Source organism: Bufo gargarizans, unplaced genomic scaffold (assembly GCF_014858855.1).
Source record: "Bufo gargarizans isolate SCDJY-AF-19 unplaced genomic scaffold, ASM1485885v1 fragScaff_scaffold_528_pilon:::fragment_2:::debris, whole genome shotgun sequence".
In the NCBI taxonomy this organism is placed as follows: Eukaryota; Metazoa; Chordata; class Amphibia; order Anura; family Bufonidae; genus Bufo; species Bufo gargarizans.
This window is the reverse complement of record NW_025334131.1, coordinates 260-72,348: the sequence shown is the minus strand read 5'-3', so window position 1 is coordinate 72,348 and position 72,089 is coordinate 260. Positions and strand designations below refer to the sequence as shown.

The 72,089-nt window shown below is 45.7% G+C and overlaps 1 protein-coding gene across 1 annotated transcript; it reads left to right on the top strand.

Annotated features, from left to right (window-relative positions):
- The first annotated feature begins 26,171 nt into the window (after positions 1 to 26,171).
- Positions 26,172 to 64,252, top strand: LOC122922589 (calnexin-like). The gene is made up of 14 exons (XM_044273259.1): positions 26,172 to 26,295; positions 37,014 to 37,232; positions 39,452 to 39,525; positions 39,645 to 39,703; positions 40,357 to 40,498; positions 51,919 to 52,000; positions 52,125 to 52,317; positions 52,857 to 53,046; positions 53,909 to 54,022; positions 54,106 to 54,262; positions 55,654 to 55,869; positions 58,406 to 58,525; positions 59,429 to 59,564; positions 64,137 to 64,252. Exons 2-14 carry the CDS (start codon positions 37,017 to 37,019, stop codon positions 64,250 to 64,252), a joined length of 1,815 nt encoding a protein of 604 aa, XP_044129194.1. The 5' UTR covers positions 26,172 to 26,295; positions 37,014 to 37,016.
- The last annotated feature ends 7,837 nt before the right edge of the window (positions 64,253 to 72,089 follow it).

Below are 72,089 nucleotides of genomic sequence, written 5' to 3'. Positions count from 1 at the left end.
CAGTACAATATATATTGTACTGTACTGTATTTTACTTACACTGAACAGATCTATGCTTTTAGCATAGATCTGTTGAGCACCATGGACAGCAGGACGCCCTCCCTCTGTCCCCCCATCCATCTGGGGGCTGCAAAGGCACAGCAGCCCCCCGATGGCAGAGGGGGGGAGCTCCCTGACTTAACCCTTTCCATACCGCGGTCCGTACGGACCGCAGTATGGAAAGGGTGAAACGGCTAAACAGCTGACATCACAGCGATGTCAGCCGTTTATACCAGAGTGTCAGCAATGTGCTGACACTCTGGTATACCACTGGACACCAATGTAAATTCAGCGGGAGGCGGGCGGGGGATCGCGATCCCGCCTGCCGCACTGCCCGCCTCCCGCAACTGCCGCACTGCCCACAAACCGCCCCCCTGCACCCCACCACATAAATGAATTCAGGGGTGCAGGGAGGGTTAAAAAATTTAGATTTTGGCCTTTTTAGGTTTCTGATCCCTGCGGTCGGGGACCGCAGGGATCAGAAACTTCATAAAGCGCTGCAAACCGCAGGTCTGAATTGACCTGCGGTTTGCAGCGATCGCCGATATGGGGGGGTCACAGGACCCCCCTCGGCATTGAGCCTGGGTGCCTGGCTGTGTGCAACAGCCGGCACTCAGCGCTGTCACCATGTCTGCAGACATGGTGACAGTTTAATGCCAGGACGAGTATACTCGTCCTGGAGCGCTAAATACCGTTGCTCCAGGACAAGTATACTCGTCCAAGGTCCTGAAGGGGTTAATTTAAAAGGTGTTATTTTTGTCGCTGCAAAAAAGGCTTTATAAGGTTTTATAAGGTTAAAAAAAAAACGGCTCCTAACTTTTTTAGCTGGCTCCTAAATTCCAAGGGAATTTGTCAAGCCCTAATATAGTGTGCCATATCTCCGCCATGAACTGTCCTGCTGACATATACAGTGTGTCACCCAAGGTCTGACTTACTGCATGCTATGAGTAGGTGTCACTGTAGAAGAGGGCAGCAGTCAAGGCCCAGGGCAGATCTTCCCAGTGCTGGACTGAAGCGGTGAGGACTGGTCAGGTCACAATGCAAATGAAGTCCTGCAGCACAACTCAGTTCCGTTTCTCTGCTGCGTGCTAGGCAAGCCAATCATCAGCAGGCTCTACTAACAATGCTAATGCTGATTGGCCAGCCCAGTGTCCAGCAGAGAGACAACACAGAGAGCTCATTGGGACTTCAGTGGAATGGCTATGAAGCAACTGATGTGCTGGCCTGCTGTGTAAGGGGGGTAGCAGGCAGAGGGGAGGTAGAACGCAGGGCCTGAGCGGTTGCATTAAGTGTAATTAGTGGGCAGGGCCTTTCATCCATAGCCGTGCCCTCTCCCTCAAGCTACGGCATGTGACCACCGCCAAACTGGAAGTTTACAAGCAGAGACCAGAGCACGGCAGCAAGTGGCTAAAGAAACTGGAACCCATTTGCGGGAAGCAGGTAAATATGCTTCTCTTCGCAGGTCAAAACACCCTAGAAGGGGGGGGCGTGGCCTGCTGTTGACCGAGATGGCTGCTTGGTGAGAGAGCTCCAGCTCACAATCCCTGTAAGGCTCCAAGCACCTCAGCAAATGAGTAACAGGGCTTGCAAACCTTCTCCTACCTTGTAGGTGACATGATGACCCGAAAGCCTCCCGTCCAGGTCTCCGCTGCCTCACAGACTTCTTCACAACACAGGAGTCGGATGGCGGCTTCTCGCTACTACATGCGGCCGAGAACAGCTCTTTATCATCTTCAAGAGGAAGACCGGGCATACCTCCTCTATCTCCCCCTATCAGCGGAGACACAGAGGGACGAAACGAACCCTTACAAGCGCTGCAGTTATCCCGTACTAGGGCCAAAGAGCTCTACAGCCACAACGCTCCTGGGCCTGAACAAGAGGACGCCATGATGATTACGCCGCCGGTGATTGACACTATAGCCGGCCCTGATGCAAGCATTAAAAGTCCTGCAGATAGGTCTCAGACTCCTGCCTTAGACCAGGCAACACTTAATGTAGCAGCGGTGACAGACCCACTGCAGAACTTCACATGTACCGACCAAACAGTATCTGAGAATACATTTAAAGCCATGATGACGGCTGTCCATCATTCACTTATTTCGCAGCTGCAACAAGTTGCTGCTTCCATTACATTTTCCATGGATGACATGGGCTCAAGGGTGAACCATATTGAAAATAAGATGGGTGAATTAACCAACTTCCACAATGAACTTATCGATGCTCATTACTCTTAGGAGCATGAGGTGCAGGGTTGAAAGCCAAACTGGCTGACCTGGAGGACAGAAACAGACACAATAACCTAAAATTTAGGGGATCCCAGATACAGTATCCCCTGCCAATCTGCAGCAATTCCTGGGAGACATGTTCAAGATGATATTTCCAGACAAAGATCCCCAGTTGCTCCTGATCGACAGAGCTCATCATTTGCCCAAACCTAAGCATATACCAACATCAGCGCCTAAAGATGTTATTGCGCAATTCCACTTTTATTGTGTGAAAGAAGATCTGGTATCCTATATCAGGAAAAAACTAAGTTTGCCAGCTCATACAGACATTCTAGTATTTGCGGACCTTTCGCAAGCTACACTACAAGCTAGAAAACAACTCTCCCCAATAACCAAAGTATTGAGGGACCTCCGGATCCCATACAAATGGGGATTCCCACTGAAACTTTTGATCCATAGGGATGGGAAAAAATTTGTTATTAAGAATCTTGAAGAGGGAGAATCCCTCCTAAAGGCCTGGAACGCTGGAAACCCCGTATCGCCTGTTCCTGCAAGAAAATTCCCTCTCATGTACCCCCGGATTGGTCCTCAGTGGGAGAATGATCTCAGTTGTATTATCAATGTTGTTTGCTGTGCCCTTCTTGCCGAGTAGACACAACTAATAGGGATGGCGGGGCAAGGCTGAACTGTTGATCCCCGCTTTCTCTGGTCTGGGTTTATCCTAACCCCTCTAAGACCAGCTCTATTCGGTACTGTTTAACTAACCTATGCTTATTTCACAGGTTGTGATTTCTCTAATATTTGATTTATATGTTCTTTTTGTTTTTCTTGATGGTCACATATTTGCAAAGCCCTCAGCACTTCAGAAACGACTGGAAAGGGTACTAGTCTGTATTCAGCTTACATGTATTCTCCGTATTTATGGCGGTTAAGGTAATGTCTATTAATGCCAAGGGGCTGAATTCCCCCTATAAGAGAACCTCACTTTGGAGAGATGTATGCTCCTCACAGATAGATATATTATGTGTCCAGGAAACACATTTTGTTCACAACAAACACCCAGAATTATCCCGACGAGATTTTTCTACTATATTACTGGGGTTAAAAGCAGAGTGTGCTTGTCACGGACGGTGTACAGGAAACAAGACAAAGCAACATGCATATATGACTCACTGGATCCAAAGCTAAGGAACCAAAAGGGAGACCCCTGCACAAGACCTAGCACTTTCCCTGGCTGCTCAGCCTATGCAAAGATCCCAAAGGTGGATGGTTGCATATCCACGTACCTCGACTATATAACCCCTGAACACCCTACAATAGTGAGGGGACACGACCACCGGCTCCCTACACCAGACACGGAGGGAGTCAGGGTCACCTGGGATCCAGCAAACAGAAAATAACAGATAAATGTACAGCACTTAACTTTGTAGCAGACTGGGAAACAGGATCAGTATGCACACACACTCCAGGAAGAAGTATAAGCCGCCCAGTAAAGCATTATGGGGAGGAATTTAAAGGGAAGCAATCAGTCCAACTACATGACAGCTGAGAGAGGCTAACGAGATGAGGAACTGAATACCACAAAGAAAACTCAAGGAGGAGGTTCTGAAAGGCCTCTGTCAGAGCTTCTCAGCTGTCTGGTTGTGACAGTGCTTGGCGTGCATGCTGTATCTGCGCTCCCTGGACTTTGTGTGGCTGTCGTGGCCCATAACAGGTAGGAACTAGTGTTAGGGACCACTCATGAAGGCGACCTTGACGTGGTGAGTGGCTTATTACGCTTTGGCCAAAATGTACAACAATGCCTTATTCAACATCCAGCATAAAGGCAGGGCAGAGTGCTGGTTTGCAGAGTGCGATTGCATTTGTGTTTTTGCGTTTGTATCTGTATTTCGCCATAGCAATGTGCCCCTGCAAACAGGGTTGTGCGGGTGAACCCCCCACATTTATTACTACAACGTATTGGCCCAACATCTCTAAAGAGGGTGATACAGATCCCCATAGAGATCTTGCAATACTATATAACAGATTTCTCGGTGGGAGGATGGCGGAAAGCTGGGGTACGGTTGTTAAACGATTTCTTTGAAAATATTTTGAAATTGTTCTCTTGCTTGCAAATATCATATGGGATACCAGATTCTTACCCTTACCACTATAATAGGATAGCCCACTTTTTAACTATATGATCTACAAGAGATATAATGCTTCCAGCTGCCCCTCTTAACCATATCTTACACATGCAAGGTGACTTGCAGACTCCCACCAGCACAATTTATAAAACTGTCACAGGTGATTTGCTCTTGACAAAAAGGGCGCATTTTCTAAATTGGGAAAAAGATCAGCGGCTCTCGTATTCTATAGCAGAGTGGCAAGCGGCGATAAGAATTACCTTTCAAGCTACAAAGTGCACTAACTTATTAGAATGCTATCATAAATTACTTACATGGTGGTACTTAACTCCCGCTAAACTCAGTAGATTCTATTCTAATGTGGAGAATTTGTGCTGGCGCTGTCAGAAGTCACCTGGCAACCCCATACATATATTTTGGGATTGTGTATTGATGTAAACCTTCTGGGCTAAAGTCGAGGATCTGGTGAGAGAGGTGACAGGCTCCAAAATTTCTCTGACCCCGGCTTTGACGCTCCTCTCACTAGATTTTGATAAGATTCCTCGTCACCTTAGATTACTGACTTGTCATATCTTACTCAAGGCCAAACTCCTAGTCGCAAAACATTGGAAATCTCCCACCATCCCCTCTATGAATGAACTCAAAGATAAAGACTCCACCCATGCTATTTACACCTATGGGCTCAGCGGACTAATAGGCTGTTCCATTTCCAGTCCTCTTGGTCACCTTGGCTCTCAAAATTCCCCATTCCTCCATGACTTAGGCCTCATGCACACGACCGTTGTGTGCATCCGTGGCCATTGTGCCGTTTTCCTTTTTTTTTCGCAGACCCATTGACTTTCAATGGGTCCGTGGAAAAATCGGAAAATGCACCGTTTTGCTGCCGAGACCGTGATCCGTGTATCCTGTCCGTCAAAAAAATAAGACCTGTCCTAGTTCACGGACACATTCAAGTCAATGGGTCCGTGAAAGAACACGGATGCACACAAGATTGGCATCTGTGTCCGTGATCCGTAGGTTACTTTCATACAGACGGATCCGAAGATCCGTCTGCATAAAAGCTTTTTCAGATCCGACAGAATATTCTAACACAGAGGCGTTCCCATAGTGATGGGGACGCTTCAGGTTAGAATATACTAAAATAACTGTGTACATGACTGCCCCCTGCTGCCTGGCAGGTGCTGCCAGGCAGCAGGGGGCAGACCCCCCCCCCCCCCCCCGTTTTTAACTCATTGGTGGCCAGTGCGGCCGCCCCCCCTCCCCCTCTGTAGTTAACTCGTTGGTGGCCAGCCCCCCCTCCCTCCCCTGTAGTTAACTCGTTGGTGGCCAGCCCCCCCTCCCTCCCCTGTAGTTAACTCATTGGTGGCCAGTGCCCCCCCCCCTCCCTCCCCTGTAGTTAACTTGTTGGTGGCCAGTGGGCCCTCTCCCCTCCCTCCCCCTCCTAATTAAAATCTCCCCCCCTATCATTGGTGGCAGTGGAGAGTACCGATCGGAGTCCCAGTTTAATCGCTGGGGCTCCGATCGGTAACCATGGCAACCGGGGCGCTACTTAGCAATTTGTAGAAGCATCATACTTACCTGCGAGCTGCGATGTCTGTGTCCGGCCGGGAGCTCCTCCTACTGGTAAGTGACAGATCATTAGGCAATGCGCCGCACAGACCTGTCACTTACCAGTAGGAGGAGCTCCCGGCCGGACACAGACATCGCAGCTTGCAGGTAAGTATGATGCTTCTACAAATTGCTAAGTAACCATGGCAACCGGGACTGCAGTAGCGATTAAACTGGGACTCCGATCGGTACTCTCCACTGCCACCAATGATAGGGGGGGAGATTTGAATTAGGAGGGGGAGGGAGGGGAGAGGGCCCACTGGCCACCAACGAGTTAACTACAGGGGAGGGAGGGGGGCCCACTGGCCACCGATGAGTTAACTACAGGGGAGGGGGGGGGCTGGCCACCAATGAGTTAACTACAGGGGGGAGGGGGGGGCGCCGCACTGGCCACCAATGAGTTAAAAACAGGGGGCAGTCATGTACACAGTTTTTTTGTATATTCTAACCTGAAGCGTCCCCATCACCATAGGAACGCCTCTGTGTTAGAATATATTGTCGGATCTGAGTTTTACAATGTAACTCATATCCGACAGTATATTCTAACATAAAGGCGTTCCCATGGTGATGGGGACGCTTCAAGTTAAAATATACCATCGGATTGGAGAAAACTCCGATCCGATGGTATAAAGGGAGTCCTGACTTTACATTAAAAGTCAATGGGGGACGGATCCGTTTGCAATTGCACCATATTGTGTCAACGTCAAACGGATCCGTCTGTAATGACCGATGTCACGCACAGGGAGGAAAACAGGGAAAGCCCTGCCCAAGGGAAAGGGAAAGGTGGTGACCCCTAACTCACCTTGCGGCTGGCACCTGACTGCCCTGACGTCCCTAGACGGGTTCCTCACCCGTGCGACGATCACGTGCCTAAACCCTGGCTTTCCCTGAAATGAGCCCTAGATAGTGAACGGGCCGGTGGGATCGCTAGTCCGCACCACTGCACTAAGAGGGAAACACCAGGGAGAGGACAGACAAATACATACACCCAGGTGGGCGACCACAGCAGTCCACAAAGGTCCAACAGGGATCATCCGGAGGGTAGCGTTCTGAATCAACAATCAGAGAACGCAGCAACACAGCTCCAGTGGGTCAGAATAGATGTCCAGGCAGGAAGATCTATCTTTGGCAACCAGAGAAGTGTGAGAGAGGAATATAAGGAGGTTTGGGAGTGCTGGACAAGGAACAGCTGAGGAGAAGGAGCTACGGATCCCTTAGTGAGCCAAAAGGGTTTGCAAAGCAAACCCAGAAAGCTACCATAAGGAAAACAGCCCTATCTTAAATAGAGCGTGCAGCCAACCGCTGCGACTTCCTGACCCTGGGTATAACGGAGTCAGGCGTGGTTCTCGATACCCTCGTGACAGTACCCCCCTCTCTACGAGGGGCCTCCGGACACTCAGGACCAGGTCTCTCAGGATGAGAGGCATGAAAAGCCCAAACTAACCTGTCGGCGTTTACCTCAGACGCAGGAACCCACATTCTTTCCTCGGGACCGTAACCTCTCCAATGCACCAGATATTGAAGAGAGCGGCGGACCCGACGAGAATTAACAATTTTGGATATCTGAAATTCTAGATTACCATCCACGACAACAGGAGGGGGTGGCAGCGGTGATTGTTCTAGAGGTGGAACATATTTTTTGAGTAACGACTTATGAAAAACATTATGAATTTTAAAAGTCTGAGGTAACTCCAGGCGAAAAGCCACGGGGTTGATGATGGCTACAATTTTGTAAGGGCCAATAAACCTAGGACCCAGTTTCCAAGAGGGAACCTTCAATTTAATATTCCTAGTAGACAACCACACATAGTCATTCACTCCTAGGTCCGGACCTGGCGACCGTCTCTTATCAGCCATGCATTTGTATTTACCTCCCATATTTTTCAAGTTAGCTTGCACCTTCTGCCATACCGATGAAAGAGATGACGAAAAACGTTCCTCTTCGGGAACCCCAGAAGACCCCCCCTTCTTTGAAAGTACAGAATTGGGGATGAAAACCATATGCACCAAGAAATGGTGACTTGCCAGTGGATTCCTGACGACGATTATTTATGGCAAACTCAGCTAACGGTAAATATGATGACCACAACTCTTGGTTTTCAGACACAAAACATCTTAGATATGTCTCAAGGTTTTGGTTGGTACGCTCAGTCTGTCCATTCGACTGAGGATGGAAAGCTGAGGAAAACAACAAGTGTACCCCCAAACGGGAACAAAAAGCTTTCCAAAATTTAGAAATAAACTGGGTACCCCGATCCGAAACAACATCGGAAGGGACCCCGTGAAGCTTCACGATTTCACTGATGAATACCTGAGCAAGAGTCTTAGCATTAGGTAGTGCGGGTAACGCAATGAAGTGTACCATTTTGCTAAACCTGTCCACTACTACCAAAATAACTGTTTTACCCGCAGACAAAGGTAAGTCAGTGATAAAATCCATTGACAGATGTGTCCACGGTCTATTGGGAATGACGAGTGGTAATAGAGACCCTGCAGGACGTGTATGTGAAACTTTTGCGCGTGCACAGGTAGAACAAGAAGACACAGAATCCAATACATCCTGACGCAACCTTGGCCACCAAAAATGACGAGACAATAGCTCCAAGGTTGCTTTACTACCCGGGTGCCCAGCAAGTGCCGAATTATGATGTTCCTTTAATAATTCGAAACGTAGGTTCAACGGTACAATTTCTCTGAGGGGCAAGAGACCGGGGCGTCCCCCTGGGCCTCTAACACCTTCCCCTCCAAAACAGAGTGTACCGCAGAGACAACCACTCCTCTTTGTAGAATGGGCACCGGATCACTCACATTACCCCCTCCAGGGAAACAACGAGCTGATTCGAGGTACAGGAGATTTTTGTGGTCCGTAATCACAGTGACGGGGTGGACTGCCCCCTCTAAGAAGTGACACCACTCCTCAAACGCAAGTTTAATAGCTAATAGTTCCCTATTGCCAATATCGTAGTTCTTTTCTGCTGCTGAAAGTTTTTTAGAAAAGAAAAGCACAAGGACGCCATTTGCCAGGAGACGGACCCTGAGACAGCACCGCCCCCACACCCACCTCTGACGCATCGACTTCAACAATAAAAGGCTGAGAGACATCAGGTTGGACTAGTACAGGTGCTGAGGTAAACCTCTCTTTTAGAGAGGAAAAAGCAACTTTAGCAGCGTCAGACCATTTAGAAAAATCAGTCCCCTTCCTAGTCATGTCAGTAAGCGGTTTTACAATAAGTGAATAATTTTTAATGAATTTCCTATAGAAATTCGCGAAGCCCAAGAACCGTTGTAGTGCTTTGAGGTTCTCAGGAAGATCCCAATCTAAAATTGCCTGGACCTTCCTAGGATCCATACGGAAACCTGAAGCAGATAAAAAATAACCCAGGAATTGTATCTCCTGAACGGCGAAAACACATTTTTCAATCTTAGCATATAATTCATTCGTCCGTAGGACCTGCAGTACTTGTCTGACATGCACCTCATGTGTTTTCAGATCAAACGAATAAATTAAAATATCATCTAGGTATATTACCACAAACCTGCCGATTAGATGACTAAAAATTTAATTTAATAAATTAATTTAATTTAACGAAATGTTGAAAAACGGCAGGAGCATTGGTCAGACCGAAAGGCATAACTAGATTTTCATAATGCCCCTCAGGGGTGTTAAACGCTGTCTTCCACTCATCCCCCTCCTTAATACGAATCAGATTGTAGGCCCCCCTAAGATCAAGTTTGGAGAACCACCTAGCACCCGCAATCTGATTAAACAGGTCAGGAATGAGAGGAAGAGGGTATGGGTCTCGGATGGTTATCCGATTTAATTCGCGAAAATCTAAGCAAGGACGCAGGCCCCCATCTTTCTTTTTAACGAAGAAAAACCCTGCAGCCACAGGTGAAGAAGAGGGTCTGATGTGTCCCTTAGCCAAGCTCTCGGAGATATAATCTTTCATGGCTTGTCTCTCTGGACACGAAAGATTATATAACCTAGTCTTGGGTAATTTTGCGCCGGGAATAAGGTTAACCGGGCAATCATAAGGACGATGAGGTGGTAACTTCTGACAACCCTTTTCAGAAAAAACATCCTCAAAATCCGAAATAAATGTAGGTAGGGTAGTTATGGAGGCGACTAAGCAATTGCTATTTAAGCAATTTTCTCTGCACTGCTCACTCCACTCCAATATCTCCCTGGCCTGCCAATCCACCACTGGATTGTGCGCTACCAACCAGGGAAGACCCAGCACTACCGGAGTGGGAAGCCCCTCCAGAACATAACCTGAAAGCATCTCGTTATGGTGGTCCCCTACCCGAAGGTGTAAATTATGAACAATGTGGGTGAGGTTTCTCTGAGACAGGGGAGCAGAATCAATAGCGAATATGGGAATGGGTCTCTGTAATGTACAGAGAGACAAACCCAAAGTGCGGGCAAAATGGGCATCTATCAAATTTACCCCTGCTCCACTGTCTAGAAAGAAAGAAAGAAATAGTCTCTGTCTTATCACCAAAAGTAATAACCGCTGGCAACACAAATTGCGATGTACATATGGAGGAGACGTATACCCCCCGGCTGACATCCTCCACACAGCCTGGGGTTAGTAGTTTTTCCGACGGTCTTTTGTTTCTGAGGAAAGAAGGACAGACATTAATGAAATGACCCCTCTCCCCACAAAAAAAACAAACCCCACGCCTACGGCGAGCCTCAGGAGGACGGACCTGACGAGTAGTTCCTCCTAGCTGCATAGGCTCGTCTAAGTCCGTACAGACTAACTGCTGCTTGGGAGGGGTTACCAATTTCTCCGGTTCTTTCAACCTGTCCCTAAGGCGTCTCTCTATACGGATAGAAAGGGACATAGCCGCATCAAGAGAAAAGGGGGTCTCATATAATGCAAGCGCATCCTTAACCCTTTCGGATAACCCAGAGCAGAACTGACTCCTGAGAGCCGGGTCGTTCCATTGGGTATCCGTAGCCCACCTACGGAATTCAGAGCAATACTCCTCTACCGGCCGCTCTCCTTGTAAGAGTCTCCGTAATCTTGATTCAGCCAGTGCTACTCGGTCAGGGTCGTCATATATGAGACCCAAGGCCCCGAAAAACTCATCCACTGACCGAAGAGCCTGGGAATCAGTAGGTAAAGAGAACGCCCAGGACTGCGGGTCCCCCTGCAGCAGGGAAATAACAACCCCCACCCGCTGTTCTTCATTACCAGAGGAGTAAGGGCGCAGCTTAAAATATAATTTACAGGCCTCACGGAATGTCAAAAACTTGTCCCTTCCCCCAGAAAATCTGTCAGGGAGAGGGACCTTGGGTTCCGCAACAACCTGGTTACCAGTAGCAACCGCTGGGCTTGCGGTCAGTTGTAATTGCTGCTGTTGCTGGAGGACCGACGCCTTCAATCCTACCACCTCCAAAGACAGGCCATGAAATTGTTTGGACAGAGCAGCAATTTGATCTATACTGGATTCTAAGTAGGTAAAAAAAAAAAAAAATAATTTTTTTTAACCTACACAAAATAAGGGCCAGAGATAATGTAATGACCGACGTCACGCACAGGGAGGAAAACAGGGAAAGCCCTGCCCAAGGGAGAGGGAAAGGTGGTGATCCCTAACTCACCTTGCGGCTGGCACCTGACTGCCCTGACGTCCCTAGACGGGTTCCTCACCCGTGCGGCGATCACGTGCCTAAACCCTGGCTTTCCCTGAAATGAGCCCTAGATAGTGAACGGGCCGGTGGGATCACTAGTCCACACCACTGCACTAAGAGGGAAACACCAGGGAGAGGACAGACAAATACACACAAACACATACACCCAGGTGGGCGACCACAGCAGTCCACAAAGGTCCAACAGGGATCCGGAGGGTAGCGTTCTGAATCAACAATCAGAGAACGCAGCAACACAGCTCCAGTGGGTCAGAATAGATGTCCAGGCAGGAAGCTCTATCTCTGGCAACCAGAGAAGTGTGAGAGAGGAATATAAGGAGGTTTGGGAGTGCTGGACAAGGAACAGCTGAGGAGAAGGAGCTACGGATCCCTGAGTGAGCCAAAAGGGTTTGCAAAGCAAACCCAGAAAGCTACCATAAGGAAAACAGCCCTATCTTAAATAGAGCGTGGAGCCAACCGCTGCGACTTCCTGACCCCGGGTATAACGGAGTCAGGCGTGGTTCTCGATACCCACGTGACACCGTCCCCATTGACTTGCATTGTAATTCAGGACGGATCTGTTTGGCTCCGCACGGCCAGGCGGACACCAAAACAATTTTTTTTTCATGTCCGTGGATCCTCCAAAAATCAAGGAAGACCCACGGACGAAAAAACGGTCACGGATCACGGACCTACGGACGCCGTTTTTGCGGACCGTGAAAAAATACTGTCGTGTGCATGAGGCCTTAATCTACCTTTCCTAAACTAGTAAAGATTCCTAGACTAGTAAGAATACCTATTAAAGGCAAGTCCTTGATCATCGAGTCCTTTATAATTCTATGTCGTTTTGCTATATATTGTTAATGTTCTTTTTGGCATCTAAATGTTCTTTTTGGCATCTAAATCTGCTCTTAGAACGATTCTATTATAATGTCTTATTTGATACTGTTCTACGTTGGCAGCATCCGGGCGGGTGCCGTAGGAAGGACATGATGTTTGTTAACACTTTTCCTGATTACTTTTACAAGTGGCTGCGCCCACTTTTACGCTTGAAATATATTTGTGTCTCACATTCTTAGTGGCTGTGTCCACACTTAAATTGTTTCCATTACAAAATATGAATAACAATAATAAAAATATTGTGAAAGAAAACACCCTAGAAGAGGGACAACAAGGGGTTGTCTAGCCTTTACTATGTAATTGCTTAACCTCAGGCCACCACTAGCTGAGTGGCAGGGGTCCGACACCGAGCACCCTGCAAGATCAGCTGTTCGATTTCAAAAAATAATTCAATAATTCAAAATCACCTTTTCACTCGCAAGCATGATAATTAAAATTAGAAAAGAATAAAAAATTACCAATACAATAAAATGATCATATTTCTTTATCCTTTACATTGAAGAGCATAAAGAATGCAATAAAAAGTGATCAAAAAGTTGTATGTACCCCAAAATGGCCCCGATCAAAACTAGACCCTCTTCCGCAACAAAACAAACCACATAGCTCCATCAACAGAAAAATAGAAATGTTCTGGGTCTTTGAATGCAGTTACACAAAAAGATCAGTCTTGAAATGCTTTCAGTTCACTTGCGGTGTTACGGATCCGGCGGGCACTGCCGGCAAATAGAGTACACGACGGATCCGGACAACGCAAGTGTGAAAGAGCCCTTAAATAACAGTGATCAAAAAGTCTTAGGATACTTTCACACTAGCGTTATTCTTTTCCGGTATTGAGTTCCGTCCCAGGGGCTCAATACCAGAAGAAAACGCTTTAGTTTTATCCTAATGCATTCTGAATGGAGAGTAATCCGTTCAGTATGCATCAGGGTGTCTTCAGTTCAGTCCCTTTACGGTATTTGGCCAGAGAAAATACCGCAGCATGCTGCTGTATTTTCTTCGGCCAAAATTCCGGAACACTTGCCGGATCCGGCATTATTTCCTATTAAAATGTATTAATGTCGGATCCGGTACCAAGTGTTCTGGAAAACCGGATACGGTTTCCCGGTCTGCGCATGCGCAGGCCTTTAAAAATGCAAAAAAAATATATAAAATACCAGATACGTTTTTCCGGATGACACCGCAGAGACGGATCCGGAATTTCAATCCATTTGTCAGATGGATCCGCATCCGGATCCGTCTACAAATTATATCCGTTTGCATGGATTTCTGGATCCGGCAGGCAGTTTCGGCGACGGAACTGCCTGCCGGATCCTCACAATGCAAGTGTAAAAGTACACTTACGTACCCCAAAAATGGTACCAATAAAAACTAGAGTTTCTCCTGCAAAAAACAAGCCCTTATACAGCTATGTAGACAGAAATATTAAAAATTGTTATGGCTGTCAGAAAATGGCAACACAATGAAAATTTTGATCTTTTTCAAAGGTTTTACATTTTTTCAAACTAAAAAAAAAAAGATACAAATTTGTTTTTGCCGTAATCGTCTTGACCCACAGAATAAGGATGGCGTGTCATTTTTAGCGCACAGTGAACATAATATCAAACCCCAAAAAACTTGGTCGGAATTGTGTTTTTTTTTTTTTCAATATTACCCCACAAAGAATTTTTTTCCCGTTTTCCAATATAACACATGGTAAATTAAATGCTGCCATTGAAAAAAATACAACTTATTCCAAAAAAATAAGCCCTCTTATGACTATATGAATGGGAATTTTAAAAAGTTATGGCTCTTGGAATGTTAATTATTCTATTCTTTGCTCCACACACGAGTACAGTACTTCCTATATTTATACTGTATATAGCAGTGGACCACGCTAACATACTTCTTCCTTGTATTAGCTGTGAAAAAATCTATTTCAGTTGTCACCTCAAATAGTGACGGCAACGGATTCCACCCACCCATAACCCTGTTTCTAGGGATACAGTAGGTGGAGCATTTCATGTTCTCTTTGTTTTCAAAGTTTTAAGCCGTGGGGAAAACTGGTTCTGTTGTGTACGGAGAGATTCAGTTTGTACAGCTGGACTCCACTGGAATTACCGGTCAGCAAGGACCCGCTAAGATGATGGAAAGACTTCTGGAACACATGACAATACACAGGGGTCAATTTGTCATGAGGGCAATATCTACTTAAGTTTGTCTTGGATTACCAAATTTATCAAATGTCGCACGCTGTTGATAAATTTGGTGCATCTTAACACTTCTGTCTAGATACACTAATACACTTTGTTGATCCCTCCCCCCTACTGGTGCAACTTTACAACTCTACAATTCTAAATCTGGACTTTTTTTTACGCATCCCCCCCTTTTTGTCAAGTTTAAAGCAGCTCTGTCACTACTCAACCCAATTAAACCAGGCACATACCTTCCTCCTCATTGTCCACCCCACGGTTGTTAATAAAATTGTACTTTTAGGGTGCTTTCACACTAGCGTTATTCTTTTCCGGCATTGAGTTCCATCCTAGGGGCTCAATACCGGAAAAGAACTGATCAGTTTTATCCCCATGCATTCTGAATGGACAGCAATCAGTTTAGTCTTTTTGCCTTTTCAGGACAGAGATAATACCGCAGCATGCTGCAGTTTTATCTCTGTCCACAATTCCGGAACACTTGCCGGATCCGTCATTTTTTCCCATTGAAATGCATTATTTCCGGATCCAGCCCCGAGTGTTCCGGCAAAAAAAAACGGATCCGGCATTGCGGTCTGCACATGCTCAGACCGCAAAAAAATCGAAAAAAATAAATGCTGGATCCTTTTTTTCCGGATGACACCGGAGACACGGATCTGGCATTTCAATGCATTTGTCAGACAGATCAGGATCCTTATCCATCTGACAAATGCAATCAGTTTGCATGCGTTTTGATGGATCCGGCAGGCAGTTCCATCTACGGAACTGCCTGTCAGAATCCTCTGCCGCAAGTGTGAAAGTACCTATATTCCTTTGCTGGCAGGCAATGTCAAGCACCAGGAGGCGGGCTTTTTTAGTACAAGTACAACTATGCAATGCCTACCGACGTCTAAACATACCCCTCCCATTTATTGACACCACTAGACCAAGTTGAAGTTGTACTCCAGCGCTATCAATCAAGGGGAGGGGGGTGTTTTGATGTCGGTAGGCGTCGCATAACGGTGCTTGTACTAAAAAAGCCTGCCAGCAAAGGAATAAAAATACAATTTTATCAACAACCGTGGTGCCGATGGAGGAAGGTATCATTTTAAACTGCAGGATCACCCCTACCAGGCTATGTGCCTGGTTTAATTGGCGTGATCTGGTGACAGGGCCTCTTTAAAAATAAAACAAATTAACCCGTAGAGGACCCGCGCTGTACATTTTTTTTCTACTCTTTTCTCTATATTTCAAATTTATAACAAGCCCCTTCACGTGTGAAAACACTACATACACACCCCATACTAAATAAAGTTTTACACATTTCACACAAAACACCCCAATAAAATAAAAATGGCCCATCCGTCCCGAGTTTACTCAGCTAAAGAGGCATACGCCTATCTTGCCTTTGATGCTGAGTCGGCTAGTGAGGGAGAAGAGGATGCCACTTTCCTCTACTCCTCTACCCCCTCATCATCATCATCATCCTCTGATAAGGGACCCTCTAGAAGGCGCCCCAGGGTAGCAGCGGAGGCAGCCCCCCAGAGTGACCCCATATGGACCCCACCCCCTGACGATAATCAGCCCCAAATTCCGGATTTTGTGGGTAACTCCGGAATACAGATAGACAGTGCGGGCTTCACAGAACAAGATTTTTTCAAACTCTTCTCTGAAGATTTTGTAAATTTAATGGTGGCCCAAACCAATTTGTACGTCCAACAATTAATAGCTCAGAACCCTACCTTGCCATACGCTAGAGCGCTAGGTTGGACCCCAGTAAGTGCAGCAGAGATGATGATGTTTTGGGGACTTGTGCTGCATATGGGCGTAGTAAAGAAGCCAAACGTCAGACAATATTGGAGTTCGGACACTTTCTACTAGACTCTAATTTACAGACTAAAACGACAATACACAGTGCCCACCCCAAAATAACCCGACATTTGACTGTCTGTTCAAGGTTAGGGCCGTCCTTGACCACTTTAACACCAAGTTTGATGAGGTGTACACCCCTGATAAAAATGTATGTGTAGATGAGTCCCTGTTACTTTTCAAAAGGAGGTTTAGATTCCGCCAGTGCCTGCCTAGCAAATGGACAAGGTATGGCATAAAAATTTACAAACTTTGTGAGAGTAGCTCCGGGTACACCCACAATTTCCGCGTTTATGAAGGGAAAGATACCCGCATAGAACCACCAGAATATCCCCCCCCCCCCCCCCCCCCCCCATCCTAGGAGTAAGTGGAAAAATTGTGTGGGACTTGCTGCACCCACTGCTGGATAAGGGTTACCACCTCTATGTGGATAACTATTATACCAACATACCCCTATTCAGGTCCCTAACTGACAGAGGTACTGTGGCTTGTGGCACAGTGCGCAAAAATCCACTGGGCAACCACAGGGCAACCACTGAGAATAGGTGACAGCAGGGCTCTCCTCCATGAGAACATGCTGGCGGTTAAGTACAAGGACAAGAGGGATGTCCTTTTACTGACCACCGTTCACACAAATACCAGCTCTCCTGCTCATGTGCGAGGTACCAGTACCACTGTCCCCAAACCAGTTTGCATCCTTTGCATCCTGGACTACAATAAGCACATAGGAGGGGTTGATCTTTCAGATCAAGTTCTGAAGCCCTAAAGTGCCACTCGAAAAACAAAAGTGTGGAACAAAAAGCTGGCCGTACACATTGTACAGGTGGCAATGTACAATGTGTACATGCTATTTCAATTTGCAGGCCACACAGGAACTTTCCTCCAGTTCCAAGAGGTGGTTATCAAGGCCCTAATTTTTCAAAGCCAGGCTGGGGAGGGTCCCAGTACTATTTGAAGTCATGGTGTCTGTGTCGTACCAGGGCAGCATTTTCCAGGTCAAGTCCCCCAGACAGCAAGGAAGGGAAGGACCCAAAAAAGATGCAGGATGTGTTCCAAAAGGGGGATAAGGAAAGACACCATTCACCACTGCGAAACCTGCGCTGAAAAACCTGGACTGTGCATGCAGGAGTGTTTTAGAATCTACCACACATCCATGGAGTATTAATTTCATCCTTGATGTACCCTGTAATTTTACCACCTTATACCTCTGATTTAGTTCGCATAGCTTACATATCCACTTTTCACCAACCACTACATATTCATTTCTGTGAAACACCTGTTAGGTAAAAAGTGCCCTTTCCACCACTTAAAATGTTCGTACGGGGGCGCTCTTTCCGAAATAGGGTCACTTCTTTGGGTTTTTCATTTCTAGAGACCTTTAGGAAATGTTTTAAATGAGGTATGGCAGCTAAAATCCATGTCTACCAATTCAGGCCTGCAAAAAAATACTTGCACTTTGACTCTAGAGGCCTGCTATGCGCCAAAACAGTAGGCTATGTGGTGTTCGCATAGCCTGTTTGCTAAAAAGTACCCTTTCCACCACTTAAAATGTTCGTACGGGGGTGCTCTTTCCAAAATGGGGTCACTTTTTGGGGTTTTTCTTTTCTGGGGACCTCAGAACATTTTTTAAATATGACATGGCAGCTAAAATCCATGTCTGCCAATTCAGGCCTGCAAAAAACATATCTTGCACTTTGCCTCTAGAGGCCTGCTGTGCACAAAAACAGCGGGCTACGAGCACATATGGGGTGTTTGCAAAATGGGGAGAAAATGGGGAACATATACTGGGGTGCATTTTCTCCTTTAACCCCTTGTGAAAGTGAAAAATTGGGGTCTGCTAGTAATTTTTCATTTTTACAAATGTGTGCTTTGAAATGCTTCTCTCAAGTAATTCTGCCTTCTGTGAGACACCTGTTTGCTAAAAAGTACCCTTTCCATCACTTAAAATATTCGTATGGGGGTGCTCTTTCCGAAATGGGGTCACTTCTTGGGGTTTTTCATTTCTGGGGACCTCAGGAAAAAAATTTAATGTGATATGGACGCAAAAATCCACGTCTGTTTAATCAAGCCTGCAAAAAACATATCTTGCACTTTGCCTCTAGAGGCCTGCTGTGCACCAATACAGCAGGCTACGAGCACATATGGGCTGTTCGCAAAATGGGGAGAAAATGGGGAACATATACTGGGGTGCATTTTCTCCTTTAACCCCTTGTCAAAGTGAAAAATTGGGGTCTGCTAGCAATTTTTACAAATGTGTGCTTTGAAATGCTTCTCTCAAGTAATTCTGCCTTCTGTGAGAGACCTGCTTGCTAAAAAGTACCCTGTGAATGGGGCCTTATAGTGATAAATTTGAAAAACAGTGGCTCAAAGGGGTTGTACAGGATTAAAAAAAAAGTTGGCTGCTTTCTTTCAAAAACGATGGCACCCCTGTCCCTGGGTTGTGTCTGGTATGGCAGCTTGGCTCCAATGGAATCAATGGGGCTGAGCTGCAGTATTGCACACAACCTGTGGACAGGGGTGGTGCTGTTTAAGGAAGAAAGCAGCCATCTTTTTTCTAATACTTGAAAACCCCTTTAATGCCTCGTTCATACACTGCAGACACCTTTGCCCTCTCGAAGCTATTTTCAGAACTCTCATAGAAGTGAATGGAGAGCATGCTGTGCGCCTGCTATGTGCTCTCTCTCCCAGAGGAGGGACCCGTACCTTTATGACACTGGTCGCATATCCTAGTGATACGTCACCAATGTCAGAGGTGACACAACTCCTTTAAGCCATGCCCCTTCCCTGCTAAGCCGCACCCCTCAGCAGATCAGGCGCAATGGATTATTTTTTTTGCTTATTTCATGAATATGTCTAAAATAAGATGCACCAAATTGTGGGCCACGGTACACCAGAATTCAGGTACAGACACAACACTAAATGAGGGCTAATGTCTGCCCTGGTCCTCCCCTCTGCAATGACAGGTCAAAGGTCATTAAAGGAGATAGGGTGGGCCACTATACCAGTGCTCCAGACTAAAAAAAATACCTAGTAGCCATTGGCTCCTGAACTGAAAAATGTAGTCACCAAATCAAATTTTTAGTCTCCAAATCGAAACCGAATCAAAATTTTGGTATCGTGACAACGCTACGCTGATCAGATCGGCATAGGGTTGTTTTGATACCAAAATTTTGATTCGCTTTCGTCACCATAAAAAAGCCGCGTGCATTTCGAATTTTATGAAACATTCGGCCCATAATAGAACAGTCCTATCCTATTTTTTGGGGTGACAAGGTGACTAAAAAATGGCGAATGCTCACCGCATAGGAGATATTTTTTTATAATTTAATAATTTGGACAGCGCTGTGTAATATGTTTTATTTATTGTTTATATATTTTATATGTAAAATTGGGAAAGGGGGGATTTAAACTTAATATTTTAGGGTACTTTCACACTAGCGTTTTTCTTTTCTGGCATAGAGTTCCGTCCTAGAGGCTCTATACCAGAAAAGAACTGATCAGTTTTATCCCCATGCATTCTGAATGGAGAGCAATCCATTCAGGATGCATCAGGATGTCTTCAGTTCAGTCATTTTGACTGATCAGGCAAAAGATAAAACCAAGGTCAATATAATAAACATTGGTGGCGCAGTGCGCCCCCCCAACGCCCCAGTATAATAAACATTGGTGGGGCAGTGTGCCCCCCTCAATATAATAAACATTGGTGGTGCAGTGCACCCCCCCCCCCCCAACACCCCAGTATAATAAACATTGGTGGCGCAGTGCCAATGAGGGTTAAAAAATTTAAAAAGTTATTAACTCACCTCCTCCAATTGATCGTCTCCTGTTCTTTCTTCAGGACCTGTCAAAGGACCTGTGGTGACATCACTGTGCTCATCACATTATACATCACATGATTCATCACCATGGTAATGGACCATGTGATGAGCTCAGTGACTTCACCACAGGCCCTGAAGAAAGAACAGGAGACCGGCAGCTACGCGATCAACTGGAGGAGGTGAGTTAATTTTTTTAAATTATTTTTTAACCCTCATTGGCACTTCCCACTGTGCTACCAATGTTTCTTATACTGGGGTGTTGGGGGGGGGGCACACTGTGCCACCAATGTTTCTTATACTGGGGTGTTGGGGGGGGCACACTGTGCCACCAATGTTTCTTATACTGGGGTGTTGGGGGGCACACTGTGCCACCAATGTTTCTTATACTGGGGTGTTGGGGGGCACACTGTGCCACCAATGTTTCTTATACTGGGGTGTTGGGGGGGGGGGCACACTGTGCTTTTCTTTCTTAGACTCCCTGTACAGTGTGTGACTCAGACTCAGAGCTGCTAGTGCTTGCCTTGCCTCAGCTCTGATTGGTTGGTGGGTGGGGAGGGGCTGGCAGAAGCAGCTCTAGGATCAGATTACACTCCTCCCTCCCCTCCCTGCTGCCAGCGTCTCTGCTATTGTGTGCTGTGACTCACTGACTCAGACTGAGAAGAACATCGGCGGCGGGGCAGAGAACTATCAGCTCCTGTGCCCGCCGCTGTTCAACGGCAGAGCTGCCGCGGAGGGTCTAGTCGCAAATGGCGACAAGACTAAAAAGTCTTGTCGCCATTTGTAAATTCTAAGTCGCATTGGCGACCATTTTGGTCGCAATCTGGAGCCCTGTATACTGGTCCTTATATGCTGATGGGCAGAAGCTTCGCTCATCTCCTACATCCATACGTTCCCCTTCTTCCCGTATCCTATTCAACTCCACCTCACATCTTCCTACTGCCACCAGAACATTAGTTTGCCCCTTTATTCCCAGAGTCGCCCACCTACAAACGTATCAAACTCATGGGCAGCTCAGTGATGTGACAAACACTAGTAACTGTGTAGTTAGCATTACACCTCCTCATAAAGGCTACTATTGTGTAATATCTGTCTGTATTCATTAATTTGAATGTATTGCATTAACACCTTCAGGACCCTGCCATTTTTCACCTTAAGGACCAGGTGATTTTTAGCAAATCTGACATGTGTCACTTTAAGTGGTGATCATTTTAAAACGCTTTTACTTATCCAGGCCAATTTACAAAAAAAAAATGAAAAATTAGCAAATTTCCAAATGTCAATTTCTCTACTTTTATAATAGTAATACCTCCAAAAATAGTTATTACTTTACATTCCCCATATGTCTACTTCATGTTTGGATCATTTTGAAAATGACATTTTATTTTTTTAGGGACGTTAAAATTTTCAAGAACATTTCCAAACCCCAATTTTTTCAGGACCAGTTCAGTTATGAAGTCACTTTCTGGGGCTTACATATTAGAAACCACCTATAACTCACCCCATTTTAGAAACTACACCCCTCAAGGTATTCAAAACTGATTTTACAAACTTTGTTAAACCTTTAGGTGCCCTAAGAGAATTAAATGAAAATGGGAATGAAATGTCAATTTTCTTGCAGATTTTACATTTTAATGTATTTTTTCTGCAACACATCAAGGGTTAACAGCCAAACAAAGCTCAAAATCTATTACCCTGAATCTGGAGTTTACAGAAATACCCCATGTGTGCTCAAAAACTGATGTATGGGCGCACAGCGGGCTTCAGAGTGGAAGGAGCACCATATGACTTTTGGAGAACGGATTTAGCTGGAATGGTAATTGGGAGCTATGTCGCATATGAAGATACGGGTGGCCCTAGAGTGGAAACCCCCAAAAAGTGACCCCATTCTGGAAACTACACCCCTCAAGTAATATTTCAAGGTATGTAGTGAGCACGTTGACCCATCAGGCGTTTCACAGAATTAGGAAACGATTGGCTGTGGAAATGAAATTTTTTTCGAGAACAAGTTGCTTTACACCCACATTTTACACTTTCAAAAGGGAAAACAGGATAAAATGCACCCCATATGTGCTCAAAAAATGATGTATGGATGCACGGCAGGGTTCAAAAGGGAAGTAGAGCCATAGGGCTTTTGGAGGACAGATTTTGCAGGATTGGCTTTTGGGAGCTATGTCGTATATGAAGACACCCTGAAGTACCCCTAGAGTGGAAACCCCCCAAAAGTGACGAAATTCTGGAAACTACACCCCTCAAGGAACAGTTCGAGATGTGTAGTGAGAAGTTTGTCCTCCAACGTGATTCATGGAATTGGCTGTGTAAATGAAAAATTGACTTTTTGCCCACATTTTTCACTTTCACAAGGGGGAACTGGAGAAAATGCACCTCCTAATTTATTGCCCATTTTCTCCAGATTACAGCAATACCCCACATGTGCTTGTATACTGCTATATGGGTGTACTACGGGGGTCAGAAGGAAAGGAGCACCAAATGGCTTCTGAAAGGCAGATTTCTCCGGAATAACTGACAGGTGCCATCTTGCAATTGAACACAGCCTGAGGTGGTCCTAAAGTGGAAACCCCTAAAAAGTCACCCCATTCCAGAAAATACACTCCTCAAGGAATATTTCAAGGTACGTAGTGAGCACTTTGACCTATCAGGCGTTTCACAGAATTTGGAAACGCTTGGCTCTGAAAATGAAAAATGAATTTTTTTTCCAGAAAAAGTTGCTTTACACCTACATTTTACACTTTCACAAGGGAAAACAGGACAAAATGCACCCCACATTTTGTTCCCCATTTCCCCCCGAATACGCCAATACCCCATATATGCTCAAAAAATTATGTATGGCCGCACGGCAGGCTTCAGAGTGGAAGGAGCACCATATGGCGGTTAGGAGAGAGGATTTAGCTAGAATGGTAATTGGGAGCTATGTCGCATATGAAGAGACCCTGAGGTGGCCCTAGAGTGGAAACCCCCAAAAAGTGACCACATTCCAGAAACTACACCCCTCAAGGAAAAAAAGATAGAACATGTCCTATTCTTGTCCGTTTTTGCAGACATGAATAGGCATTTCTATCATAAAATGCAGAATGCACACGACCGGTATCCGCATTTTGCAGATTCACAATTTGCAGTCCGAAAAAACGGATACGGTTGTGTAAATCAGCCCTAAAGTTGGATTCACAAGTGACTTTCTCCATTGTAAAGGGAGAAATCCGCTGTATAAATTGACATGCTTTTGTTTTTTAAGCAGCAAGTGAATTCTGAATATCTCATTTACTTTACTGGTACTGTACAACACTGCGGATTTGCTGCGTGAAAATCTGTGATGACAAATCGGCAGCTATTCAGTCACATGTGAATCCAGCCTAAGGCCTCCTGCACACAAACGTTTTTTTTCCCCGTTTTTTGCATTCTGTATATGGTCCGTATTTGGAACTATTAATTTCAAATAAAAACGGAATGTACTCCGTATGCATTCCGTTTCCGTATTTCCGTTTATCCGTTGAAAGATAGAACATGTCCTATTAGGGCTGTTTCACACGAGCGGATGCCGTGCGTGACATCCGCTCCGTGAAAGCGTTCCAAGACCCGATGCAGACTGCAGAGGCACGGAGCATTATTAGTCATGTAATCCGTTAATGTATCCGTTCCGTTTTTGCGGAACCATCTATTGAAAATGTTATGCCCAGCCCAATATTTTCTATGCAATTACTGTATACTGTGTATGCCATATGGAAAAACGGAACCAAAACGGAAATGCAACGGAAACAAGAAAACGCAAAAACGGATCCGGAAAAAACGGCCTGCAAAACACTAAAAAAGCCATACGGTCATGTGCAGGAGACCTAAGGGTACTTTCACACTTAGCGTTAAAGTTATCCAGTATTAAGTTCCGTCATATGGGCTCAATACCGGGGAAAAAAACGCTTCAGTTTTGTCCACATTCATTGCAATGGGGACAAAACTGAACAGAACGGAATGCTCGAAAATGCATTCCGTTCCGTTTAGTTGCGTTCCCAGATCGGAGAGAAAACCACAGCATGTTGGTTTGTTTTCCGTCCTGGGAAAAACTGACCCGTTTTCTCTGCCACAATATAAAATGGATCCGTCCTCCATTGACTTCCAATGGAGTTCAAAGCGGATCCGTCTTGGAAATGTTAAAGATAATACAACCGGATCCTTTCATAACGGATGCAGACGGTTGTATTATCAGTAACGGAAGCATTTTTGCTGAACCCTGTCGGATCCAGCAAAAACCCTAGTGTGAAAGTACCCTAAGGCCCCATGCACACGGCCGTGTTACCGCGGCCTGGATCCCTCCTGAGAGCAGGAGCGCACGGCGTCACTGGTTGCTATGACGCCGTGCGCTCCCTGCTGCCGCCGCAATACAGTAATACACTGGTATGATCTATACCAGTGTATTACTGTACTGTGCCGGCAGCAGGGAGCGCACGGCGTCATAGCAACCAGTGACGCCGTGCGCTCCTGCTCTCAGGAGGGATCCAGGCCGCGGTTCCACGGCCCGCACACGGCATGGGGCCTAAGACTATTTTCACAACATTCTAAAACCAGTGGCAGAGCAGTCGCCTGCTCAGTCTCTGAGGACAGCTCATTCTTGGCTGTGGAACTCCCCCCAAAATTTGACAAATACTGCAACCTATTTTAGCCCTTTCTCTTTGACTTCAATAAGGATTTCAGTTGAAATATGCTTGTAAGAAGGCCTCATGCACACAGACGTTGTTTTGGTTTGCATCCCAGACGCAGTCACTTCAATGGGGCCGTAAAAAAATATAATCTGTCTTATTCTTGTCCATGCTTTGCGGACAAGAATAGGCAGTTATATTAAAGGCTGTCCGTGCCGTTCCGCAAAATGCGGAACGCACACAGACGCCATCCGTGTTTTGCGGACCGTAAAACACACAATGGTCGTGTGCATGATGGAATGGAATACACCATGTATTTTAGCCGTGTGATGGCAGATTTTCTTGCAGACATTTCTGCAAATCAAAATGAGTTCCCTCAATGGGGCTTGCAGAAATCCATGCACTCGCCGCCAGAACAACCCCAATCCGATGAATGGAAGCAAATTTCATCCAAGGAAATGTCTTCATAACGTAATCTGCGGTGTGAAAGCACCCTGATTAGGGATCATAATGAGCTGGACACCTTTTGCTGTTTTTTGGAGAGTCATGGTGGAGCCACCATTACTCACACACTAAGATCATTCCCAGGGACTGTTCACTAATGGGTGACTGATTTGGACTAGGTTAGAGAACAGCATTTTATTGCCACACGATGCATCTCTTTGTGGTCACTGAGCAGGAGCACGGGGTTTCTGCAGATTACACGGGTCAGGGGTGCTGTTTGACCCCACCCAACCTCTAAACGTACAAACGCCGCGACTTCTCTCCTCCACTACAAGGACATAGAGCTTTGTCAGGCAGCGCACATTATCGCCGCTCCACAACACACCCGGTCATGTGAGGCTTCAATGAATGGATTATTATTAGGACTCTTTTTACCATTTCACTTCCTCTTTTCTCAACGTCAGCCGACCTTCCCTACAGCCAATCAGAGTTCTCCCTCTACAACCCTGTCAACCAATGCCAGTGATCCACGCAGAGAAGGTCCTGGAAGGTTTCCGCCCCACAAATGATTAGCGGCTACTTCAGCCAATGACATCTCGTCCTCTAGTTTTAGCCTCGCCCCAACGCATTTTGTAGCCAATAGATGAGCGCGTTCTAGGCGTGGCCAGTGTGGGGGTTTGGGGAGGCTGTGTCCTACCTTTTAGTGCGTGACTCCTCCCCCTCTGCTTCACTCCCGGCAGGACACGTGACGGAGCGGTTGGTGCAGCGAAGGCCGGTAGCCGGTGTCTGTGGAGGAGGAGGGGAGAACCCTGTCCGTACGGTGAGTGGGTTTTTAGGAGGCATAGAGAACAATGGCGGTCGGTGTAGGGCTTCTGCACTTTTGTAGCATTAGGTTTAGGTCCTGGTCGCCTGACTCAGTCATACACCGGCTTCCACTCTGTCATAGCCCTAACGCTAGGCCTCAAACACTGTTCATCCTCATTACGGTAGGCGAGCGTATCCTCTCACATGTCTTATCACCGGGTCATTCATTAATACTGTGCGTGTGAATAAAGCCGATACCGCATGCGGTTTCTGCTGCTCCGAGTGTTGCAGCCAGTCTCATGTAGATTTCATGTGGTATATATTATCCCTTTAATAGGCGGTGTTATGTAATGTATACTTGCCAACGCCAGCTTCTATTGCAAGATGTCACAATCGGTGACAGAACCCGTTAGAGTGGGGTGAATGTATTGTCTGGCCCCTGTCACACTGCCCTTCTGTTGAAGACTTGGGTGGGTGCCTCATGGACCCCTCCCCCATCTTGAGCTTTGAGCCACCACCTGCATGGTCAGTCGTGGAAGACCATTAGTTACACTGGGTGATCTTCTCTGATGGTTGTATATAGGGGGGGCGGGGTACCCTATGTTAAGATGTACAGGTTATCAGCCACCAGAGGAGATGCCCTATCTCCACACATGGTCACCTCTCCGATCCCTGCAGAGGTACAGGTTATCAGCCACCAGAGGAAATGCCCTATCTCCACACATGGTCACCTCTCCGATCCCTGCAGAGGTACAGGTTATCAGCCACCAGAGGAAATGCCCTATCTCCACATGTCGCCTCTCCGATCCCTGCAGAGGTACAGGTTATCAGCCATGAGCTGAGATGCCCTATCTCCACATGTCGCCTCTCCGATCCCTGCAGAGGTACAGGTTATCAGCCACCAGAGGAAATGCCCTATCTCCGCACCTCACCTCCGATCCCTGCAGAGGTACAGGTTATCAGCCACCAGAGGAAATGCCCTATCTCCACATGTCGCCTCTCCGATCCCTGCAGAGGTACAGGTTATCAGCCACGAGCTGAGATGCCCTATTTCCACACATGCTGCGTTGCCACCTCTCTGATCCCTGCCCCCTGCTGACTCATTCCTGTTGTGAAGATTAAAAAGAAAAACAGCGCGAAATGCTGAACCTCTTGCGGGCAAGTCCCTGGTGGTTACAGAAGCAGTCTGTGGGGGCACTGCCAGTAATGTAGGCAGGGTTACATGTATTTCCTCTTCTGAACCCTTACTCCAGGCTGCATTTTCCTGGCATTATTATGGCCCGTTATGGTGACCCAGTTATACATGGCAGCTGCCTGGGGCTGTCATGAATTGATGGGAGTTGTAATCTTACAACATTTGGGGGATCCCAGGTTGGCAGTATGATGTCTGGTACCCTTGCCTTGTCATTTTCATGGCATGTCAGCCAGGTTTAGACAGATTTCAGGTCGCTGTTTTGCTGGGATTATTTTCTGTGGATTTTTGTTTTTTCTTTGTTTGGCACAAAAAAAAAATCAAGCTCTAAATGGCTTGTTTCACAACGCGCCTGGCAAGTGGCGGAGATACCGCGCAGCAGACGCCCGAGTCATTAGTTGTCCATGTCATAGATCAAAAGCCTCTTCATACAGCGCAGCTGTCACTCATGGATTCAGGTCACAAGACAACAAGAGGGTAATTTTAGGGTCCATTCACTCGACTAAAGGTTTTGGGCCTGTATTGCAGACCGCAAACGGCGGGTCTGCAATATATGGGCACTGGAAGTGTGCACTCCGTGGTATGGATGTGTGGGCACCTGCCATGTGAATCCCGTATTGTAGTGTGGACCCATTGACTTGAATGTGTCTGCAATCCCCAAATTACGGCAACAGGCCACGTCGTATCTTTTGCGTAGAGGAAGCACATCTGTGGGCTTTTGGGTCTGTATCTCAGCACTGGAAAAGATGATGGGACATGTCCTATCTTTTGCTGTATTTTGCGTATCGTGGACCTATTAAAGTCAATGGGTCTGCACCACAATACAGGATTCACACAGCCGGTGCCCGTGCATTGCAGATTGCTATTTGTGGTAACACAGCATGGGAACGAAGCCCCTACTGTCGTGTGAATGGGCCCTAAAAAAGCACACATTTTAAAGCCTAAATTAGTATTTTTTTTCAGGACTTAGATATTGATGACTTCAGTATCAGGACGGTGGGGTTTTGGGGGTGCTCCATAGGGTACGGGGCCCCTGTTCTCGCAGTCGGTTAGAGTCCCAGTAGTAGGACCTCCACCGATCTGCTAGTTATCCTCTATCCTTTGGATATCGAATAACTTCATATAACCGCAATATCCAATTAACTATTCATCACCTATGATCAGCTGATAACATAATGAGGTGGATCAGGGTGAGGTAGGCCTAAATCTGTGGTCTGGAGTGGAGGTCCCATGAGCTTTGACACGGGCTGCCTCAGTCCTGGATATTACAGTATGGCTGCAGTCACATGACGTGTAGCGGCTGGTGGGCTGAAAATTGTTCTGATGAGGAGGAGAGACTAACGCTGGGTTCAGACCTGAGCGTTCGGGATGTCGCGCTCTGTATGTGCGATTGTACCGGCGTTTGCAATCGCGCATACAGAGACAAGCGAACGCCCATTGTCTCGCGTTCCCGGAAGTCTATGTACGGGAACGCGCGACAAGCCGCCCCAAAGAAGCTCATGTACTTCTTGGGGCGTCGGGCGTTTTACAGCGCGATCGGACGCGCAGTAAAACGCTCAGGTGAGAACCATTCCCATAGGGAATCATTGGTTCTTGCCTGTTGAGCATTTACAGCGTGTAGGAACGCACTGTAAAACGCTCAGGTCTGAACCCAGCCTTAGACACTTGACCAGAGCCAAACCCTTTGGTTGCCAGATTAGATGTTGTCTTGACACAGGCTAGAGAAAGCTGTTCAGAAGTTCTGGTATCAGGGAAAGCAGTGAAGTTCTAAATGAAGGTAAATTGCTATAATGTGTATGTGGGTAAGGGGTTACTAATGGAAACAATTTAACCCCTGGAATACCCCTTTTAAAAGGGTCATCTGACCACACTGCCATTTTACATGCAGCCCTGAAAGTGCTCAGCCTAAGGCACCTTTGACACAAGTAAGTTTTCCGCCACACTCGTGTGAAAGGCCTTAAGGAAAAAACCTTCTAGCACTCCATTCCAGGCCTGATCCCCGCTGCTTTCTGCTCATATACAAGGAAAAATATGTGCAGATACCTGTAGGCTGCTGCTGAATTACAAAAGCAAGCACACACTGAATATAAGGGTTGTGCATCATGCTCCATATATATTCAACTAGCAGAAGGAGCCGGCTTCGCTCAGGTATATTTAATCTATTTCATGTTTGTGTGTGTCGTTAAGAGATCAACAGTATCCCCCATAACAGTGACATCTATAGCATCCCACCCCTTTAACCCTTTCATGACCAAGGGTCATTGATGCCCTAGTGTCCAGGTCAAAATTTACAAATCTGACATGCGTCACTTTATGTGGTAATAGCTTTGGAACACTTTTACTTATCCACGCCATTCTGAGATTGTTTTCTCGTGACACATTGTACTTCATGATAGTCATATATTTGAGTCAATATATTTCACCTTTATTTATGAAAAAATAAAAAATGCACCCAAAATTTGGAAAAATTCACAATTTTCCAAATTTCAATTTCTCTGCTTCTAAAACAGAAAGTGATACCTCATAAAATATTTATTACTTAACATTCCCCATATGTCTACTTTATGTTGGCATCATTTTGGAAATGTCATTTTATTTTTTTAGGACGTTAGAAGGCTTAGAAGTTTTTGAATCAGATCTTTTTTTATTAGAAAAATTACTTGACATACAATATCAAAAAAAGCCAGTCATTGTACATTGCAAATGATAAGTACCGAAACTTCCATCTCAGACCGTAGGATACCGTCAGGAATCACAAAAATATAATAATATAACTGACATCCCCCCCCCCATTCCAGTGTTGGTTAACTAATAATTACTACCAATAGAAGTCACATGTTCCCTCCAAGGATCCCATAACTTTTCATATTTAGCTGGGCAGCCTCTCTTCTGAAATATCATTTTTTCATACGAAAGCATGGTATTGACCTTTGACAGATATTCTTTAAACCCTGGCGGTTCAGCTTGAATCCAGTGTTGCGCCACTAGTTTCCTTGCCACATATAACAGTCGCCCAATTGCCACTTTACTAACCTCATCTGTACACAATTCTGCGGTGTACCCCAATATACAAACTTTAGGGTCCTTTGAGATGTGCACCCGGTACGCTTTCCTAACATTCTTCAGTACTGTATCCCAGAACTGTTGTAACCTGGCGCAATTCCACAACATATGTATTAGATCAGCAGAGCCCACAAAACACCTGGGGCAACGGTCATCCGACTTACACCCTATACGATGTAAAAAAAAATCGGTGTCTTGTACACTCTGTGAACAATAAACAGTTGTGACAGCTTACCCCCTTCGCTCAAGGAGGTTAACAGGATTGCCTCCAAAATATCAGCCCATTGATCCATAGGGCTCTCCCCTACATCCTGTTCCCATTTATGCATTCTGTTTAAGGGATGGAGTTCAAGCTGTTTATCCAACAGCAGATATTGCTTCTCCCCTCCAACCAAGGCAATTTGAAGCGCTGTATCTCGTTGAGAGACTTGCAGGCCGTTTTTAACCGTGGTATCATACGCATGTCGTATTTGAAGAAGTGAGTCTTAGGAACACCAAAAAGATCTTGAATAGATTTAAAAGTACTAAAAACTCCGCCCTCCATTAAATGCTCTAGTCGTAACACTCCCTTCTTTCTCCACTCCTCAAAACCTTGCAATGAGTTGAATTCTGCCAGCACTAAATTACCCCATAGCGGAGTATATGGCGTACAGCCGCCAATCCCCCTACGTGCTTTCACTTTATTCCAGGCAGTGTACATTGTACGATACAATGAGCCAGTCAGCTTTGCAGCCTTTGGATCCACGCCTTCCAGCAAGACCATGACATCTTTCCCCAAGATCTGCCTGGTCATATCTTTTGTCTCAGGTTCAAGCCACCCCTTAAAATGCTGGCATTGAGCAGCTAAATAGTATATCCAGGGGTTTGGTAGTGCCAGGCCACCTTCCGTTTTGGAATATTGTAAAGTTTCCAATCTTATTCTGGGCTGGCCTTTACGCCACACTAATTCCCTAAAGATGGTATTAATTTGACCAAATTTATCTCTAGATATCCACACCGGCGAATTATGCAAAACATATAGCAGCTGTGGCATCATGATCATTTAAATCAAATTCACTCTACCCACTACAGACAGATACAATTTGCACCAGGCCTTAGATTTGTCCCTAAATTGCCGGAGCAGAGGCGTAAGATTAATTTCAATGAAGGTTCTCACATCGGGCGAAATATGTATACCTAAATACTTGATCTTATTTTCACCGGGAATTCTACAGTCGACTATCACACTTAGAAGGCTTAGAAGTTTAGAAGCGATTCTTAAAATTAAGAAAATTTCCAAAACCCACTTTTTAAGGACCAGTTCAGGTCTGAAGTCACTTTGTGGGGCCTACATAGTAGATACCCCCATAAATGACCCCATTGTAGAAACTACACTCCAAGTTATTCAAAACTGATTTTACAAACTTTGTTAACCCATTAGGTGTTCCACAAGAATTAAAGGAAAATGGAGATGAAATTTCTGAATTTCACTTTTTTGGGCAGATTTTCCATTTTATTAATTTTTTTTCTCTAACACATTGAGGGTTAGCAGCCAAACAAAACTCAATATTTATTACCCTGATTCCGCGGTTTACAGAAACACCCCACATGTGGTCGTAAACTGCTGTACGGGCACACGGCAGGGCGCAGAAGGAAAGGAATGCCATACGGTTTTTGGAAGGCAGATTTTTCTGGATTGGTTTTCTGAACGCCATATGTTTTTTATTTTTCTGCCGATTGTCTTGTGTAGGGCCTCGTTTTTTGCAGAAAGTGTTGAGGTTTTTATTGGTACCATTTTTGGGTACATAGGATTTATTGATCATTCATTATTACACTTTATGGGGCAAGGTGACCCAAAAATTCTGTTTTGGAACAGTTTTCATTTATTTATTTTTACAGCATTCATCTGAGGAGTTAGGTCATGTAATAGTTTTATAGAGCAGATCGTTCCGCACGTGGCAATACCTAATATGTATACTTTTTCTTATTTATCGAAGTTTTACACAATAATAGCATTTCTGAAACCCAAAAAATTGTGTTTGTGTCTCCATAGTCTGAGAACCATAGCTTTATTTTTTTTTTTTTTGGGCGATTGTCTTAAATAGGATATCATTTTTTGCGGGATGAGGTGATGGTTTGATTGGTACTATTTTGGGGGTCATAAGCCTTTTTGATCGCTCGCTGTTTTGTGATGTAAGGAGACAAAAATAGCTTTTTTGGCCCTGTTTAAAAAAATAAAAAATAATTTATGGTGTTTATCGGACGGGGTCTATCATGTGATATATTTATAGAGACGGTCGTTACGGACGCCGTGACACCTAATATTTGTATTTTTTTATAGGAAAAGGCAATTTCTTAAAATTTACATTTACATTTTTTTTTATAATTTTTTTTCCACTTTTTTTTATTAAGTCCCTCTTGGATCATGAAGATCCAGTGGGGCTGATAGCTGTACTATACTTTGCAATGCTCTTGCATTGCAAAGTATAATACTATTAGATGCCCTGTAGGTGGCAACAGCGGACGCTTTTGCAAAGCGTCCGGTTGCCATGGCAACCACCGGGTGCTGCAATCGCAGCGCAGCAACCCCGATGGTTGAAAGGGGGAGCTTCCTCCCTCTATTAACCCCATGGCGTGGCATCTATGGGGTTACAGCAGAGTGTCAGCATAGAGCTGACACTCTGCTGATGGCGGCTCAGGAATGGAGCTGCCGCCATCGCACACAGCAGGGGGACCGGGGACAGCGCTGGAAAGGGGGGGGGGGGGTGTACGGCCAGCAACATTGAGGGAGGCTGGGACAGGAGGAGCTGGGAGAATGAATGGGCGGGGAGGGGGCGGAGGACTGCATCAGGGCAGGAAATGAGCGCAGGAGACGAGCGGCAGGCGGACACAAGGGGGGGCTTGGCGCACAGATAGGGGGGGGGAGCACAAGGACACTATCTGATTACAGGCTCTGATCTGAAACCGGCATTTTAACACTGCCACAATCGGATCGATTGCCGGCAAGGGGCCACTCTGATTGGTCCCTTGCCAGCATTACTGCACTGTATGCTGTGCAGGGGCAAAAGCTTTAATCCAAGCGCTGATTAAAGAGCTGCCAGAACGTTTATATACATGATAGCTGCACGGGGCATGTGCAAATATCACGTATATAAACGTATTGCAGTCGTGAAGGGGTTAACAATGAACTCCACAGTGCCCCACCCCTTAACACTGACCCCCCCCCCCCCCCCAGCCCATTCCCTTAACTTCATAACAGCCCGCCCCCTTAACAGTGACCTCCACAGTACCCCACTGCCTTAAAGGGGTTCTGCACTTTGTTTTAACTGATGATCTATCCTCTGGATAGATTATCAGCTTCTGATTGGTGGGGGTCCGACACCTGGGACCCCGGCCGATCAGCTGTTTGAGAAGGCGGCGGCGCTCCAGTAGCGCCGTGGCCTACTCGCTGTTTACCGCCGGTCCACTGACGTCACGGCTAGTATCAACTAGCGTGGGCTCGGCTGAGCTCCATTAAAGTGAACAGAGCTTAGCCCTGCCCACACTAGTTGATACTAGTCGTGACGCCAGTGGGCTGGCGGTAAACTGAGAAAGCCGCGGCGCTCCTGCAGCGCCGCTGCCTTCTCAAACAGCTGATCGGTGGGGGTCCCAGGTGTCGGATCCCTGCCGATCAGAAGCTAATGATCTATCCAGAGGATAGATCATCAGTTGTAACAAAGTGCAGAACCTCTTTAACAGTGACCTCACAGTACCTTGCTGCCTTAAAGGGTTTCTACCACCAGAAATACTGTTATGTAGCTGACTGACATCAGCGATGCGCTAATGTTAGCACTACATAACAGTATGTTTTTTACATTTCTCCCTGCAGGCGTCCTGATAAAATAAGCACTTTTATAATATGCTAATGAGCTTCTAGGTGCTATGTGGGAGTAAAATCGGCACCTAGAGGCTCCATCTACATAATACAGAAGTGAAAGGCGCGGGATTTCGTGAGCGATGCTGCGAACCATGACATCAATCAAGAGGAGCGGGGCGGGCAGAACAGGGGACCTGGGCGGGATAAAGGGTTAGTAGACAGAGCCTCTAGGTGCTGATTTTACGACCACATAACATCTAGAGGCTCATTAGCATATTATAAAAGAGCTTATTTTATCAGAACGGCTGCAGGGAGAAATGTAAAAAACATACTTTTATGTAGTGATGATATTAGCGCATCGCTGGTGGTAGACACCCTTTAAGTGGCCTCCCCTTTAATAGTGGCCCCTGCCCCCTTAGCAGTGACCTCCACAGTGCCCTGCCCCTTTTATGCTAGGGCTGCATGATGACACAAGACATTTTGTCTCAACAATTTTTATAATGATAGTCTATGGCAGAACCTTGGCACGTCAGCTGTGGTAAAAACTACAACTCCCAAGATGCCCCCCTTGCTTGGCTGCTCTCAGAACTCTGTATAAATAGAGCTTGTAGGGAGTCGTAGTTTCACCACAGCTTGAGTGCCAAGGTTAGCCATCACTACACTATAACATGTGACATACTGCGACACTACAGTCGCAAAAAAATCCATCCAAGATGGATTTTTCTGCTACAGTTGCATCATGCCACATGTCGCAGTGCAACACCATAGACTATAATTATAAAAATTGTTGCGCGACATATGTAGCAGTGTAGCCCTAGCCTAAAGCTGTGTATGTGGAGACTAAGGGCCTGTGAGCTTCTATTGGCTGATAAGGGACATGTGGCCATGTGTATGGCAGTTGGGATATGAAGACAGGCTTGTATTGGCTAATGCAGGAATATCTCAGGAACAATACATCCTAGAGAGCTGTGACCCACAAGATTTTTTCCCAGGTAGCAAGGGATGTGTATACCAAGTTTCGTTGAAATCGATGGTTGTGTTTTTGAGTGATCGCGGAACATACACAAATACGTCCTTGTTTAGATATAAATGACTGAGACACTTGACAGATTATATATACAGTATATCTGTAAAGAATAAATCAAGGCAACTGGACATACTGTAGATTTCTTGAAAACGATTCACTCGTTTTCCAACGAGCTTTCTCAATTCTGAGTGACTGTACAAATTTTTGTACAGTCACTCAGAATTGAGAAAGCTCGTTGGAAGAACGAGTGAAACGTTTTCAAGAAATCTACAGTATGTCCAGTTGCCTTGATTTATTCTTTACAGATATACCATGACCCGGATAAATGAGAACCTTCACAGATATATACAGTAGATCAAAATCATTTGTGCCCCTCCACCATAACAAGGTGACCTCTTCTAGATGCAACCTTGCTCCATAACAGCTCCTCCCTCCACTAACAGGCCTCAAAGGGAATCTGTCACCCTGATTTTGGACCATGGGAGTTGTAGTTCTGCAACAGCTGGAGAGCCGAAGGTTGGCCATCCCTGGTCTAGGCCATGTGACTGATGCACTGGCCTAGGAAAGGCCTCAGCACTCAGAGGTCATCAGTATCAAATTCCTGGATAACCTCTTTAATATTTCAGTAATGAGAAATGCCAGATTTCCAGCACGTGCTCTGTGTCTTGCTAGATGACAGATTGGATGTGCTCAAAAAGTGGGTTCACAATCAGCGATGCTGTCCACAATAATATCCAGCAGATGTCAGGATATTATGTCCACAGTTGCTGGACATCTGCTGGATATTATTGTGGACAGCATCGCTGATTGTGAATAACAATAGAGGTTTAAAACCAACAGCTACCTGGCGGTTGTATTGCATTTTTATTGAGACTGAGTGTGCACCAACCTGGTTCATATTAATTGATGTACCATATTTTATATATGTTTTAGGGGTATGTTCTTAAATATTTTTATATACTAAAGTGTATTATCACTATCCTACCTAGTGTTTCCTCTTGAAGTGTGCCCCCCCCCCCCCCCACCTGTTATTTAGACGCAGTTCAAAGAAGGTGTCGCGCTGCCTCACATGTCTGTAATTCGAAGGTCTTGATCAGGATAGGATACAACAGCTTTTAGGTGATGCCAAACAACGAGGTTCCACAGGAGTATAATCTGCCACAAAACCACCCCTCTGTAGATATAAAGGTTCAGGCACATAGTGAAGGTCCACCAATGTTTCCAATGGTAATAGCTTTTATTATACTCACAAAGGTATAAGATCAATAGGCATAAAACAGAATAAAATCTCTGTGGTTATAACACCGCTTGTTTCTAGCACTGTTCAGACCCTGTTCACGCTCCACGGGCAGTTGAGTGGTCAGACCCCATGCGTGCTGAGACACCGTGACGTGCATGAGGGGCTCCGATATGTTCCTGACTGGAAGATATTGGCAAAGTTCTCAGCTTTTAACCTCGGCCTGAGGAATTAGCTAGTATTGTCAGTTGTTTCGTTTTGATGCATTTTTTGCAGTGAATTGGGGTTCTGTAATGGGACATCATTTATTGTGAACAAGCTTCTTTTATATTACGGTTTTAATATTATGTCTCAAATTATCATTTGTCTTTTCTATTTAGATCATGGATCTGAAATGGCTTTTTTGCTTGGCCTACCTGGTTATTGGTGCTGTGATGATAAATGCTCATGACGGGCATCACCATGGCCACCACCATCATGAACATGAACATGACCACGACCATGATGATGGACTAGACATAGAAGATGACATAGATGATCTCCTTGATGATTCCGAAGAGCCAGAACCAGAAACCAGTACTCCACCCCCTGCTCCTAAGGTGTGTATATTGTCCCAGCCTAAAATGAGTAAAGGCTTCATGACACAAATGCAAGTTCTGACAAGTTCATCAGACAACTTCTAGAAATCTCTATTGACCTTTTTCTTCCTGGTTTACGAACAGGTAAATTATGCTGATCGCCCAGTGTCATAACGTCTTACGAAAGTTCTGCATATGACCACATGTTTAATATCAGATAGGCGGGGGTCCTACACACGTCACCCCTGCTGATCAGCTGGTTGTAGAGAAAGCCGTGCTGTGTGTGAGCGCAGCCTTCCCTTTCCATCAACATTGCAGCAGTGAGCAGGTGTAACTAAGAGCAGCTGTCCCATTCACCTCTATGGGGCAGCTCGTTCCTATAGCCTTCCCATGGAGGTAATTGGGACGTCTCTTTTTAGTTACATTTGCTCTCCCTTGCGATGTCGACAGCGAGCAGGTAAACAATGAAGTGAAGGCTGCCCTCGCACGGAGCACGGCTTTCTCTTCAACCGGACCCCTGCCAATCTGATATTGAGGACACATCCTGAGTATAGGTAATCCATATTAAAATCTTTCCAAGATCCCAGATAACTTGGCAGTTGTGCAAGAAGCGAGGGAGCAGTTTGGCCAGAGCTGTAAAAGGAAGCTTACTTACCTGCTTCCTGGTGCTGGCTCCTTCTCTTCCAGACCTGGGCTGCTCACTGAAAACATCAGGTTTGATATCACCTGCAGCCAGTTGCTAGCCACAGGGGTGACCAGCTCACCTTACATCAGGACAAATGGTCTCAAATGATGCTAGGGGATCCAGTCTCTGCCGCATCCTTGTGATTGGGTGCAACAATGTCAAATCGTATGTTTTCAGTGAGGGAGCCAGCAGCTGAAGAAGGTAAGTAAGCTTCCCTTTAACGGGTCCAGCTGGGTGGGCGGGGATCTGCCAAAATCCCCTCATTCTTTCATAACCCCTTTTAAACAAGGCAGAGAATGTTCTAAAATAAAACCAACTCCCCCTCCTCAGTTTTCCTGCGTATCCTGTGTCTCCATTCTTAGGCCTCATGCACACGATCATAGTTATGGTCCACATCCGAGCCGCAGTTTTTGCAGCTCGGATGAGGACCCATTCACTTCAATGGGGCCGCAAAAGATGCGGACAGCACTGTGTGTGCTGTCAGCATCTGTTGCTCCATTCCGAGGCCCCACAAAAAAATAGCGTGTCTACAATGGGCCTCCTGTTCCGTTACACAAATTGCGGAAGGCAAATTGCTGGTGGTCCTTGTTTGCAGTGATCATGTGCCTCAATACTACACATGGTTCCTGCAGCCATTAACTTGAGACTGTTGGACATGCCGTCGCTGTGATTTAGGAAACAAGGACCACTGGGAGCACCAGAATGGCAGGGAATTGAGTACCTGAGGCTTCTGTCTTTATTTTATAACATTCACTACCTTCAGCCCAATATTTTGAGGTCTCAAACATTAATTTAAAGGGGTTGTCTGAGATTAGCGAAACTTTTGGGAATCTCGCCTGACCTTGTGTTCTCACCCATGCATCGTAATCGCCTGTGTTCTTGCACAATGATGTCGATCTCACCTGAAAGAGACACATTGTCACTGCCTCATCGATGCATGCGCAGCGACTTTGGGCTTAGTGAGAATCAGAGCTATACTGCGTATGTGCCAGTATGCAATGTGACTGCATGTGTGTGATAACGTAGGCTGGATATGTTAGTCAAAGAAGGGAGAGATAAGATGGGCACTGAAAGGAGTGGTGGTTGGGTGCAGTGGCGACACCTAAATGGCTTATTCTCACTTTTGGAAAAGGCTTTGCATTGGGAAATAGAAGTTTTTGCTCAGGTGACCTAAATTTATTTGTCTTTTGCTTGATATGGAGTTTTTCTAGGACTAACATTGTTGACTTATCCATAGGATAGGTTATCAGTATAAGATCGGTGAGGGTCTGACATCTGGCTGCTGTGGGTTGTGGAAGTAAAGCAGTGTATGTAGCTGGAACACCACAGCGCTGTACACTGTAGTGGCCGTTCTCTGCTACTGCAACTTATGCTCCTACTGTACTGAATGACAGCTGAGCTGCAGTACCTGAGAATGGCCACTACACTGTATGGTATTCCAGATACACTGCTTACTTCCCGGACAGCTGAGCATGTGGGGTGTTGGGCTCCAACTGATCTTATCAGTCTTCTCATCACTTTTAATATCAATTATGCATTGCAATATTTTTTTTAGGTAACTTACAAAATGCCGGTCCCAATTGGTGAAGTCTATGTTGCAGAGTCATTTGACAAGGGAACGTTGGATGGGTAAGAAGAGATTTTGTTTTCCAGTGCTCGCTGTACAGTTCATTAATAAAAAGGATAACATACCATTTATATCCTTTTTTTTTTTTTTTTTTTTTTTTTTTTTTTTTTTTTGTGTATAGGTGGGTTCTTTCCAAGGCCAAGAAGGATGACACAGATGATGACATTGCTAAATATGATGGTACGACTTCTTAGATGTCCTACGTTTGACATGATGGCTATGTGCTTGTATGCAATAGTGTCCCAACTGACCTCAGCAATAGTATTTGAAAGACTTTTGAATACTGTTATTGGAAAGTGGGTGTTCTCTTCTGCCCTATCTGAGAGCTGGATGTAATATGGGGATATAAGCTGAGCTTGTGATGCAGAATAAATAAAGACTGGACTCTTTGGAGACACAGCAAGAGTCCTGCTTACTCTTCCCACACATTTGGACAGGCCTTCCAGTATCCGTACATGTACAAATAAGCCTGTGTGGGTGAGCTAACTGGTTTTCCATTCTGTGTGTGTCAGAATAGTGGCATAAAGTACACTGAAAAAAGCGGTCATAGTTGCTCTGTGCATCATTTGTTTGGCACACGTTTCTGTCTTGCCACTCTATTTTGAAACTGTCTAGACATTAGGTTCTGCTTTAAATAAAAAAAAAGCGTCAGGTTTATTAATCTTGTGCACCAACAATTTGGTGTAAAGTAAGCCAAGTCATGAGTTAAAGTAAGGAAAACCTATTGTAGTTATTATATTAACCATTTGTCGATAAAACGTATGTTAGAGTATTGTGGTATACAAGACGCTGCAGTGTTCACTGCTGACTTGTGCTGTTTTGATTTTCTTTAGGCAAATGGGAAGTGGTGGAGATGAAAGAAACTAAACTCCCCGGGGACAAAGGACTTGTGCTGGCGTCACGTGCCAAACATCATGCAGTTGCCATCAAGCTTAAAAAGCCCTTCGTCTTTGATAAAAAGCCTTTGATTGTGCAGTAAGTACAGCAGTTTCTATGTCCCCAGAGAGTGAGCGAGAGGGGGGGGTCATGATTAGGCTAAAGATGCTTGTCAATTTGAGCCAGCTCTGAGTTTAATAATGACTTTCACGTGCCATGCTAACATGTTGGGAGGGCAGTTTTATGGTCAACCTTATGTCACCTGTACATATTGGAAGCATGCTTTCAGTATTCTGTACATTTATTATTTCCCTCTACCAAGTCAATCTGCGGCACTCTGAGTCCTCACCATGAAATATAATGAAGTCGTAATGAGATTGGCCTTCTTTTGAGGATTTTTTTTTTGACTGGTCTCCCATCCTTGCTAGATATTTAAAGGGGTTATCCGAGTTATTTTTTAATTCTTTCTATGTTCCTAACTAAGCAAATGTAACAGCTTTCCAATTAACTCACTTTATCTCCAGTGCTTGGTTTCTCAGATTTCAGATTGTGATGTCAGCTTCTCTCCCTGTGCTGATAATGTTCGTTTACAAGCCTGTAAACGAAACGTCACTGTGCTGGCCACGCCCCCCTTTACTGCAACATGCTGCAGAGTCTCCCAGCACTCAGGGCAGCTCTTGTATCCACTCCCTTAGCAGTGTCAGTATACAGCTGGGACATGTAGTCCTACACATACAACATGCTGCCGAGTCTCCCAGCAGCAATACATGTCACTCAGGGCAGGTCTTGTATTCACTCCCTTAGCAGAGCAGGGGGAGGGGCAAAGATTGTTGTTATTGCATGTAAACAAAGAGCCAGAAAAGAACCAGGGAAATTAGGAAAAAATTTTTTTTTTTTTTTTTTTTTGCATAAAACTTGCTTAGCTCAGTAATATATCAGATTTTTCAGTGCTATAATTTTTTTTTTTCATAACTCTGACAACCCCTTTAAAGGAAGCATGCTTCCCTGCCCTGGCTTCCTGCTCTTTTGGTCCCTGGCCTCAGCTGCCTTAGTCTGGTCCCACGCTGTCAATATCATCTTTGTTGCTGCTGCAACCGAGTATAGAATACTTTCTACCCACCTTTGTTTACCTAGCTTCAGTGATGACGTGCTGTACTGTGATTGGCAGCACTTGTCACAGCAACGCTTTATTGTTGAGCCAGAAATGTCATATAACCCCTTTTTAAGGTTCAGACTACACAATGTCTTTTTAAGGAAGAATAAATATGATAGTACAGATGGTTGACACGTCATCATTTAATATTAGGCGTATAGGAAAGAATATAGCATGTTCATAAAAACAATACTTTTATTTATAAATTACTGGGTAAATGGAGCAGAAAGCTGCTCATATAGTGATCATGACCTAACAAAGGATTAGTTAAGTCTTAATAACACCTACAGTGATTAGGATACCACAAGAAATGAAAAAATACTAAATAGGAATAAATCTATAGTCATATAGATAATCATGCATTTATATCTGTGGACAGGGAATAAAAGGGGGGATATATATATTTAGGGAGGGGAGTGACTCTCCCTAGATGACCCTGATGACCTAGGCCCTAAGCCCAAGGATATCCCCAGATGGTAGAGATACCCTGTCCCCGTACCTTTTGGCTATAGTTAATCTATAGTAACCCTACATATATTATAGATGGAGATATGAAATAAAAAACGTTGCGTTTCATCTGCGCCTGGCAGATCATCAGAGGGTGATGAGTAATCCCTAATTTGTAGGGCGAACAAAGGATACCAGAAATATAGAAATAAGAAGTGATACTTAGCGCCTATGTCTAGTCAGTGGGGAATAGATAAAGATGTTGAATCCTGTCAGTTGATGGATAGCCTGCGAAGGAAAGAAGGGATCAATATGAGTACTATCAGAGCAAAGTCCACAGGTTTCTAATTCGTGTACTTACTGATCAGGATCGACCCACTGTTTGACTAGGTGGATGTTAGAGGGGAGCTGATGTGGCCGGTCTATGTGTGCCAGTGTCCAGTATATAAGTGCTGGTCTTATCTGACACTTCCGGGCGCCAGTGTTAGGCACTTCCGGTTTGTGAGACGCATGGCGCGGTTGCGGCGCGTCACTTCCGGTATATGACACGCACAATGGAACGCATATTACCGGAAGTTCCGGTCTCTGGAACGCATAGGGCTGAGGATTGATCGCCCATGCGTCCTTTATAGTTAAATAGATGCTTGTGCAGGTATGTCTGATGCATAGACCGGAGAAAGGTCTAATTTTACTCATTTAAAGAGGTAACATAGATATATTAATAAAAATAGATAAATGTAAGATAAAGCTCTATTAGTTTGTTTTATTATGGACCATTAGACCGGCCCTCTTTTATAGTAGTCACAGGGAGATATACACAAATTGTAGCTCTATATTAATGCCACACATAAGCCTTATGGGACACCCCAGACTATATGGGTGGTCCATAGGGAAGTCAGAAAGGGATAAGGGGCTACTGATATATCAAGTCTCTATTAGTCAAAGATACTTCTCGTATCTGCATGGTACACTAGTGAGGGGGACTTTACCGAGACAGAGGAAGGTCAAATTAAACAGACAAGGAAAACCAGTTAAATGAAACAAGTGTATGTAAGCCTCTCGTTCAGGCCTTCTGCTGACTGGGATCGGAATCTATAAATCCATTCGGTTTCCTTCTGGAGTATCTTCCGGTCCCAGTCACCCCCTCCTGGCTGGTATAGGGACAGCATCAAGTCCAGCAAAATGAATGGGTCTGAGGTCACCATTGTGACAGTTATTCACATGGCTGGCCACAGATATGTCATTCTTTTTGACAATGTCGTTGACATGTTCACAAATTCTACATCTTAGTTCTCTGTACGTTTGTCCTATATAATCTTTTGGACAGGTGCACTGGCATATATATATATATATATATATATATATATATATATATATATATATATATATATATATATATATATATATAGAGAGAGAGAGAGACCCCTTTTTGTTTTACAATTAATAATTTTTTTTATAGTGTGTACATATAGAACAGGTTACCGTTTTTGTTGGATTAATATGTTTGCAGGCCTTATATGTCCCGCATTTAAAAATTCCTTTAGGTTGCCTGTCAAGCCAAGTGCCCTATTTTTTTTATTCCTGTATAGTGACTATGTACAAGTCTGTCTTTCAGGCTCCTCCCCTTACGGTATGTGACTTGTGGGAAGGAGGAGATTGCCTTAGAAAGATATTTGTCCATAGTCAGGATTGGCCAATATGTTGGCCACATCGTACGTAGAAACTAAACTGATAGGATTTGCATCCTTTTTGTCTCTTGATCTGGGTATTAGGAGATCCCCTCTCTTACTGTTTTCAGCCACGTGAAAAGCCTCCCTTAAGATGGATTGTGGGTAGCCTGTGTTAATCTGTTTTTCAATTTTTTTTGATTCTTTGTAGAAATTTTCCCTGTCTGAACAATTTCTGCGCATGCGCAAATATTGTCCTATCGGGATACCTTTCTTCACTTCGAGGGGGTGGTAGCTACTCCAATGCAGGATGTTAATTGTGGCAGTTGGTTTGCGGAAAAAACAATGTCTTTGGCTGTGACAAGCATTGCATGACCCAAGATCGCTGTATAGCAGTGCATCCTCAAAACATGGATCTGAATAGGGTCATAGCACAACTTGCCATAACATCAGAATTGCAAAGAATCCAGCTTGTCACATCCATGTGCATCCACTTACTTTGATCAGGCGTTCAAGTTGCTATGGGACCCCAACCTAGTTGTTGTCAACTTTAAAATCTGTAAGCAGTATACATAATGCCATGTAAGGTAGGTGCCCTGAACCATAATCATACTTTTCTTGTGGAAATACAGTCCTCTATCCTGAGAAATGCTGCTTTTTATTTTTGTGCAAATAAGTGTATCAGTGCCCCATGGGCACGGTTGCTAGTCCGTCGTCGCCCCCCCCCCCCCCCCCCCCAAATTAGATCATTATGTTTTATGTAAAGCAAGAAAAACAGGATATGCCCCCATTGACTATATCGAGAACAGAGCCCCGCAAGTGAAGGAGGTTGCACTCGGCTATTTCCGTCGGCCCCATAGTAATGAATTGGGGAGCCCTGGTGGTGGCCGAACCGGAGTCCTCCAGCCACCACCTTGCATACCTCTGTTCTCGATATAGGTGCGGGTCCCAGTGGGTAGCAATATGCCCCCATTGTCTATGATGAGACAACCCTTTTAAGTAAACAGATCATCCAGAAATGTATATAATGGCATTGGCCCAGAAGATGAAGAAATACTGTACCCAGGGTGATCCAAATCCAAGATGCAGATGTTTTCTGACAAGTGTATCGGAAGAATAGGGAAGCCATTCCAATACTTCTCTCAGCATACTCCATTCTTTTCTAAACCTGTCCCGATCTAGTTCTTTTCCCTATTGAAACAGTTTCTAAGCTATAAATAACAGTGTACAAGAATATCAAAGTAGAGCCACCAACTGGAGTGTCCCCTCCGCACAACATAGATTACTGTATAAATGCCACTATGGTCTAATGACCCAACAGCAGTGTACATGGGGCATAAACGGAGTTGTCTAACCTCTGATCATACCTGATCGAATTAGCAAATTGACATACTTTTATCCTAACAACCGTGTTAACCCTATTAATATTTTTAGTTAGTCGAGCCATCGTAGTCCTTCCAATGGAAAGTCATTTACACGGCTGCTCCGTTCAGTGCACCTGCCTGGCAATCAAACAAGAGGAGGTGGTGGGCAGCGTTATGGTGTAGCGAATGTGCACCTAACAGAGCGGCTCTGCTCACAGTACCTTGAAAACTTTCCTTTCATACAAATAAAAAAAAAATTCTCGTGCATGGCATTGGGGGACACAGCACCATGGGTATATGTCCAACTACCACTAGGAGGCACTAGACACAAAAAGTGTTGGCTCCTCCCAGGTGGGCTATACCCTCTCCACAGGCACGAGGCTATTCAGTTTTAGTCTAGTGTCCGTAGGAGGCAGACCTGTCCTGCTTTTTTGCAGGTTCTGCTGTTTATTTTTATTCTTTTTTTCTCTCTTCCGCAGGTCGGTTTTTTTCCACCGTTATACCTGCTGCAGGCTGGGGCTCCATCGTGTTCCACTTTAGTTGCCCCCCCTGCGGGCGCGTACTTCGGTACCATCGCCGGTCACCCAGTCCCCACGGACTGCATCCGCAGTGGCTTGCCGGCATTCCCACGGTTCCCGTGTTGAGTCTGCCGAAGGGGTGACCGTGCTGCGCCCGAAGACATCGGATGGTGAGTATATCGGATGGTGAGTATACTCCCCTGTCCCTGTGTCCCTGCCCCAGGGTTAGGTTCCCTTCTGTGGCCAGGGGGATGGGATCCACCTTAGCTGGGGGTCCTGGGGAGCCTCTTCGTTCCTCCTAGCCAACCCCCTCCCCCTCCTGGGGGGGTTATATTCATTTTTTTCCTCCCTTCTTTTCCCCCTCGGTTGGTCTTTTCTCTCCTCCCTGGCCACAGTCTCTCCCTGGCTTCCCCGCTACTTTAGTCCCCGGCTTCTGCCGGGACTAGGCCTCATCTTCTATGGCCTGTCCCCGGCTCCCAGGTGCTCTGTTTGCCCTGATCTGCCTATCCCCAGGTGTCGCTTCTCCCCCCCTACCCTACTCACCTATTTTTATGGTTCGGTGGGCCCTCTGTCGGCCGCGGTTCGCCCCGCCCCCCTTGCTCCATTCCCGGCCACCTCATAAATCGAGGCCCCGGCTTTTGGGCCTGCTAGGCCGCAATCTTCCCGGCCCCTCCCCCTTGCTTCCCGGGCTTTTCTGAGCCCCGCCCGGCCCTCGGGAGGAGCTATCTCCTCACCCTTTCCTGGGCTAACATGTTTTTTCTGTTGGAGGGGGTGGTTAACCCCTCGATTGCTTCATGTCCCCTGCAGCCCTACTGACCACCTCTTTTTTGGGGAACAGCTGCTGCTGCACCTCTTTGGGGGAACACTGCGTCCGGGTCAGGATAGACAGCCTCTGCTGGCTGCTTTTTGAGCATCTCTTCTCCCAACAGCTCCTCGGTCGCCACGTGTTTTCACGTGCGTCCGCTGTCTACAATGGCTGCCATGTGGTCATCCTGTCCCTGCTGGTGTGCAGTACCTCTTCCCAGATCCCATTGTTTTCCCTGAACAATCTTTTTGTGTAGGTTCCCCATGAATGGGTCCCTCCGTGTCAATGCCATGGGAACCTTGGCCGACTCTCCCTGGCAGTGTCGCTGGAACGCTACCAACCCAAATTGCGGCCACCTCTGCCCTCCCAGGGTCCTCCCTGCAGATGGGGCATGCTCAGTTAGGGGTACCTGCACCCGGGTTCGGCGAGGGGTAGCTCACAGTACACCCTCGGGTGGTCTCAACGGGGTCCCACCCCTCCTCGGCATCCTCGGATCCCCCCCAGGACAGGCCTGAGGCTGGTGACGAATCCTTCCTGTCACCCCATCCGTTGCCTCTGGGGACACCTCTGCACCGATTCCCTCGGAACAGAGCATCAGGCGGTCTTCCTCCATATAGAAGCCCTCTGGGAGGTCAAGACTACGTGCACGGAGGAACCTCTCCTACCTAAACAGGGTTGGTATCCCCTCTAGTGGATTTTCGGATGGTGCTCCCCTGACCGCACAGGTATTCAACCGCACAGGTAAGGCAGCCGTCCCCGTGTTTAGCATACTGAGTCACCTACCCGGTGTCTGATACGTACGCCTTCTCCTTAACAGGGGGGTTCCTGCACCACTGCCATAGGCTGTCCCTGACAAGCCTTCCTGGTTCCCCTATACCAGGGGCTATCCTCTACACATTTGAGAGTGTTTCCGTGGGGTTCCCATCCTGGTGTTGGTGTTCGCCACTCTACCTCATTACAGGGAGTTCCTGTTCTGGGCAAGCGGTTAGCTCGGCTATCGCCTCCTGTAGGTTGGTGAGTTCAGAGCAATTGTACAGCCGCCTTGCCCCTTTTCTTAGGTAGTGTACCTACAGGAGCCATTACTCCTGGCTGGCTCTATGGTGTTCCATACAGCACTATTTCTCCCTTCCGGGTGAGATATACAGGTCGCTTCAATTGCCGTTGCAATTGCACCTGTCTGTTCCCAGCCACTTTGCTCCTGTCATAGGTGGAGTACCTACACCATCTCCTGATGCTGTAGCCGATTCCCCTGGCTTGGCGCTATGGTGTTCCATGCGACACTATTTCTCCCTTCCTGGCGAGATATACAGGCTGCCTTTAATTGCCGCTGCAATTGCGCCTGTCTGTTCCCAGCCAATTTGCTTCCTTCACAGGTAGAGTACCTACGCCATCACCGGTGCTGTAGCCGATACCTCTGGCGGGCTCTGTTGTGTTCCATGCGGCAACATTTCTCCCTACGGGCGGAATATAGAGGCCACTTTCAATTGCCGTAGAATTGCCCCTGTCCGGTTCAGTTACCTGTCTGTTCCCTGCCGCCTTGATCCCTTAACAGGTGGAGTACCTGAGCCATCTCCGGATGCGGTAGCCGTTCCTCCTGTCCGGCTTTATGGTGTTCCATGTGGCATTTTCTCTCCTTACAGGACGAGATATTGAGGCCTCCTCCTATTGCCGTGGCCATTGCACCTACCTCATCATAGTGTGCACCAAACGGCCATCTTACTCCCTTCATGGGTAGAGTCCCTGAACCGTCTCCGATGCTGCAGCCGTTCAACCTGTCTGGCTTCTAGGGTGTGCTATGCGGCCCTGTTTCTGTTGCCATTGCACCTACCTGATTGTGGTGTGCACCTGTCTTGTTCTTTGTGGTACCGTGCGGCCCTACTGGGTTCCATTGTTAACGCGGTTGCTGTTGCACCTCTCTGGGTCTAGGGTGCACCATGCGGCCACATTGCTTCGATCTTAAATGTAGTTCCTCTAACACAGCCATATTTCTACTTTACAGGTTGTGTACCTGTACCCTCCGTATGCTGTCTCATTCCCAGATGCTGTGGCTATGTTTCCACTCTCCTTAGTTGGCAACATGCAGCCACTTTCCCCATATTTTAGGCGTGTGTTTGTAGTACCCCAAGCGCTGGGCCCTGTGGTGCGGTCTGTAGCTCAGACAGTTTCTGTATCACTGGGTGTTTTCTGCCCACGGGTTCTAATCTGTGCTGCGGATGTTGGTTCCATCCATTTGGTTCTTCCATACATCTGCCACTCCTTTACTGTCGCGCTCATTGGTCTCCTTCTACCTCTCAAGGCACTGTCTGCACCAGGCCCCCTTCGTTCAGCGTGTGCATGGTTTCCATGTCTGGCAGGTGTGGGCCAGCCCAACCCCCACCTTGTCGGTCTACTGCTACTTCTGGTAGCTCCAGTATATGACTGATCTGTCTGATCCGGCGGGTGGTCCTCATTCAACCACGCTCCCTACTCCGTGGCCAGGTGGTTGTTGGCCTTCGTGCTGTAGTTGCTCTTGCCTTCTCTTTACGGTACTACGGTATGCTGTGCTCCGCGTTTCCCCATGTTATAGGGGAGTACTCGCGTTGTTTCCTAATTGCTGAGCGGCCCATTCCTGGTGAAGTACAAGGATCTCCACTGGATCTTCTACCTTGTTTGGACACGTAGCTGGTGGCATCGGCCGCGGCTGCGGTTTTCTGTCATCGCTGGATGTCCGCCACACGGAATCCTTCTGGGTCCACGGCTTTTATCATTGCTGGACGTCCTCCCTGATGGGTCAAGGACAGGACCTCTGAGCGCCACACACACCTGTCTGAATTTTCAGCTGCTTGCTCTGGTATCGGACAGGGCCCCGTAGTTCCTTTTGGGTCCAGGTGTTTTCGGTATTCCCTTGTATTTTCTGCTTAGTTGTGCTACATGGCGGAGGGGCAGTCCTCTTGGACCTTGCCGTCGTCTGCACCTGTCTGGTGCTTTCTCCCCCCTGGAAGTTTTCTGTATGCCGGTCGCAGCTGGTTTCTACATTTCTATGTAGGCTACCCCGGTTTTTTCATGGCGACTTCTGCATTCCTTATGCATATGGATGTCTGTCGTTTTGTGGTACATCCCGAGCTGCTGTACTTGCCCTCTCTGGGACAATGTTTAAGGTTTGCTGGTCAATATTCTTGGTACGGCTAGTTGTCCATGGCCTATGCCCCTTCCCCTATGGTGGTTTCTTTTCGCCTTTCCTGGATATTCTGGCTTGCGTTGTCTTCTGGTGGTTCAGCTTCTGGTTCCTTGTGAGCCCATACTGGGTACTCCTTTCTGGAGTCCCTGTCCCTGTTCATTTGAGGTCCTCTTGGGATTTGTGTCTCTTTTTCCAGCCTCCCACGTCAAGTACCTGGTATTGAGTGGTTTAGTGCTGCGGTTTGCAGTTCCACCGTATGGTCTCCTTCGGGAGGGACCTCCTCCTGTTGTAGGACCTTTCCTCTTTAGGTTTTTTGGAGTGCTCTCCTTCTACTCCCATGTCTCTCAGTCCAGTGTGTCCTGCCGAGGTTGCCTGGCCTGTATCTGGCTTCTTTTTTCCATGCTACTTCACATGCCCAGTGTTTCCTCTGGTCTTGCGCTTCACGGTGATATCTTGTTTTCGGAGGCTTGCGCCTCGTCTCCTGTTTTTGGGGACGCAGGAGCTATCGTTCTTTTCCTGTTTTTTTACCTACAACCCCCTCCTTCTCCAGGGTTGGCGGTTTCCTCTAGCAGCCTTGGGTTTTCACCTTTACATGGGGCGCTTAGCTTCTTTCCTGGCCTTGCGGTGAGGGGAGTCCCCTCCCTTCACATGTGAGCCTTGCTATGGCTCCCCCACTCGTTTGGTTTTCAGTGCTTCCCTGTTTCTTTTCTCCCCTGGCCTTTCAGGGGATGGCCACAGGTTTTTTTGGGTCTGGAACAATGTAGAGCGTTGGGTAGTTTCACCACGCGGTGCTGTCCTAATTTTTTCTCCAGCCCTTGGCTGCGCTCTGTTTCCTTTTGCCACCTTCTTGCATTTGGGATTTTCTTCCAGTCATTTGTCCTGGGGTGCTGGCAGTCTTCCCTGCTTCTTCTGAGGTTTCTTCCTTGTTATGGAACCTCTTGCCCATCTCGTGTTTTTTCCCGTTGGGTCACATGGTTCTCCTGCACCTGTATGCCCAACCGGTGGCGCGTCTCTTCTTTTCCCTCCCTCAGGGACTGCTTTGGGACGTCCCATGGTGCTGTGTCCCCCAATGCCATGCACGAGAAAATTGGATTTTTTGTACTCACCGTAAAATCCTTTTCTCGTAGTAGGCATTGGGGGACACAGATCCCTCCCTATGTTTTTTCTTCCGCTTCTCCGGGCTGGTCTCTTGATCTTTCCCGGTACGGGAGTTGTTGGTTCCTTGCTTTTCTTCTCTCTCCTACTGCTTTTGGTACAAACTGAATAGCCTCGTGCCTGTGGAGAGGGTATAGCCCACCTGGGAGGAGCCAACACTTTTTGTGTCTAGTGCCTCCTAGTGGTAGTTGGACATATACCCATGGTGCTGTGTCCCCCAATGCCTACTACGAGAAAAGGATTTTACGGTGAGTACAAAAAATCCAATTATTCTCAGGATTAGCGACCGGATTTTCACAAGAAGGTATGGTTATGTATTGGAGACTCTACATGCAGTATTCTTACAGATTTTGAAGGTGACAGGCTCCCGTTTCCATCTGGTACTGGTATGGCATATCCTCATCTATTTCAAGAACTGGGTCCTGTTTACTGGCTGCATTGTATAGGGAGGTGACTATGATTACACCGCTCTGTTCCTTTCTGAGAACAGCTTACCTGTCTTTGGATAGCCTATAGAAGTGAGTAGAGTAGTGGTGCTCATGTGTGACCACCTCTGTGGGACTGCCATCAGACACTATGGATAGGGATGTGTTAGAGGGGAAAATACCTTTTTAAATAATGGCAGATATGATCATATCAATCTGTCATAACCTTTCTAAAATAAATTGGCCTGGTGAATATTGGGTAACTTTTTTGCCACTCTTGATTAATGTGGTCTTCTGTCTTAAAATATTGATGCAGTGGTATTAGTAATATGCGTTTGTATGTAATGCTGTAAAACAGGATACATTGGCAGATTAGCTGACAAGCCCAAACCACGCATTCAGGTATAGCCTAATAGTTTACTCTTTATGTTTTTGGGTTGTTTTGCCAGTTAGGCCTTGTTCACATCACCATTTCTCCTTTCCGTTCTCAGACTCTGTTGAGCAGGAGAACGGAAAGGACGGATTCTGCATATAACTGAGACCTAACGGAGCCTAAAGACCCCATAGACTTTAATGGGGTCCGTTCGGTGTCCGCTCAGAACATGATTTTTGAGCGGAGACGAAAGTCCTGCATGCTCAGTTAGGTCTCAATTATCTGCAGAATCCTCAACGGAGCCGGAGAACGGAAAGGAGAAACGGTGATGTGAACGAGACCTTAGCCAACTTCATTTCTCCCACGGCATTGAAGATACAGAACAATGTACCATTTATGCTGCAATCTTCTATGTTCTATGCATTATTATAGTTGCCATTGTTTTGACTTTTAAGGTATGAAGTAAATTTTCAGAGTGGAATAGAATGTGGAGGAGCATATGTGAAGCTGCTGTCCAAAACCTCGGATCAGAACCTAGTAAGTCTACCCAGGTTTTCAAGTGCATAAAACACCTATGAACTGTGGAGACGTTAAAACTTTGTAATGTTCTTTCTTTTCTTTGAATATATCTAGACTGAAAGTGTTCTATGTTTTTTTTCAGGATCAGTTCCATGATAAGACACCTTACACCATCATGTTTGGTCCTGACAAGTGTGGTGAGGATTACAAGCTGCACTTTATCTTCCGTCACAAGAACCCCAAGACTGGAGAGTATGAAGAGAAGCATGCAAAGAAACCAGATGCAGACCTGAAATCATTTTTCACAGACAAGAAAACCCATCTTTATACTTTAAGTGCGTGATTCTGACCTTTTATTTATATTATAGATAGTAAAATTAACTATTTGAAAGTCACATAAGCTGAGTTATAAACCCCATAGCCAGTTTCACTTAAAGAGGTTATCAAATCCTATAGAATTTCGCCCCCATATGCCGTGCCCCCCACACTGAATATAGTTGCCTGGGTCCCTGCGCCCCGCCAACCATTGGCTGCTCCCCGATCGCCACTCCAACACCAGATGTTTTTATCCATGCACTGGGAGAACCAGTGGCAACCCAGACAAGTATATTCCGTGTACGGGCCCGGCTTATTGGGTGGGGGGGGGGGGGGGGGGCTTTTTATAGGATTGGATAACCCCTTTAAGTAATATATATGCTGCCAAATTACTGTTTACATCTGTGGAAAAATGGCGTAAAGCAAGGAGCAAGGATGTCAGGACACATGTTTTCCTGAGAGGGGAGTCAGACCTCCAACATATGTTTTAATTAAGATTTTCTCCACTTTTCTTTAACTTGGAGACTGAACAATGTATTTTATGCTCTTTTCAATTCAGTATTGAATCCAGATAACACATTTGAGGTCCTGGTTGACCAAACTGTTGTAAACCGTGGCAGCCTACTTAATGATGTCAATCCCACCGTCAACCCACCTAGTGAAATTGAGGATCCTGATGACAGGAAGCCCGAAGATTGGGATGAGAGACCAAAAATACCTGATCCTGATGCTGTCAAGCCTGATGATTGGTAAGTGATCACAGTACACTCAGGATGGAATGGGTGTATTTACAGGGAACCTGTCGCCATTAAAAAATGCAGTGCAACCTGCAGGCAGCATTACTTTCACAGCACAATTTTTTGTGCGGTCTTTTTAACCAATGTCTCTTTTTAATCAATATTTTTTTTTTTTTACCAATGTCTGTTTACTTCAATACAAAACTGCATGTTGAGGTCATGGTTTTTGGTGTGAATCCATGGGGGGAAAAAAACATGTGAACAGGAGGAGCTGTGCAGATTACATATAATCCTGCCCTATACCATACTCAACGCTGATTGCTCCCAAGCAACCCCCCTCCCATATTTGTAAATGTACTTGTATACATAATCGTTTAAAAAAAACTTGCATATTGATTTTATTGATGCCATTTTAAACTGTTACTTTGGACAGTTAGATATTGTGACATGTATGCAATCCTGCACTGAATTGAAATCGATGTTGCTTTTGCTTTTTGATTTCTATAACTTCCATTCATTTCACTGGGGGAAGAGAACCAACACTTTGCTCCTCTATTTGTAAGCTATTGTAAAAATGCTCAACTGTTTGGCTGAGACCTCGTTTTTTTTTTTAGTTTTCTTTTTAAACATTATTTTATTCCAATTTGTATCAAGATGCCCCCCCTGGGGTACTATTGGTAGTATCTTCGTAAAGAGATGGAGGCAGAAATTAGTGAAAGGTTTCTCATATCTGGTCCAATCTCAGTATGCTGCTGTTCATTTTAGTCAACTGAATTTTTATTTTCATGTATTTTTTTATTTTTTTTTGTAAGTTGCCATAGTTTATAGAAATGGGGATATAAAAAGTTTCTAACTATTGTATAAATTGGATTAGGGATGAAGATGCTCCCTCAAAAATCCCAGATGACAATGCAGTAAAACCAGAAGGATGGTTGGATGATGAACCAGAGTACATTGGTGACCCTGATGCTGAAAAGCCTGAAGACTGGTATGTTCCCCACGGTCTGTTAACATATCCGTTCTATATCTTTGCTTTTTTTTTTTTTAAGCAATTTACTTTTCCTCTAACAGGGATGAAGATATGGATGGTGAATGGGAGGCACCACAGGTGGCAAATCCCAAATGTGCATCTGCTCCCGGCTGCGGAGTGTGGCAAAGGCCAACAATTGACAACCCTAACTACAAAGGAAAATGGAAGGCACCAATGATCGATAACCCCAATTACCAGGTTTGATATTTTAATTCTTAAAAGGATTCTGTCACCTGGATATTGCCTATAGAGCTGAGGACATGCGCTGCTAGATCGCCGCTAGCACGTCCGCAATATACATTCCCCATAGCCGTGAGTCCTTTTATTTAGGGATTTACAAAATATGTAAATGAGGCAAGTAAGGTGCCCAAAGGGCTGTTACTAACGTTTCTGGCACCCAGTGTGAAGGAGCCCTCGGTTTCCTCCTTGCTCCCAGACATCACAAATTTAGAGCGCCGTAATCTCGCAGCTAGCGCATGCGCAGTTCGTTCCCTGAGGCTGATAGACAGGCCGCGTACTTGCGCATGTGCAGGATTACCGAGCTCTAACTTGGTGACCTCAGGGAGCAAGGAGGATACTTGGAGAATCCGGGCGGAGCTGGGCTCCTTCACAGTGGGCGTGGCTGGGCTCCAGAAACATTAGTAACAGCCCCTTGGGCTCCTTACTTGCCTATATATATAATATATTTTTTTTGCCTAAATAAAAGCACTCAAAGCTATGGGGAATGTATATTGCTGATGTGCTAGCAGCAATCTAGCTGCATATGTCTGCAGCTCTATAGGCAAAATCCAGGTGACAGAATCCCTTTAACTTCGAGGTTTCTTATTTCAAAGAGTAAAGTTTTTTTCCCTGTTTTCCATTAAATTAGAGCCGTTTATCCTGCAGTGCTATACACATACCATTGTTAGATACAGACTGCCTAATCCAGAATTGGGATCAAAATCTTTTTCCCAAAGTTGGGCATGTACATGCTTTCTTCAAACTTTGCTCATTGGTATGCTGTTGAAGTGTGGGTATTGAGCTTACCCTTTAGTAAACCCACAAAGGCATCGCAAAGTCATACAAATTCCATATAATGTTTGCTATACTTGGATTTCAATATCATCTAGACATTCATGACCTATTGATAGACTATGCCATTAATGTCTGACAGGTGTGACTCCCATCTCTGGAATTTTCTGCACTTAAGATCCTCTGCCCCGGTCCACTGTGAATTAAAAGGACACTGTGCATGTGCAGTTTTCTCCATTCCTTTGGACTTCCAAAATTAGCAGAGTGCAGCCTTGGCTGTCTTTGGAAGTCGCATAGTGGAGCATGGAGTAGTTTCTGCATATGCGTAGTGTGCTCTTTTTTTCATGGCAGGTCTCCATTCTTGAAAAGAGAAGCATGTCCCAAAGGTGGGACCTGCACCTATCTAACATTTGTGGCATGACCAAAAAGTGGTAAATAGGTTTGCCTTGATATTTTCACTATCACTCTGCTAAAATGGACACTAATATGTACTTATATTACTATCTAATCTTCAACTCAAACTTAAAACTACAGAAAACATGAGCACCTAGACCAGTTTTGTCAATTTTTCATTGCAGGGTATCTGGAAACCACGCAAAATCCCCAATCCAGATTTCTTTGAGGACCTGGAACCATTCAAGATGACTCCATTCTATGCTATGGGCCTGGAATTGTGGTCTATGACTGCTGATATTTTCTTTGACAACTTTATCATATGCTCAGACAGAGCTGTGGCTGATCAGTGGGGAAATGATGGCTGGGGTCTGAAGAAAGCAGCTGACGGTGCTGCTGAGGTGAGAAACCGCCTTCCATGACTGTTAAGTCATTCTACTGAAAATCTGGGGTTATTTGGTTTGACAGGCCATATGAAATGTAGGAGATAGTTTTCTGATTGTGGTAATAAAGCTGAAACACTGTTTTAATTGAGGTTGTACAAGTTTCTAAAACATGTTGCCATTTAATTCGGCACCATTTTCAAGATGTACGTTTGCTGTCAGTAAATAAGAACATTATATTTGCACACTGCAAACATAAATATCACCTAGTATAAATTGAGAAGTGGATACAGTTGAATCCAGTCTATGTAATGTGAGCTAAATAAGGCTTTCACACTGCCGTTTCTGGGTCCGCCTGTGAGATCAGTTTCAAGGCTCTCACAAGCGGCCCCAAACGGATCAGTTTAGCCCCAATGCATTCTGAATGGATAAGGATCCGCTCAGAACGCATCAGTTTGGCTCCATTCCACTCTGGAGGCGGACACCAAAACGCTGGTGTTGCAGCGATGCGGAGCCAAACGTATCCGTCCTGACTTACAATGTAAGTCAATGGGGACGGATCAGTTTACATTGACACAAATATGGTGCAATTGTAAACGGATCCGTCCCCCCATTGACTTTCAGTGTAAGTCAGGACGGATCCGTTTGACTTAGACTTAGATTTTTTTTGGGGGGACGGAATAATGCAGATGGATCCGTTCTGAACGGATACCAGCGTTTGCATTTATAGATGCGGATCCATCTGTGCAGATACCAGACGGATCCGCAACTAACGCAGGTGTGAAAGTAGCCTTAGGGCGCTTTCACACTTGCGTTGTCCGGATCAGTCGTGTACTCCATTTGCCGGAATTACACGCCGGATCCGGAAAAACACAAGTGAACTGAAAGCATTTGAAGACGGATCCGTCTTAAAAATGCGTTCAGTGTTACTATGGCAGCCAGGACGCTATTAAAGTCCTGGTTGCCATAGTAGTAGTGGGGAGCGGGGGAGCAGTATACTTACCGTCCGTGCGGCTCCCGGGGCGCTCCAGAATGACGTCAGGGCGCCCCACGGGCATGGATGACGTGCCATGCGATCACGTCATCCATGCGCGTGGGGCGCCCTGACGTCACTCGGGAGCCGCACGGACTGTAAGTATACTGCTCCCCCGCTCCCCACTACACTTTACCATGGCTGCCAGGACTTTGGTTACCATGGCTGCTGGGACACTATTCAGAAAAAGCTGGATCCGGCAATGCGCCGAAACGACGTTTAGCTTAAGGCCGGATCTGGATTAATGCCTTTCAATGGGCATTAATTCCGGATCCAGCCTTGCGGCAAGTGTTCAGGATTTTTGGCCGGAGCAAAAAGCGCAGCATGCTGCGGTATTTTCTCCGGCCAAAAAACGTTCCGGTCCTGAATTGAAGACATCCTGATGCATCCTGAACGGATTTCTCTCCATTCAGAATGCATTAGGATAAAACTGATCAGGATTCTTCCGGCATAGAGCCCCGACGACGGAACTCTATGCCGTAAGAAAAGAACGCAAGTGTGAAAGAGCCCTAAGTCAGCAACAGCTGCAGAAATCTCCGGTAGTTTAGAACAATGCATCAGTCTTGGAGTCCAGCCTGTTAAGCTGACGGTACAGGCCTGGTGATGGCTTTGTTCACACTGTGTGTCAGCATGTTTCAGCATATGCCTTGGGATGAGAGAAGCTAGGAATACCCTCCCCCTTTTTATGTCTTTGATTTTGTATGCAAAATAAATCATGATCCACATGATTACAAAAATTGTACTAAATCCTGCCCCTTCCATACTATAATATTTATATAATAGATGATACATTAACCCTTACCAAGTTATTAGTACATTTCCCTAATGTGGATACTTCGATGCATCACACTTTTTCTAGATCTAATACTTTTTTATATTATAATGTATTTAACCCAGTCCTGACTTCTTGGCGTTTCAGACATGATCATGTTCTTAAAGAGGTTTTCCAGGCTCCTCATATTGATTACATCATCAATATAGGTAATTAATTGGGGAGGGTCCACCACTCTGCACCCCCACTGATCAAATGTTTGACGCAATCACTGGTGCTGGAACTAGAACTATGACTGGAACAAGAAACACGGCTCTGTTCAAAATGTAGTGGCCTCGCTAGGTTACTACAGCTGAGCTGTCCCCATGGCATCAGTATGTCCCTGAAAAATGTCCGTCCAGTGTTTCCTGGCAATATCCGACAAGAAGTTAACCACATACAGGCGCCCCATGTACTGCCTGTTTTTTGTTCATTGATCCATTTACTTACATGAGCAATGTGAAAATCAGACCAAAATAGTGCATGCTGAGAATTTCTGCATTGACAAATGATCCATAAAGAAAATTGGTTGTGAATTGGCCCTTGACTATAGTGAGTCAATGTTTAGTCTGTGAGCGGTCTTATACACTGGTACAGCACACAGATTTGACATTACTTATCTGAATGAGTTATATCACATGGGTTCTTCAGTGGTCGCTTGAATTGCATATTTATGAACGGTTTCCCTTTTTTTTTTTTTTTTTTTTCAGCCAAGTGTTGTTGGGCAGATGATGGCAGCAGCTGAAGAAAGACCTTGGTTGTGGATAGTCTACATTCTGACTGTGGCTTTGCCAGTCTTCCTAGTTATCCTGTTCTGCTGTTCAGGCAAGGTGTGTGTTCAATGGCTTTATGCATACAAATGAAATTTTTTATTTTTAAAGTTAATTTCCGGGATTTTAAAATTAATGACCTATCCTCAAGATAGAGAAGGCCGTGCTCCTTGTGAGCACAGCCTTCCCTTCATTGTTTCTCTGCTCGCCGTCGACATCGTAGCGGTGAGCAGGTGTAATTACAAGCCGCCCCATTGAAATGAATAGGGTAGTTTGTAATTACACCTGCTCACTGCCACATTGTTGACGATGAGCAGGTAAACAATGAAGGGAAGGCTGCGCTCAGAGCGTGGCCTTCTCGTGAATCAGCTAATCAGTGGGCGTGCTGGGTGTTGGACCCCGCCGATCTGATATTGATGACCTATCCTGAGGATCTAGTTTATCAATATTAAAATCCCAGAAAACCCCTTTTAAGTCTTTATTTGGCAGAACATTGTCATCGGTCAGGTATCAAATACCCAGGTCTTAAATATCAGAAGTTTAGTGGTAATGTGTTGATGCATTTTGGAAATGTAATATATAGGTTGTTCTTTAGACTAAGGCCCCATGCACACGGCCGTGTTTAACGGCCGTGTGCGGGCCGTGGAACCGCGGCCTGGATCCCTCCTGAGAGCAGGAGCGCACGGCGTCACTGGTTGCTATGACGCCCTGTGCGCTCCCTGCTGCCGGCACAGTACAGTAATACACTGGTATAGATCATACCAGTGTATTACTGTATTGCGGCGGCAGCAGGGAGCACACGGCGTCATAGCAACCAGTGACGCCGTGCGCTCCTGCTCTCAGGAGGGATCCAGGCCGTGAAACACGGCCGTGTGCATGGGGCCTAATTTATAGACCTTTACAGCTCTATGGTACATTAATGTTAATATGACAGCCGTTATGATTTATTTATTTTTTGTGCAGAAGCAAACACCAGATGCAAGCCACAAAAAGACTGATGCCCCACAACCTGATATAGAGGAGGAGGAGGAGGAGGAGGAAAGAGAGACCAACAAGGAGGATAAAGATGAGGCTGCTGAAGAGCAGGCTGAAGAGCAAGGTAAGATATTACTTTATTTACTTTTGTTTTCTGTCCTTTTTCTTATGGTGAGTTATGTCGGTCTGTAATATTTATAGTCTTATCTCCTCTATTAACCCCTTCCAAAGGTTATCCCAGTCTGTTTCTGAAGGCAGGAAAAGACAATACTGTTTTGAACTAAAACTGATCAGGGCATTTGTGGCTGCAGAAGGGGGGGGGGGGTCATTTCTATGGACCATTTCTATGGCCATCCAAACATTTGTGGCATATCACTAGTATATTCCATAAATGTCAAGTGTGGGTCCCTCTCTTGGGGCCCCTGAAGTGACTGAGAGCACACCAACATGCACAGCTTGCTTTCAAATCTCAGCAGTAAGACTTTTTTTATTTCATTTTTTTTTTTCTCTGAGGTCCATAACAGTAAATAGAGAGCAAGTCGTACAAGCATAACCGCCACTACATTAGCCGCTGTGGGACTGCCAGAAATAGCCAAGCCAGCTTTTGGCTATTTTCAGAAGTCCCTTAGCATTGAATGGAGGGTGGCTGTTTTCACTTCACTTTTGAGTGCCCAGTTCACAGGATAGGAGCTGGTCCCTGATGTGGGTCCTGCTCCTATCTGGCATTTGTGGCATTTTGTAGAGATATGTACAAATGTTTAGATGGGGATACCTGTATTGCATATAGCACACTTCTTTGTATGGTGTGGTAGACTGGAGTACAGAGTCCAGGATTGTGCTTAATTTAAATACATTCACAAAACCTTTGTTTTAAATTCAGGTTGTGTTCACATCATGCTGGTATTGTGATTTTTATATCTATCTCAGAAGCCATGATGCTGTCAGACCATTTGTACAACTGATCCAACCAGTATCCAACAGACCCCATTAAGGCTACTTTCACACTTGCGTTTGGTGCAAATCCGTCATGGATCTGGACAGACAGATCCATTGAGATAATACAAGTGTCTGCATCCGTTCAGAACGGATCCGTTTGTATTATCTTTAACATAGCCAAGACAGATCCGTCTTTAACACCATAGAAAGTTAATGGAGGACGGATCAGTTTATTGTGCCATGTCTGTCCCCATTATGTGTCAGAACGGATCCGTTTGGCTCAGTTTCATCATACGGACACCAAAACGCGGCAAGCAGCGTTTTGGTGTCTGTTTTCAAAGCGGAATGGAGACAAACTGATGCATTCTGAGCAAATCCTTTTCCATTCAGAATGAATAAGGGCAAAGCGAATCCGTTTGGTCCACTTGTGAGAGCCCTTAACGGATCTCACAAACTGAAAGCCAACCACCACTGTGAAGTAGCCTAACTTGTGTTTCATCCAGGTTTCTGTAGTGCTGATGGCAAATTAGCAATGCTATTTTTACCAACAAAAGTGGTGAAAACAGAGGTTTATTTCATTACTTGCAGGGTAAGCCTAGGCTAAGTGGGGGTCATGCACTTTGAAGAGCCAAAAACTGTATTAATTCCACGTTAAAATTATTTATGCTCCTTTAAAACCCACTTTATCATACTTGAGGAACATTTTAAGTAATAAAAGCGTTTTAGGTATTACATAAAGATCTGGGGATTTTTTTTTTTCTTCTAATCTCCTACCAATTGCCAGTGAAAGCCACTGTCAGAATGTGGATGCCATCTGTGTTCTGTTAGTAGTTTTTAGTTGAGGAGTTTGGTCAGGATTATAGACTGTAGGACATGCCATTTTTCTACTGACCCACAGTCTGTGGAAAAACAAGGGCATGTGTGAATAAACACACAGAAATCAATGGATATGTGAGCTATCCATGGAGAACCTTGACCTCAAACGTCTGGGAATCACTGACTCCTGAATAAGGCCTAAGTAGATCTTGGGGTCGAAGCACTGCTGTAATACTTTGATAGTACTCAAGAGCTTGTGCCCAAGAGGTCCTTGCCATTATGTGTGCAGAAGTCTTGAGTCTTCTTAACCACTTCACATCCGGGCCATTTGCCCCCTTCCTGACCAGGCCTAATTTTGCAAATCTGACTTATTTCACTTTATGTGGTAATAACTTTGGAACACTTTTACTTATCCAAGCCATTCAGATATTTTCTGGTGACATTGTACTTCATGATAGTCATAAATTTGAGTCACTATATTTCACCTTTTATTAAAAAAATTATAATCAATTTCTAATTCTGTGCTTTTAAAACAGAAAGTGATACCTCATAAATTATTTATTACTTAACATTCCCCATATGTCTACTTTATGTTGGCATAGTTTTGGAAATGTTTTTTTTTCTTCTTTGGACGTTAGAAGGCTTAGAATTTTTGAAGCAATTGCGTTTTAAGAAAATTGCCCAAACCCACTTTTTAATGACCAGTTCAGGTCTGAAGTCACTTTGTGGGGCTTACATAGTGGATATCCCCATAAATGACCCCATTGTAGAAACTACACCCCTCAAGTTACTGAACTCATTTAACAAACTTTGTTAACCCTTTAGGTGTTCCACAAGCATTAAAGGAAAATGGCGATCAAATTTTTTAATTACTTTTTGGGCAGATTTTCCATTTTAATCAATTATTTTTCATTAACACATCAGCCAAACAAAACACTATTTATTACCCTGATTCTGCGGTTTACAGAAACACACCACATGTGATCATAAACTGCTGTATGGGCACACGGCAGGGCGCAGAAGAAAAGCAGCGCCACATGGTTTTTGGAAGGCAGATTTTGCTGGACTGGTTTTTGAATGCCATGTCCCATTTGAAGCCCCCCTGATGTACAGTAGGAATTCCCAAAAAGTTACCCCATTTTGGAAACTAGGGGATAAGGTGCCAGTTTTATTGGTACTATTTTTTTTTGGGTACATATGATTTTTTTTTTTTTTTTTTTTTGATCATTCATTATAATACTTTATGGGGCAAGGTGACCCAAAAAATTGGTGGTTTTAGCACAGTTTTTATTTATTTTTACAGTATTCACCTGAGGGGTTAGCTCATGTGACATTTTTATAGAGCAGATCGTTACGGACGTGACTACCTAATATGTATACTTTTTCTTAAGTTTTACACAATAGCATTTTTGAAACAAAAAATTATGCTTTAATGTTCTGAGCAATTGTTTTTATTTAGCGATTTTCTGATGTAGGGGCTCATTTTTTGTGGAATGAGGTGACTGTTTTATTGGTACCATTTTGTGGGACATACACCTTTTTGATCACTTGGTGTTGCACTTTTTGTGATGTAAGGTGACAAAAATGCTTTTTTTGACAGTTTAATGTTTAAAAATTTTTTATGGTGTTTATCGGACTGGGTGGATCATGTGATATATTTATAGAGCCTACCGTCACGGATGCGGCAATACTAAATGTGTTGTGTTTTTTTTTTTTTTTTATTCCCTACCGACATAGTAGCCCCAGTTACAGGGGAAATACACCCTCCAGAGAGGCTGTACAAAGACCCGACAGCTCCTGCACTCTCCCGGCCTCGGCGGTCACATGACCACTGGGCCAGAACAGGAAGCCCATAGCACTTCCTGCACTGTATGCACAGCGCTCGGGGAGCGCTGTGTAAACAGCGCTCTAGAAGGCAGGGACACCTGGGAACTGTCCCTGCCTTCTCTAAGGGTTGACCTGCTGTCACTGACAGCGGGCAACCCGATCTGTGGCTGCACGATTAGTGTGCAGTTACGATCTCTGGATGTTCAGAAACGTCCATTCAGAGATGGAAAACCACCTCCTGGACGTTTATAGTCGACGTTAAAGAGGTTCTCTGTGGCTATACCTAAATTGTCTGTCAGGCTGTGCCCCTGGCTTTCTTATGAGCTGCATGTACATTATGCAGTTTAAGAGAAAGAAACAGGGGTACATCCGGTTGGGTACTGCTGAAATGATATTCCTTACCCAGGTTAGCTGAAACAAATAAATTAGATAAACTAAAGGGGTTCTTCCAGAGTTTATTACAGTGGCACTTTATAGGCATACAGCGGTGGAAGTATAAACAAAAAATAGTGATGATGGCTCGGCAGGAGCAGTACCATTCAAGTGAGGGAGTGTCAGTCTTTAAAGTGGAAAAAAAAGTTCTCATTAACAAAAGAACAGAACATAAAGTTACCATCTTTTTAGCTGCAGATCTGCTAATTCCTGAACTTCTGTTCTGCCATCCAATATGGCTTCAATGCTTATCTCATGCACACTGCATCGGTAGCCAAAGACGCTTCCTACTTGTCCATCCCTGCTCTTGGGTTGGCCAGCACGGTTTGTGAGCCTGAGAAACGGTGCAGCCAACTTGAATGGCAGAAGAGAGGCCCAGGAGTTGACCGATCTGCAGCTAAATAGATGTAAAGGAGGTCATCATGTAACTGTTCGGTTAGCTCCCCAGTTAATGTGGCTTTATATATAATTTTTTTTTTTTTTTTTTTTTTTTTTTTTCTTGAACCAGGCAGCATAACAACACAAGACTTTAATTCTCAGTTGCAATGTGCAGTATTTTGACAGGTGGCCTGAGCTGTTTTTTCATACATATTTGACATTAAATAAAGTATAGCTTTGTGTTTCAAGTAGTTTCTGTTCCAATTCTTAATGAATTAAAAAAAAAATAATGTTTTATAATTTAAAGCACCTGAAGAAGGGGAGGGAGATGCTGGGCATGGAAGTAACGAAGAAGAGGAAGAGGAAGATGATGAAGAGAAGGAAAGCAAACCTCAGGTAACCCATCGCAATCCACACTGCTAACTTTATTTGTATTATGTGGTAACATGTTTCCAAACAGTGGTTGAAGCCAACTGTATACCCAATAGTGACTAGAGGTTATGCTAGGCTAGATCCCTCGTTCCTCATTACCATTGCTTCATCCAGCTAAATATTCTTGCCTTCAACAGTGAGATGTCAGTTTTTCATTAATAGTTGTTAAAACATGCTTACTAGGCCGGTGCTGCGCTCCCTGATCAAATTATGCTCCAGGCATTTCCTGGATGACATGCCGTACAATCCACAATGAATGTCTGGCTGAGGATGGGATGGACAGGTGCAGCTGGCCTGGTTAGCTGTGGGATACTATTCTTTGCTCTCACAATGCTAGAAAGAGATTAATTCACGCATGCACTGTGGTGATGGAGCGCAGGGTCTGGCCATGACAGTGCTCCAGACAAAAAAAAATGACCAGGAGCCATTGGCTCCTAAACTAAAAAAGTTAGGAGCCAAATTAAATTTTTTAGTCGCCAAATTTAAAATGCATATAATTAAAAAAAAAAGGACTTTGGGAAGATGAGACGCAGGTCACAGTAGTGAGCCAGCACTACATATAGGAGAAAACAGCACCACATACCTCTCACATCCAGGGACATCTTCTGGGGTACAAGGTGACTTAAAAATGGCGAATTGCGTGGTTTAGAGTTTTTTTTTTTCTGTTACGGCGTTTACCGAGCGGAAATATTTTTTTATATTTTAATAGCTCACACTTTTTGGGACCTGGCGATATGTAATATGTTAATTCTTTATTGTTTGTAAATTTTATATGTAAAACTGGGAAGGGGGCCATTTAAACTTTTAGTATTTTGGTGTTTTTTTTGTTTAACTTTTTTTTTAATAACCATTTCTTCCCTAAGGACTAGAACCTGGATCTTTTCATCCCTTGTGCTATTCACCCTGATAGAGATCTATCAGGGTGAATAGGATCTCACACATCTCCCTGCTGCCCTGTGCTCTGTGCACACAGCAACAGGGAGCTGAACATGGCAGCCAGGGCTCCAGTAGCATCCTGGCTGCCATGGTAACGATCTGAGCCCCAGCAGTGTAATCTGCCACTGCCACCAATGGAGGGGATGGGACCCTGTGGCCACCATATAACAATGGGGGGGGGGGGGCCGACTTGTGGCCAGTGATGATGTGGGGGGGGGGGGGATGAGGCTTTGGGAGGGAACACTGCATCACCAATGAATGTAATTAAAGAGGACCTTTCGTGGGTCCAAAGAATATGAACTTAGCAGCAGGCTACATAGAGCGGCGCCCAGGGATCTAAGTGCACTTACTATTAGTCCTGGGCGCCGCTCCGTTCACCCGCTGTGGCCCCCGGTAATTTCAACATTCAGAGCAAGGAGGAGGAGACGCCAGTGTCTGTCCTTCCCCCTGACAGCTGCGCTGACCAATCACAGCGCAGAGAGAGGGAGTTGTTTTTTTCTTCCTCTCTCTGCGCTGTGATTGGTCAGCGCTGCTGTCAGGGGGAAGGACAGACACTGGCGTCTCCTCCTCCTTGCTCTGAATGTTGAAATTACCGGGGGCCACAGTGGGTGAACTGAGCGGCGCCCAGGACTAATAGTAAGTGCACTTAGATCCCTGGGCGCCGCTCTGTGCAGCCTGCTACTAATAAGTTAATATTCTTTGTACCCATGAAAGGTCCTCTTTAACTCCTGTTGGCAGCGGTATAACGGACCCGGCACCCGGCCTCAATAACAGGGCATGCGATCTGTGGCACCTGAGGGGTTAATTACCGCAGATCGCATGCCCTGTTATTGAGGCCGGGTGCCGGGTCTGTGATACCGCTGCCTATACTTATGTTTTACATCCATTGGTGGCGCAGTGGCGACAGCTCCTCCCCTCCTCCTCCCCTGCTATCTCCCCATTGGTGGTAGTGGCGGCCGCGTCACAGTGGAGAGGGAGGGTACAGTCGCAAATGGCGACAAGACTAAAGTCTTGTCGCCATCTGCAAATTTTAAGGCGCATTGGCAACCGTTTTGGTCGCCATCTGGAGCCCTGCATGATGGAGCATGATTTGATCAGAAAGCGCAACACTGGCCTGGTAGGCAAATTTTAATTACTGTCGATAGAAACAGTTTTCACATCATAGGAGCGACATGAAATTAAAAAAATAGTCTCAAATATAAGCTGCAGCTAGATATCTTTGGTGGCATCTTATCTTCCTTGAGAATGAATGTCTCCCGAATACCTGATATTCATAAGATGATTCACTGGTCTTGCTGAAATAGGCAGGTTCCCTTAACCATAGCTTAAGGTGTAAGGATGAGCTTTGGGTTCCTGCCATTAATCTGCACGCTGACTTAGCCCTATTCAATTTGTGGTGGCCCTCAACATTTTTAGCACATTTACGAGCTTTGAAACTGTAGCAAGATTGTGCAGAACACTTGTTTTTTCAGAGCACGAAAAAAAAAAGCATCGGTCACTAGGGCTGCAGCTAACTATTATTTGAATAATCGATTAGTTGCCGATTAATTTCTACGATTAATCGATTAATCGGGAAAAACGACAAAATTACAAAACAGAGGTTTATATGATCTTACTTGAAAAATTATGTTCAAAGGCCATATTAAAACAAATTGTGGACGACACTTATGGGGGATCTGTGGACGACACTTATGGGGGATCTGTGGACGACACTTATGGGGGATCTGTGGACGACACTTATGGGGGATCTGTGGACGACACTTATGGGGGATCTGTGGACGACACTTATGGGGGATCTGTGGACGACACTTATGGGGGATCTGTGGACGGCACTTATGGGGGATCTGTGGACGGCGTTTATGGGGGATCTGTGGACGGCGTTTATGGGGGATCTGTGGACGGCGTTTATGGGGGATCTGTGGACGGCGTTTATGGGGGATCTGTGGACGGCGTTTATGGGGGATCTGTGGACGGCGTTTATGGGGGATCTGTGGACGGCGTTTATGGGGGATCTGTGGACGGCGTTTATGGGGGATCTGTGGACGGCGTTTATGGGGGATCTGTGGACGGCGTTTATGGGGGATCTGTGGACGGCGTTTATGGGGGATCTGTGGACGGCGTTTATGGGGGATCTGTGGACGGCGTTTATGGGGGATCTGTGGACGGCGTTTATGGGGGATCTGTGGACGGCGTTTATGGGGGATCTGTGGACGGCGTTTATGGGGGATCTGTGGACGGCGTTTATGGGGGATCTGTGGACGGCGTTTATGGGGGATCTGTGGACGGCGTTTATGGGGGATCTGTGGACGGCGTTTATGGGGGATCTGTGGACGGCGTAGTTATGGAGAGGGGGATATGTGCACTGTTATGGGCATAACAGTGCACAGATCCCTTTCCTCATAACAGTGCACAGACCCCCCTTCCCATAGCAGTGCCATACACAGACCACCCCTCCTCCCCATAGCAGTGCTATAGACAGATCCTCCCCCCTCCCCATAGCAGTGCTATACACAGACCCCCCTTCCCCCTAACAGCCCCGGCCCCGCTGCTTGCATCTTTATTTTACCTTTTTACAATGACGCTCCCGCTCCTGTAACAGCCAGGCAGAGCGGACGGCGGCGTTACGTCACTCAATCACGTGACGCGCCTGCTCCGCCCACTTCATGAATGAAGGAGGCGGAGCAGGCGTGTCACGTGAGTGAGTGACGTTACGCCGCCGTCCGCTCTGCCTGGCTGTTACAGGAGCGGGAGCGTCATTGTAAAAAGGTAAAATAAAGATGCAGCGACCGCCCGCCCGCCCGCCCGAATAGCAACGAATCGGCGATTATTCGATAACTGGATTCGTCGACAACGAATCCAGTTATCGAATATAATCGATTACATCGATTAATCGTTGCAGCCCTATCGGTCACTCATTTTGAGACCCTTTTCCATGCTGATACAGGTGCAGTTTCCACTTTGCAGTCTGCATTAAAAACCAGTGTGTGAATGAGCCCTTAAAGGGCTTCTGTCACCCCAGCTGCTCGCTCGGCTGCTCCATCCTCAATGCGCATGCGCCGATGACGTCACATCTACACCCGGCGCAGGTGCATTGAATATGGAGCGGCTGAGCGAGCGTCCGCCTCTGTGCGCCTGCGCTGATTGAAGACAGGTACGGCGCAGGCGCGAGATTTTGAATGCAAACAGGGCCAGCAGAGAACGATCTCGTTCGCTGGCCCTGTCAATCAACATGCGGAGAGGGCGTCATTATGATAGGAGGATGCGGCTGCTACCAGCAAGTAGCCGCCCTACTTGCTGGTAGACAGGTAATTTACATATTATAAAAGTACCTTTTTAGCAAAATCTACTGAACCAAAATGATTAATCACATTATGTATGGATAAAACGCAGTATAGGGATTATAAGTACACACAAAAAAAATAAGTTTAGTGGGGGTGACACTGTCATCTGGATTTCAATTACTGAACTATTAACATCACCACATCAGTCTCCATGATTTACATTAAAATATTCTAGTATGACTGCCCTGTCTTGTAATTTGTCTATAAAATCACTTTTATTAACCTCTTCAGGACACATGACGTACCGGTACGTCATGTATGGTTCCGATCACTGGCGGCCGGTGATTGGAACCCGGTGCCTGCTCAAATCATTGAGTGATTTTACCCCACCAATCACCATCCTGCGATCCTGAGAGGTGATGGTGACATCGCCTCTGGTTGGTTGGTGGAAGGGCCAGCGGGATATTCAAATGTTGCCAGCGCTCCTCTCCTCCTCCTTTTGTGTTCCGGAGCCGGTTGACAGAGGAGCACTGCCTGCACGTCGTTGATCTGTGCCAGCATCACCCCATCTGTGCCCACCAGGACCCAATCTGTGCCCCAGCACTCCCCATCTGATTAGCAGGTACTTAGGGAAAGTATAGGGAAAGTTTCGGCTAGGCAGGGAAAATAAAGGGAAAGTTGGTTTGAAAAAGTTTTATTGCATCAGCTGTGTGACCCCTAGACCCCCAGGGGTGCTGCCGCTTGCGCAGGATTTTATAAAAATAAAATATTGTATGTAGGCTGACTGTGGCCAGCACTCTTGGCGTCCGGCCACTGTTAGCGCATCGCACACCCCACCGCTGATCAACTTTGGACGGTTGATCAGCGGTTTTGAAAAAAAAAATTGCCCTTTTTTTTAAGTTAGTCTTTTTTTTCTTTTTCTGTTAGTTTTAGGGCGAGTTCGCGAACACCCGTGCCCCCACACACACACGCACACCAAATAAAGATTTACACACACGCAGACGCACACTCCCCTATGGCCCGCCGGACTTTCTCGGCCGAGGAGGCATACACCCAGCTTGCCTCCGACTCAGAGTGTCCCAGTGAGGATGACCCCACTTTCCTGTTGTCATCCGCGTCCTCCTCCTCATCTAGCGATAAGCCCCCAAGGCGGCGGAGACGCCGCCAGGCGGAGCAAGGGGACCGCCATGTTAGGGACCCTGTGGCCCACTCTACTACGAGCAGCTCTGGGGCTCGTACTAGTTTTCCGGCCCACCAGTTAAATCCACCGGAGCACCCTGCCGGTGAACTTGTCTGGTGTACCCCAGAGCGATATGATTTTGTAGGCCAATCAGGAATCCAGATTTCCACAGTGGGCTACACTTTTTCAGTGACCCACTGGTAAATCTGATGGTGGAGCAGACGAACCTGTACACCCAACAGTTCGTTGCTCAACACCCGGGCTCCTATTTGGCTAGGCCCGGTGGCTGGACGCCGGTCAGTGCAGCCGAGATGAGGACATTTTGGGGCCTCGTGCTGCATATGGGCCTGGTCAAGAAACCCAGTGTCAGGCATTACTGGAGTGGGGACGTCCTCTACCAGACCCCACTTTACAGTACGGCCATGACGTGCTCCCGGTTTGAGGCCATCCGGAAATGTCTGCATTATTCAGATAATGCAGCATGTCCCCCCCCCTCCCCGAGGTAGGTGATCCTGCCCATGACCGTCTGTATAAGATACGGCCGGTCATCGATCACTTTGGGGCCAGATTTGTACAGGCCTATGTACCTGGAAGGGAGGTCACGGTTGATGAGTCTCTCATTGCGTTCAAGGGGAGACTCATTTTCCGCCAGTATGTTCCCTCAAAGCGGGCGAGGTATGGCGTGAAGCTATGCAAATTTTGTGAGAGTACCTCAGGGTACACTTACAAGTTTCGTGTAGACGAGGGGCGAGATTCCTGTATTCAACCCTCAGAATGTTCCCCTACTCTGGGTGTTAGCGGGAAACTTGTGTGGGACCTTATGTGCCCACTGCTAGATAAGGGTTACACTCTGTAAGTGTATAATTTTTATACTAGTATCCCCTTGTTAAAGTCCCTTGTTGTCAGATCCACGTCCGCTTGTTGGACCGTGCGGGAAAAATCAACGCAGCCTCCCTGCCCTCCCCCTCCTGGTACCTATCCCCAGGGGTGAGACCCGTGCCCTTACCACTGGAAACCTGTTGCTGGTCAGGTATAAGGACAAGAGGGATGCCCTCATACTGTCCACAATTCATGGTAACGGCATCACCCCTGTCCCTGTGCGAGGTACCGCGGCAACGGTCCTCAAGCCCGATTGTATTGTCGACTACAATCGGTATATGGGAGGAGTTGATCTCTCTGATCAAGTCCTGAAGCCATATAACGCCATGCGCAAAACCCGGGCATGGTACAAAAAAGTTGCAGTCTACTTGGTGCAGGTTGCTATGTTCAACTCTTTTGTGCTGTCCCGGAGCGCTGGCAACACAGGGACATTCCTTCAGTTCTGAGAGGCAGTCCTCAAGGCCCTGATCTTTTCGGACTGGAAAACTCCGGAGTACCTCGGGAACTGTAGGTGCCCGAATCGTCCCTGGCCAACACTTTCAAGGTGTGGTCCCCCATACTGGAAAGAAGGGACGAACCCAAAAAAGGTGCAGTGTGTGTCACAGGAGGGGGATACGGAAGGACACCACTACTCAATGTGACACGTGTCCCGATCATCCGCATTATTGGTTGCTTCAGGGAGTACCACACTTCCATGGAGTACTAAATTTATATCTCAATTTAGCCACTGACATCGGCTAAAAAAACTGGTTCTCAGACTTGAGACACCCAAAATAAATTGTCAAAACTAAAATAATTTATTAAAAGTATACAAATTAGGTATCTCAGCGTCGGTAATAATCTCTATAAAAATACCCCATGACGTAACCCCAAAGATTAACACTGTCCAAACAGTTTAATAGCAAGCGATCAAAAAGTCATATAGCCCCCAAAATAGTGCTAATAAAACCATCCTCTCATCCCGCAAAAAATGAGCCCCCACATAAGATAATCGGCTAAAAAATTAAAAAAAAAAATGACTTAGACTTTAGAGATCCAAAAAATTTTGGGTATCAAAGGATAATATAGTCTAAAACCTAAATAACTGTAAAAAAAGACTTATTAGGTATTGCCACGTCCGTAAGAATCTCCTCTATAAAAATACCCCATGACCTAACCCCCCAGATTAACACTGCCAAAACCGCTATTTTTGACACTTTTCCATTTCAATCTGTTTTTTCCGGTAACAAAGCATGGGTTAACAACCAAACAAAACTTAATATTTATTACCCTGATACTGCAGTTTACAGAAACGCCACATTTGTGGTCGTAAACTGCAGTATCATTAAAAGGGAGGTCGCAAAAGGAAAGGATCGACATGGTTTCTGGAAGGCCGATTTTGATGGTCTTTTTTATTGACACTGTGTCCCTTTTGAAGCCCCCTGAAAACTCCCTAAAAGTGACCCCATCTAAGAAACTACACCCCTCAAGATATTCAAAACGTGTGGCCACACAGTAGTGTACGACCACATATGGGGTGTTTCTGTAAACAGCAGAGTCAGGGCAATAAAGA

Excerpts from the sequence above, each read along its gene's own strand:
- LOC122922589 (XM_044273259.1), top strand. The coding sequence starts at position 37,017 with ATGGATCTGAAATGGCTTTTTTGCTTGGCCTACCTGGTTATTGGTGCT. Across the intron at positions 39,526-39,644 it reads GACAAGGGAACGTTGGATGG|GTGGGTTCTTTCCAAGGCCA; the intron begins GTAAGAAGAGAT and ends TTTTGTGTATAG. Across the intron at positions 54,023-54,105 it reads GCTGAAAAGCCTGAAGACTG|GGATGAAGATATGGATGGTG; the intron begins GTATGTTCCCCA and ends TTCCTCTAACAG.